The sequence below is a fragment of the Myotis yumanensis genome, unplaced genomic scaffold (genome assembly GCF_028538775.1).
Source record: "Myotis yumanensis isolate MYYU_CA2020_CCGP unplaced genomic scaffold, mMyoYum1.0.hap1 SCAF_2, whole genome shotgun sequence".
Lineage (NCBI taxonomy): Eukaryota > Metazoa > Chordata > Mammalia > Chiroptera > Vespertilionidae > Myotis > Myotis yumanensis.
This window is the reverse complement of record NW_027223753.1, coordinates 216,723,028-216,793,050: the sequence shown is the minus strand read 5'-3', so window position 1 is coordinate 216,793,050 and position 70,023 is coordinate 216,723,028. Positions and strand designations below refer to the sequence as shown.

Genomic DNA, 70,023 nt, shown 5'->3' with positions numbered 1-70,023 from the left:
CCGGCCGGGCTCCTGAGCCTGAGCCCGAGAGAACAGTCCTGCAGGAATGAGCTCAGGCTGCCTCCTGCTATTAGATTAGATCCAGTGCCGGCCCCCGGGCCGCCCTCCCCTGTGACAGGTGAACCGGCAAAGCAGGTGCGGCAGCTTTCCCGGCCAATGAGGGACGGCGCAGGCAGCCCCGGCGTGAGGCGGCCGGAGCTACTTGGAACCCGGACAGAAACACGCTTTGTGCTTCTCCGGTTTCCAAGAAGCCGGGAGACGGTGCGTGTGCCGTGGGCATCGTCCTGAATGTGGGCGCCGCCCTCAGGTCGCCAGGAGCTGCCCCCGCCGATCCTGTGTTGTGAACAGGTGCCCCTCGTCCAGGCCGGTGGGAGGCCCGGCCCAGAGCGGCTGTGGCCGAGGAATAAGTAGAAGCGCTGCCTGAGTGGGCGGCCGGGCCTGACACGGGGCCAAGGGGAAGGGCAGAGGGTGGACGGTCCTCAGATCTGGCAGCCGCGTTCTCTGGACACATGGGGTCGGAGGGGTGGGGTTAATTTGCCCACAACTTGGAGGCAGGCTGGGCCGAGGCGAAGTCACGGAACAGAACGGCCCGGGGACCGAATACGTCGTGAAAACCACAGGGTTGTCCCCTATGGGGCCAAACACATGGGTTTCTTTTGAGCCAGGAAACTACGTATTTGAACTGGATCTAGAAGGAAAAAAACTGTAAGAAAAAAAGCCTGGCCAGGGTGGCTCAGTGGTTGAGCACTGACCTATGAACCAGGAGGTCACGGTTGGATTCCCCGTCAGGGCACAGGCCCAGGTTGCAGGCTCGATCCCCAGTGTGGGGTGTGCAGGAGGCAGCCAATCCGTGTTTCTCTCTCATCATTGATGTTTCTCTCTCTCTCTCTCTCTGTCTCTCTCTCTCTCTCCCTTCCTCTCTGAAATCAATACAAATATATTTATTTTAAAATCCTATTGGAAGTTGAATCTTGGTCTCTAAGAAAAGAATGTAGTGCAAACGTTGACAGTTTCCTGCCGGTAAAGAGAGAACAAGGACCGGCGTGACCTGCTGTAGCCGGGACTCGGCACAGCGATGAGTGGCTACGGGGTTTGCAGCGGCTGCTGATGTTGCTGCTCGGTCTTCTTAGGCCGAAGCAACTAGAATCCTGCCGATGGGACAAGAATGTGCACTAATAGCTACTATTTCTAAATAAAATCATTATAGGATAAGGGGCTAAAGTCGTTGAACTGCATTCTATTAGGTGTTCACGAAACCAGCCTTTCATACCAGGTCTGCGAGGGAAGCAGACGCCCCTCAACACCACGCAATCCGACTGTCTCGTCTTAAAGCACAGAGCGACCCGCACGGCCGCTCCGTGACCCGCACGTCGTGTCTAGGAAGAACCGATTGTGACCTAGAACCCGAGAAAGAGCCGCACGCTCAGGGGACCCCGTCTCCGGAGAGCGCCCCTTTCCTCCGTCGTCAGAGCAGAGCCTGATGTAAGTGCGGCCACCGACCCCACAGCATTCGCTTCAGCCCCACTGACGCCGTCACACAGGCCAATGCCTTCCTCCCGGTAAACACCCCCCCGCCCCCCCCCCCCGCCATTCTCTGCCCTCGATCTTGTCGTTCTTATTCCTGCAGCAACGAATCCTGGGCCAGCACCTGCTCCTCTGAGGCTCCTGTTCATTCTTATCACGACTTGAAATAGTTTTGCTTCTGCCAATCAGGTGGCTGCCAGTGTCTGCTGTTTTCGGGGTTGTGTTTGAGCTGTTTTCTGGGCTGTTGACAGTTCCCCTGCATTTACCTTTTAATTATTTTCCTGCTGTTGATTAACTGTGCTTGGCTGCCCACCTGGGTCCTGAGAAAGCCAGCGCGCATTTCAATAGACCCCTTTGTGTGTTGTTCCCAAAATAATGCCGCGCGTGGCTCCTGCCCTTGAGCGCCCACCTGCGTGTCCTCCACGGCGCGTCCTCCAGCTGCTCGGGCTCCGTCCTCCAGCCCTGTGGTCGTTAGCAGGCGGTGCCCCGTCCGCCGGGCGCTGCGACCTCGGTGAGACTGCGCGGCTCGGAAACGCGCGCCTCCCAGTCCAGTCGTCTCAGGGCTCAGTCACCTTGAGCAAAATGCAGCCGTCGGGCGGTGGGAAGTGGGGGGTCAGGGCCAGGCGTGCGGGTCAGCGCCCCCTCCTGGGCCGCTCACGCGCTGTGCCCTCCATGGCCGCGCCGATGGGGAAGCTCTGGGAAGTTCTCCTCCTTTCCGCCTAAGGATACTAATTCTGTGTCCCCATCGGCACGTCTTTCTCACCAGCCTCCTGCTCTCTTCTCCGCCTGTGGCTTTCTCTCTCTTTATTTATTTGTGTTTGTTGTTGAGGGTATTGCAGATGTCCCCATTCCCCCCTCCGGCCCCTCCGCCCAGTTCCAGCCCCACCCAGGCCTTCACCGCCTGATGGTCTGTGTCATGGGTTCAGCACATGTGCACGCAAGGTCTTTGGTTGATCTCTTCCCATGACCCTGCCCCTTCCCCTGAGATTCCTCACTCTGTTCACGCTTCCCTGTCTCTGGATCCACTCCGTTCATCAGTTCATTTTGTTCCTTAGATTCCACCTGTGAGTGAGCTCATGGGATACTTGTCTGTCTCTGACTGGCTTCTTCCACTCAGCATCATGCTCCCCAGCTCCCTCCACGCTGTCTCACGGGGTGAGAGATCCTCCTTTTTCACTGCTGCATAGTATTCCACGGTGTAGCTGCACCACAGCTTTCTGTCCACTCGTCTCCTGATGGGCACCTGGGCTGCTTCCAGATCTCAGCTGTTGTAGATTGTGCTGCTGTGAACAGGGGGTGCACGCCTTCTTTCCGACTGGTGTTTGGGGGTCCTTAGGGTAGATTCAGGGGGGGTCATGGTACTTCATGCTCTGCCACCACTGAACACACATCTGTCTGGAAGAGGAACTGAACTAGCTCAGTGCAGTGACGCCGACAGCTGGTGCACCAGGGCCCTCGGCTGCTGGGGTGCAGGGGACCCCGTGTTTCACAGGAGCCGGCGAATGACCCGCCCACTGAGGTCTTCTCAGCCACGCAGCCATTTTCCTCCTCCGGCCAAAAGCCAACAGGCAAACGAAGTTGCGCCCCTCGGCCCACCGCTCGGTTGTGTGGGGGGTGGGGAGGATGACGGGGGGGTGGTTGCTGGGGAAGCGGGTGTGGAACTCTCTGAACCCCATGAGGAGCCGTCTGTGAATGAGAACAGAGGGCCCAGCGGGGAACGCACACACGAGGTGTCATCTCCCGAGGAGAGGAGCCCAGTTCTGACCGGGTGGGCGCATTCCTCCGTGACCTCGTGACCTCCGGGAACCAGGGGGTCCCATAGCTCTTCCTGCAGCTTCCACGGAACCCACCGCAGTTCATGTGTGAGTCCGTGTACGCGAAGGAGAGAAGAGAAAAAGCTGTGGAATGGTAGCTTCAATGTGGCAGCCTGTGCTCAGCATAGTAAGCATGTGTGTGTGTATATATGTATGTATATAGTATGTATAATATGTATATAGTATGTTTCTATTGACTTCAGAGAGGAAGGGAGAGGGAGAGAGAAGCATCAATGATGAGAGAAAACCATGGATCGGCTGCCTCCTGCACGCCCCCCACTGGGGATGGAGCCCCCAACCCAGGCCTGTGCCCTTGACCGGGAATCGATCCCTGACCTCCTGGTTCATAGGTCAATGCTCAACCCCTGAGCCACACCGGCCGGGTCATATAATATATTTTTAAAATACGACTTAATATTAACTATGTGAATCATAAAAACGATTCAGTCATTATCAAGTATGTTAACAATTAAGACTATTTAGTGATACAGTTAATGATTCCAGGATTTGATCCTTATTAGAGCAGAACTATTATCATATCAGTTTTATTAAGGAAACCGAGTCTGATGAGTAACAGGCCCGAGCCCCCCACTCCCAGCCAGGAAGGCAGGTGCGGGCTCCCATCTCCAGACCCGGAGGCCAGGCCTGACTCGGGGTGATGTGCTCCCCCTCGAGCCGCCGCTGGGACCACGTAGAGGGGGTCGCGGTGAAAGCTGAGCCCGCCCACCTCTGGAGGGAAGCGCACCCGTGGCTCTGGGGGCAGCTGGACAGGAGAACAAGGTGTCCGCCGCTGACAGCAGAGCCCCTGTCCGTGCGGCCGTCAAAGGTGGAAACTGACGCTTGAGAGGCCACGCACAGGCCACACACGTGTGGACACACACAGACACGCGTGGACACGCACAGACACGCGTCCTGCTGAGCAAACAGGAACGCGGAGCACAGGGATGACCTTCTCTTGTGAAGGCAGAGTCGACGAGGCAGGGAAACATAATTAACCAGGCAAACAGCTCCGCTGTGTTACTGATTAATTTACCAATTACCTTCCACGACAATTTACATTCAGATTCCGTCTGCCGCAGGCGACCAGCGTCTGCACATTTAACAGGGTTGGACGTTCAGGGCCTCACCAACCCCCGCTCCGCCCACGCGGGAAGGAGGCTGTCGGGAGGAGCCGAGCGTGGAATTCTCGGCTCTCGGCCCCCGATGCCGGCTCCTCGGCTGCGAAGCTCCCTGTGAACCGGTCCCTCCCGTGGGAAGGGGGTGTGTCTCTCCCTGCCTGGCTTTCTCCCGCCCCCGACCCACCCCCGTGGACGTCATGTAACAGCACGTGGGGTGCTGGGTGGGCCTGGAATGTCGGGGGGCGGGGAGGCTTTGTATGTGATCATCTGACCACCCTGCTGTGCACCTGAAACTGGCACAAATAGTGTCGAATGTAAAATAAAAAGAAGACACCTGCTTTCCTCTCCACTGGGGGGAAATGCCAGGATGGGGAACATCTGTGCTCGGTAAACACTGAGAAATGTGGGGAGTGGGGACGGCCTAAGGGAAGGAGGTCACACAGATACAGTGGGGCCTTGACTTACGAGTTTAATTCATTCCGTGACGGAGCTCGTAACTCAAGTTACTCGTATGTCAAAAAGTGAACGAGTGAGACACGTGACGCTGGGCTGATGTTGTGGTGTTCACTGTGACATTCGCTGTGCCAACTAGCAGTGGGGTATCTGAAGCTGGCTCGTAACCCGAATTTTAGCTCGAAACTCAAAGCAAAAAATCGGCCGAGAGACGGCTCGTATCTCGAAAAACTCGTTAGTCGGGACACTCGTAAGTCAAGGCCCCACCGTATTTCAAATCAAAACCAACCAGCCCTGCTGTCTTCAAGTGAAACTCCACCTCATTTCCAAAAACAGAAAGAAAAAGGTGAAGGGACAGTGAGCGCCCAGCGGAGCCCTGAGCCGTGAGGGGGGCACAGGCCCGGCCTCGGAGCTGGGGCCCGTCCGGGAGGCGCTGCTGTGAGCTGGACGCGGACCGGCACCCGCTTCCGCCCCAGCATCTGTCGCACACACGGTGTCGGACACCAGTGCCCTCGGGGCCCAGGGAACAGCGGACGGAGGAGACCTGCAGGCTCCCAGGTGCCAGGAGCCTCCGAGTCCAGCTGGTGCGGCTCCTGGGGGTGCACCCTGGGTCCTCAGAGCTTTCCCATCCATCCATCCATCCATTCATTCATTCGTTCGTGTTAATCCTCACCCAAGGATAATTTTCTCATTGATTTCTAGAGAGAGTGGAAGGGAGAGGGAGAGACAGAAAGAGGGAGAGACACATTGATTGGTTGCCTCCAGCACGTACCCGGCCCAGGGCCTGGGAACCTGCAGCCGAGTACGCGCCCTTGACCGGAATCGAGCCCGGGACCCTTCAGTTCTCGGGCCGACGCTCTATCCCCTGAGCCACACCGGCCAGGGCCAGAGCTTTCCCCTTTTAACCAGCAGTCAGGAACCTGGGTTTTTTTCAGTGGAATTCTCCGGTTTCAACGCTGCCAACACGGTGGTTCCGAACAGAAGCGTGCGGGAAACCTTGGCTCGGGGTTCGCCGGCGACCAGCCCTCGCCAAGGCCCAGTGGCCTCGCGGTCCATCGCCAACAAGGAAGTTCCTGCTGGCCCGGTCGCTGGGCCCTCTGGGCTTGTTTCCATGGCGACGACGCGGAAGCTGCGCGCCTGGAATGTCCCGGGAGCCAGTGGCCCCAGAGGACCCAGATGTCCCGATAAAGGAGCTGAGCAGCCCGAGGCCCGATGCTATCAGTGCCGCCGCCCGGCCGCCGGCTCTGCACCGGCCACGGCACCGGGAGGGGGGAGTGACCTTAGCCTCAGGTTCCCCGGGAAGGTGAAGCAGCATTGCACGCGGCGCAATTTAACAAAATCCTGCTCACTTTTTCCAAGAAACAAGTCAGTAATAATTTAAATTACCAGCCCGGCCGGGTGGCTCAGTGGTTGAGTCGACCGATGAGCCAGGAGGTCACAGTCAGATTCCTGGTCGGGGCACAGGCCTGGGTTGCGGGCTCCATCCCCAGTGGTGGGCGTGCAGGAGGCAGCCGATGATTGACTTGATTCTCTCTCGTCATTGATGCTTCTCTCTCTCTCCCTCTCCCTTCTTTTCTGAAATCAATGAAAATATATATATTTTTTTTAAATGAGGCAGGCCTGTGTTTGTGCTGCTCCGTGTTACTTTGTCAGAACATCTGATGGTTGTGGTTAGCGTTTAATCTTGTACAGCAGCAGGGAAATGAGAGCGAACACAGTGCTGGGCAGAAGGGGCCGCCGGCCTGTGTGCGTCAGAGCCACAGGCCCTCGCGAGCTCGCAGCCACGGAAGGCGTGTATTAGTTGGGGAAATGGTACGGAGCCTGGACTCTCACGGACTCGGCCCCCGCCGGCTTCCGGGGCTGGTTACATGGGGAGGAGCACGCGTCTCGGGGGCTGAGGCGCTGGGCTGGGCAGGGAGCGCTGACCTCTGTGGGGTCCTGGTGCCGCCATGGGGCGCTCTCTGTTCCATGAGGGTGCGCCCCACGCGCTGTTCTGTGTCGCAAGCTGAGGGCAAGAGCTTATCTGTCGCGGCTGGAACTCTGTTTCTGGGGCCGGCAGGCCTGAGGCTGTGTTCGTGGGACAGTTTGGTGCCGGTCACAATCTGATGTCCTGGGGCCTGATGAGGGAGGAAGGGAGTGGGCGGTCGAAGGAGGAAGCGTCCACTACAGAAACGGAGTTTCAACACGGTTGCACCCGTGGTCATAAAAGTTCATGATCTGGCCCGGCCAGCGTGGCTCAGGGGTTGAGCACCAACCTTTGAACCAGGAGGTCAGGGTTTGATTCCCGGTCAGGGCACAGGCCCGGGTTGCAGGCTCGATCCCCAGTGTGGGGCGTGCAGAAGGCAGCCGGTCCATGATTCTCCCTCATCACTGATGTTTCTCTCTCCCCCCCTCTCCTTTCCTCTCTGACATCAATAAAAATATTTAATAAAAAGTGAAAGTTCATGATCTGAAAGCGTCTGCCCTCAGGGTCTGCCTGGCTGGTCTCAGAAGCAAACACACAAGACAGAGCAGCAAGAGAAATAAACGAATTCCATGCCTGCGTCTGTGGGGACCCCCCCACACAGAGGACAGTCAGAGACCCCACGTGCGCAAGAGGTTCAGGGGCACCAGGGGGGACGAGGGATGTACGACACCCTGAGCCGGGACGAGGGAGGTGCCAGGGCTCCGGGGGGTCCCTGCAGGAGGATGAGATGAACAGACTTTAGTCTATAATTTGTCCTCCCCACACACACAGGTCAAAAGCGGGGATCACTGATCAGGCCTCAGATTCAAGTTCCCCAGGTCACCCGGGAGGGGCTACCTCAGAGGCAGGCACCTCTCGGGGCGACTTGCTCTGAACCCCACAAACTACACGGGTGTCCTATCTTCATGTGGCTGCAGAACAGCCCGCTGTCGGTGCCTAAGTCATCTCTCCTCCGGGGAAGAGACGCCGTAGGGGATCTGATGGTGGTTGCACGCGGGGAGCAGGGGTGTTCCTTGTCTGTGCCTCCTATATAAGCTGCATTCACGCTTCCCCTCCCGACGAAGGTACACACGGGCGCGAACCGCCTTCAAAGGAACGAGTGATTCTAAACGTTGGCGACTTCACATCCAGCTCCATGTGTTCGTTTAACATCCACAGAACATGTGCCCGGGAGCCCCCTTCTCACCTACCCACTAATGCAACAACAACAACAACAATAACAGTAACAGCCGTGTACAGGCAGGAAGGAGACCTGGTGCTGCAGGAACACCTTTACCAGCACACGGAACATTTGTTCAGCAACAGCTGCCACTAGAGCAGCGGTTCTCAACCTTCTGGCCCTTTCACACAGTTCCTCACGTGGTGGTGACCCCCAACCATAAAATCATTCTCGTGGCTACTTCATAACTGTCACGTTGCTGCTGCTATGAATCGTCATGTAAATATCTGATATGCAGGATGTATTTTCATTGTGACACATTGAACATAATTAAAGCATAGTCATTAATCACAAAAACAATATGTAATTATATATGTGTTTTCCGATGGTCTTAGGCGACCCCTGTGAAAGGGTCGTTCGACCCCAAAATGGGTCGCGACCCACAGGTTGAGAACCGCTGCTCTAGAGGATGTTGTGCTTTATATGCAGAGAACTGGGCTGCTCACAGGGAGGGCGGGGGGAGGGGGGAAGGGCCCACGCCACGGGCGTCCTGTTCTCTCACAGGACGGAAGGGGGCGGCCGTGAGGACTAACGGATCTTGGGGAGCAGAGTGTTTAGGAGGTGCAGTCACCTGAACCTCCTTAACGTGCTGCATTTAAGCAGATTGGACTCGAGCGAAGAAGGCGAGAGTGCTAATCCGTTTTAATTAATTGTTGCTGAAAACTAGGTCAGCTGCTTCCTGTGGGGACAGGTGTCCTGTTGGGTCTGCGGCCGAGAGGGCGGGGGGCCTCTGAGGGGAGGCAGCAGCTCAGGGCCCTTGTGGGGAGCAGGACGGCTGGGCTTGGCTGCTGTGGGGAACCCAAGAGAGAGGGGGAGGGATCTGGGGGTTCCTAAAGTTGGGGTACGGGCTGTGGGGCCCATTGTGGTGCTTGTGGGCTTTGCAATTCCTAGTCCATGTCCCGACACACACACACACACACACACACAGACACACACACAGACACACATGCACAGACACACACACAGACACACAGCACACAGACACACAGCACACAGACACACACAGACACACACACAGACACACAGCACACAGACACACATGCACACATGCACACACAGACACATACATGCACACACAGGCACACAGACACACATGCACACAGGCACACACAGGCACACACATGTACACACAGACACACAGACACACATGCACACACAGACACACATGCACACACAGACACACACAGACACACAGACACACAGACACACACAGACACACAGCACACACAGACACACAGACACACACAGACACACAGACACACACAGACACACAGCACACACAGACACACACAGACACACAGCACACACAGACACACACAGACACACAGACACACACAGACACACAGCACACACAGACACACACAGACACACAGACACACACAGACACACAGCACACACAGACACACATGCACACACTCACACAGACACCTGAAGCTGCAGGCAGCGGGACCTGGGCAGCCAGCCTGCCAGGGGCAGGGGTCTCCTCAGGTGAGCGGGACATCCTGCATCCGTTTCCCCTCACGCCTGTCAGGTCAGAAGAGGGGCCAGAGGCCGAGAAGACAAGCTGATCTGGGACCGACAGGCGAAGGCACTGAGTGAGATGCTGGCCGTCTTTGGGGTTCGAGAGCCAGGTGTGCTCAGGCCACCAGAGCCCGGATCCCGGAGGGGAGGAGCCGCGCCCCCTCGAAGCCTCCTCCGCTCACCGTGGCTCAGGCCACGAGGCAGGAGTTTAGGGAACCAGCTGCTCCGCGGGTGGGGAAGGACGTGGAGCCACTGGGCCTCCAGGCTGGAGAGAGGAGCTCTGACCCCGGGCGGACAGCTGGGGGGACCCCAGCCAGGCTCCAGTCGGTGCCCTGCCAGCCCACATTCAGGAAAAGATGGAACAAAAGTGTACTCGACCCTCCAGGACTGCGGCCGCCCTGGGCTGAGCTAAGCCACTGAGGGCGCTCTCCGGCCCTCGGGTGCCGCCGAGCGAAGCTGAGGGGAGCCACCTGGAGAAGGGTCATCGGGGCACAGCCTCTAGGAGCCTCGCGTGCAGTTACAGAGACCAGTGGTCCCCGAAACGGGACAGAGGAAAGCAGAGGCCGTGGGGATGCGTCTCCGCTGTCCAGAGAGAGAGGTGACAACCACACAGTGACAATCCAAACCCTGAACGCACGCCGCTCTCTCACATGAATGTTGATGGAAGCATTTTAAACCGAAGGTCAGCGAGCTGCCTCTCGCTGTTTAAGGGAATAACAGATCACAGACCCAGCCTTTTATTCTAGGGACGCTCGCTTTGTTCAACACTGAAAAGCGATACTTCAGTTCTCTCCACGGAGAAGCAATAGGAAGTAGCAGCTGAGGGTATTCTCAATAGATGTGGTGAGAGCATTTTCACAAAACGCCGCCCTCATTTGTGAAAAAGTAAAACAGCTTCGCAAACTGGAAAAAGAAGAATTTTTTAAAAAATTATCTTTATTGTTGAAAGTGAAGAGGGTTTTCTTGACCCGACCAAAGGCGTCTGCAGAACCGCAGCGGCCTGTGTTCAGGCGACAAATATAACCCCTCAGGCTGAGGAGGGACGAGGAAGACACCGGCCGCCCGCTGTGCGATTCTGAACCCCAGGCCCTGCCCCTGCGGCAATCGAAGGAGAGAAAGAGGACGAATTTTGAACAGAAATAAAGACCATAAACACGCCGTTTAAATGTAATACATGCCTAGGTTGTCCAAAGTACGCTATAGGGAAACTATTACAATTAATAAGTGAACGCAAGTTCGCTGTATACAATGAATGCAAAGTCAATGTATTTATTGACGCTCACAATAAAGTCTAAAGAAATAAAATACAAAAGTAGACTCATTGCACTTAAGCGAGTCTCTCGCTTACGTTTTATTAAAGGAGGCCTGAATAAATGGAGGTACCGACCACGCGTTGATCGGAAGATGCAATACTGTTAACAAGCCAATTGCTCCCAAAGGATCTATCGGTTCAACACCATCTCCACAAAAATCCCATCAGGATTTTTTTTAGAAGTTGCCCCGGTGCTTGTAAAACACACATGGAGACGCAAAGGGCGGGACGTGGCCAAGACGAGGTGGAGACCGACTGGGCCCCCCTCAGGGACAATGCCAGGTGTGGGAGAGCGAGCGGAAGCCGGGTAATCGCGCGAGGGGATGGCCACGTAAGCCAGCTCCCCGGAAGGAGAAAACTGCGGAGAAGCTTTTATTGAGTAAAATGTGTCTCTTTCTAGTTTTCCTAATTATAGTTTTTCTTCCATTTTCACTTAAAAAGCTCTTTCTGCCTCTTGAATGGAAAACTGGTCATAAAAGCAGGATGATAATAACATGCCCGTCGAATGCTTACCCTGGGCCCCGTGACAAACGCTCTGTGGGCTCAGCTCATCAAGCCGCCCGCCCGTAACCCTCCGGTAGGATTCTGGTTGTTCTTGTTCTCACGTGAGGACGTGGTTGGCTTCGGAGACTGGATGACAGATTTAGGGCCTAAAATCCGTCTGACTGACTCAAGGACCTCTGAGCCCCTCTAGCCCGGTCTCCAAACCTTGGATCTAGTGACATTTGAGCTGGATCATTTGGGGGGACAGGGGGAGGCTTTCCTGTGCATTGGACGATGCCCAGCAGGATCTCTGGCCTCTGCTCACTGGATACCATCCCCTCCGACCCCCACAAGATGTAAACATTTAAGAAAGGGTGTCTCCAGGCCCGGCCCTGTGCCCTGGGGGCCAAGTCACTCAGAGCCACGCTGGGCTCAGTACTGCTTTCTCCCTAGTCACACCTTCACAGGGGAGAGCAGAGCCTTAGAGGATGCAGGTTGGACATTTCTGCACAGACATGGGATCTCCACCGTCTGCTGTGGGGGCCCAGGGAGGGTCAGCCGGCCGGGCCTGCGTCTGGCGTGGGACTTGTTGGGGAAACCTCGTTCACTTTCCGTGCGAGCTTCTTTAAAAACACCCACACTCATGATTTTATTGATCTCAGAGAGGAAGAAAGAGGGAGAGGGAGAGGGAGAGGGAGAGGGAGAGGGAGAGGGAGAGGGAGAGGGAGAGGGAGAGGGAGAGGGATAGGGAGAGGGAGAGGGAAACATCAATGATGAGAGAGAAATTTTGATCGCTGCCTCCTGCATGCCCCCTACTGAGGATCGAGCCCACAACCCAGGCCGGTGCCCTGACCGTGACCTTTGGTGCATAGATCAGCTCTCAGCCACTGAGCCACCCGGGCCGGGGCTCATGCCTGTTGCTGCAGCCCACATCCCTGGGGTTAGAATCCAGGGAAATAGGATTTGGTCTGAGACGGCCGCCCGGTCTGTGTGACCTGCCCTTGCTGCCTTGTCCCCAAGCATTTCTGCTACTGACCTGCCCCACGTGAGCTGCTGAAGTAGGAGCTCGGAACCGGAACCAGAATTCCAGGATCCTGTAGGAAGGAAGGCGGGTCCTTCCACGCCTGGGAGGGCACCAAGCCTTTCTTTCCTAAAAGCAACTTCTCACCACCAGGGGGCAGCGGTGAGCCTTCTGTGTTGGCCATGGAAGGCCCTGGACCAGAACCACCTGGTTTTGCTTCCCACTTTGGCCCAGGATGTTGTAGGCGGAGAAGATCTATTGTTTGCTCAGAGCTGGGGGAGCCGTGCCGAGGGCGAGGGCCAGGGCGAGGGCCAGGGCGAGGGCCAGGGCGAGGGCGAGGGCGAGGGCGAGGGCGGCTGAAAGGAGAATGTTGGGGGGAGAGGAGATCAAACCTGGGTCTGAGCCGCTGGAGGGGGGACACCCTGGTTTCCACGTTAACTGTCTCAGAAGTTTCCTTATAAATAAACCAGAGGCCCGGTGCACACATTCGTGCACTGGTGGGGATCAGGCCGGAACCGGCAGCCTGACACCCCCCGAGGGACGTGGTGGTGTGCGAAGCAGCAGGCGGCGGGAAGGAGCCCGAGCTGGGCCGGGTGCCATGCCGCTCCCCCTCGTCCCAGCCCTGTCCGCCTGCTGCCGCTCAATAGGCTCACTGCCACCCCGCTGCGGTTTCCGTGCGCCCCCTAGGGTGATACCAACGCGCCCAGGGCCAAGAAGCGGCCGCGGGCACACACCCAGTCAGTCCGGATGCCGGTCCCGATCCTGGTCCCAGTCTGGATGGGGGAGGGGGGCACAGGGGGAGTGTCTGTGGGAGAGGCTCCCACCACCGCAGCTGCGCTCGCCCGCCATGAGCCCGGCGTCTGGTGCCTGTCGGTCAGCTGAGCAGCACTCACACTGTGGGAGCACACTGACCACCAGGGGGCAGCTCCTGCATTGAGTGTCTGCCCCGTGGTGGTCAGTGTGCATCATAGCCACCGGTTGAACAGTCGAATGCTCAATCGGTCACTTAGGCTTTTATATAGAGATTAATCGTGACTATAACGAGCATGTACCGAGCCTCCAGCTGGCCATTTGAGGGACATGTGATGTGTGTGGACTATACTGCTTTGGTATTAAGATGCCTAAGATCCCCAATTTCAGAAAATAGAGACATATTCGCCGAGGCTACCTTCTAAACACATAGTATTTTTAAATCCTTGCATTTGATGGACATTTAATAACAAACCTAAAAAAGATATTTGTACATTATATTTATGACCTAAGACAACACAGGAGTAGAATGCTGCTTAAGTATTATCTGCAGATCTAAATCTTATGAGGGCAATGCCTATAGAAAATAAAAACTTCCAATTTTTATATAAAAAGCATATTTAAGCATATTCACGAGGTGCATATATGCCCTGTCAGTCGTATATGTCACTCAGTGGCCATGTTTCTAGCATTTTTATTGGTTTCCGGGCAAATTAATATGCATAGGAAACAGTAAACACACATTTCTGCAGAATGCTCCACCAGGACTAACAGTAGCTGATCTCTAATAGGAGATAGCACACTGGGAGACATTTTATTTAGGAAAAGCAAACAAATTTAATTCATTAAATTGCTAGGGGGCTGAATTAAGATTCTACAGTTAGTTTCATGATCCGGTGGTAGTTGGGTATAATTATTCCAATTGCAGCGATGGGGGTGCATAGTTTCAAAGTAAATGGGAAAGAAGCCCTCTGGCGTCATTCTTATGTCCTTTCACACCCACACTGGCACGCCCGCGCCCGCGCCCGCGCCCCGTGTGTCTTCCTTCTTAATTAGTTAGTGGTTAACTACAGCTTAACCTTCACTAATCAGAGGGCTGTGGCCAGGTCGCCTGCTTCATTGGTTTAGTTTTGGGGTGCAGGGCTGGGAAAAGGAGCTGTGAGAATGAGGAATTGTTCATCAGCACTGTGTGGTGATAAGGGACGAGGATGGGGTATTCAAATATATATATTTATAATTTTTAAGTATTCAAATGGTTGCAAATAAGTGTAAACATAATTAACTGCTTTAGAGTCACCTCCTTAAAACCAAGAATCTTGCTCGCCTAAATAAATATGAAATAAGGTTCATATCACCTGAGTAATGTGTATTTTTGACACAGTAATAAGCAAATCTTTCTGAAGCCTGTTGAACTACACTTGTTGGGGCACTAATTGTTTTCTTGTCATGAGTTTAGAAGTCAAATCTGGAAATGGATGGCAGGCATCTAACAGAAAGAGCTTATGTAAGAGAGGAAGCAAGAAATTGAAAACCTATTTGAAAATAATAATGAAAAACTTCCCCCACCTGGTGAAGGAAATGGACCTGCAAGCCCAGGAAGCACAGAGACTCCCAAACAGGATGAACCCAAAGAGGACCACACCCAGACACATCATCATTAAATAAAACGCCAAGGGCTAAAGACAAAGAGAGAATCTTAAAGGCAGCAAGAGAAAAGCAGTAGTTACCTACAAGGGAGCACCCATACGACTGTCAGCTGATTTATCATCAGAAACTGTGCAGGTCAGAAGGGAGTGGCAAGAAATACTCAAAGTGATGAAAAGCAAGAACCTACAACCAAGATTACTCTTCCCAGCAAAGCTATCATGTAGAATCGAAGGTCAGATAAAGAGCTTCTCAGACAAGAAAAGCTAAAGGAGTTTATCACCACCATTTATAACCTGAAATGTTAAAGCGTGTTCTTTAAGAAGAAAAATATTTTTAAAAAGATAAAATATATGAACAATAAAATGGCAATAAATACATATTTATCAACAATCGAATCTAAGTAACAACATAAATGAACAGAACAGAAACAGACTCATAGAAGCAGAGAACAGTTTGATGGTTGCTAGCCGGGTGGGGAGTCGGGGCGCTGGGGGAGAAGGTGAGGGGATTGAGAAGTACAAATGGTTGTTTCAGAACAGTCACGGGTGTGAAGAGCAGCACAGGGAATATAGTCCACACTATTGTAATAACCAGGAGCCCAGGAACGGTGCTGGGGTGTGGGATTTACTGGGACCATCACTTATGTCATGTCTAATCGCCGGGGAGTGCACCCGAAACTGATATGATATTATCGTCCACTGTGAGGAAGGGGTTTCGATGGGAGGGGGCAGGGACCTACAGAGAACAGAGAGCCAGGTGGACCGACATGAGCAGCTACTAAAACGCTGAATGGCTCCTCTGCCTTGGGCTTCCATTTTTAATGCTTAGAAGAACTCCTCTCAGTAGGTGTCACTAACCCCACTTTTCATGAAAATAAAGCTCAGAGGTTAGGGAACAGGCGGAAACTCCCGGAGTCAGATCCCTTCGGGAGCCAGCATTCCGACGGCATTTCTCACTTCAGAGCCTCCATAACGCCTCCGCCTCCACACAGGACTCTCGGGAGCACGTAGAAAGGAGAAGGGCATTCTGATCGTCTTTGGGCAGCAGACAGCATCTAAGAGACAGAAAGAGCCCGGCCAGTGTGGCTCGGTGGTTGGATGTCAACCTTTGAACCAGGAGGTCACAGTTTGAGTCCAGGTCAGGGCACAGGCCCGGGTTGCAGGTTCTGTACTCAGTGCGAGGCGTGCAGGAGGCAGCGGGTCCTTGACTCTCTCTCGTCGGTGATGTTTCTCTCTCTCCCTCTCCCTCCCTCCCTGAAATCAATAAAATATATTTTTTTAAAAAAGGAGAGACAGAAAGACCCTGAGTAAGGAAAGGGGAGGAGGGACAGCCACTGAGAGAGCCCCGTGAGCTGAGAGGGACGAGGCGTGTGATGGGGGCAGGGCATGTTCACGATGCTCTCATTCGTTTGCAGTTTCACCCAAACTCCCCGCGAATCACAGGACTTTCTCACGGCGACACTTGGGAAGCGAGACAGGACACTCCACACGAGTATCAGGAAGGACCCTAAGCCAGGGCAGTGGATCCTGACCATACAGACCCCAACGGCCTCTATTTAAGGCCATTGCTCTGTGTCTCTGCGCCCGCGGACCGGGGGGCTCGGCTGCCCCTGTGAAGCCAAGATCGGTCCAATCCTCCTCGAAACCCCCACGGACTCCGTGCAAAGACTTGTTGGATGAGACATCAAACCACAGAACAGTTTCCTCTGTGTGTGTGTGTGCGTGTGTGTGCATGTGTGCGCGCGCGCGTGTGTGTGTGCATGTGTGTGTGTGTTGAAAGGTTGTGCATCTTTGGCTGATAAAAGTACTTGAGGGAAAGTTAGCATTTAAAAAAAAAATTCATTGTTGAAAGTATTACAGTCGCCCCCTTCCCCCCCACTGACCTTTCCCACCCACCCCGCCCCCACCCCAGGCCTTCTTCTCCGATTGTCTGTGTCTGTGGGTTATGCTTATATGCATACAAGGTCTTTGGTTGATTTCTTCCCACCCCCTCCCCCGCCTGCCCTCTGAGATTCACACTGAAAATGTATGAGGTGCTAATATTTTGAAAGGAGCACATCCCTGGGGCGCGGACAGACGGATCCCACATGCACGGCTGAGCTGGCCGTGGCTGTGGCCGTGGCTCGTGGGCAAGTGCACCACCAGCAACCCCCCCACTGACTACACCCAGAGCAAGAATAACCGACCAGCTTAGGCTGGACTCGCAGGCAGCTGGAGCCTCTATTTAAAACCATCGCTCTAAGACGTGCTTTATTATATGCATAATGCATGAAGGCATTTGCATGAAGGCATTTGCATTTAAATACACGCACATTCGCTGATGAAGACAGAAAAATGAGAGCCCTTGCCCCCCTCCCCTCGCTTCCCCTTAAGTTCCTCATTTGGAGAATTACACCCCGTTCCGGCTGGCAGCGTGTTCTCTGTGCGTGTTCCTAAGCGCATGGGAACATTTAGGAGATTGTCAGCGTTGGGGTCATGTTCCTCCTCCTCCTCCTTCGTCTGTAATGTGTGTGGCCTCCACTCTGCTGAGCCTCTTCTTGGTTTTCTGTTAACAATGTGTGTCCAGGACCAGTGCCGGTCAGACCGCATGGGCCTCACACATTGTCACCCGGGACTGCGATTGGCCGCTGTATCGGCATCAGGTTGTTGTTTTCTCGTAGAGCGAGAGCGTGAGAAAATACGCTTCTTATTTCATGGTGCATTTTGTCACTGGCCTCTTTAAAAAATATATTTTTTATTTGATTTCAGAGGAAGGGAGAGGGAGAGAGAGAGAGAAACATCCATGATGAGAGCGAGTCATGGACCGGCTGCCTCCTGCACACCCCCCCCCCGGGGATCGAGCCTGCAACCCGGGCCTGTGCCTGACCGGGAATCGAATCGTGACCTCCTGGTTCATAGGTCGAAGCTCAACCACTGAGCCACCCGGCCGGGCTGGCCTTGTTTTCACTTTCCTGCCTCAGTTTTCCCACTCCTCCTGCCCTGGAGCCGTAAAGCCCTCGCTGCATAGATTCGCTGTCTGCAAGTAGACAGGGACTCGGCCGTCAGCCCCGCTGCTGCGAGATTTAGCTCAGAGCGGCCTGAACACTGACCAGGCTCCTCAGTACGGTGTTTCACGGCTGATGCTGCCTCCGGGCAAGAATAAATCTGGGGGAAGGGGGGGCACACTGTCCTTGCTTTCCTCTGAAAAGCCATGGCTGGGGTGACGAGCAACCGGAAACAGCATTAGAAACTGTCAGAACCGCCCACTTGGCCTCTTAGCCTAAGAAGGTCTCCTCGGGGTGCCCTGGCCCTGCTCCCGTCACCTGGGCCGGGGCTCACTGTAGCGTTTCACCTCCAGTCTCTAGGTCTCAGGATTGGTCCCATCGATCAGCGATCAGCGCGCTGGCCCTCCCTCTGTGTTTTCCGTTCATTTCCTGCTTTAACAAGCGGAGGCGATCTCCGGATCCGCCCGGGGGAGCGGTGCGTTAGTAACCCTTTCACTGACTGATGATCCAAGTCCGTCCGGCTGCACCGCGTGGAGAGGTCGCAAAAACATGCCCGGCTTTTCTTCGTCTCCTCTTGTAAGAGGCTCACAGGTTGGAGAGCGGATGGCAAACCTCAGCGTGTACCGGACCGTCACCCTGTGATGGCGCGCCTGCAGGTGGGGACGCTACCCCCAGCAGGGCAGGTGTGAGGAGGCGGTTCACAAGGGCTCCCTTGGGGGTGAGGTTTTATGGGGGGAGGGGGCGGGGGGGGCGGTGCAGGACTTGGAGCACCTGCAGTTTGCAACTCTTCCTCAGAAAATGGGGTGCTGGAGGGAATTCAGGCCCCGAGGGCCTGCCCTGGCCCCTCCCTCCCAGGCCACACTCCTGGGGACCTCGGGGGGCCCGGCCACCTGTTGCTGTGTCCAATCACGAAGGCAGGTTGCATCCTATCAGGCGTTTACTGACAAGGCCCGCCCACCAAGAAGACGGGCGCTTACAGCATCAACCCCTGCCTCCTAGCAGGTGCAGCGGACAGGCCTGTGGGGGACGGGGCTGGGGGAGGCTGGGGACGGGATGCAGCTAAGTGCAGGCCGGGGGTCCATGGACGTCAGCTATTGTCCTTAGTCATCAGGTGACAAGATGATGATGATGATGATGATGATATGATGGTGAGGAGATGAGGTGGATGAGATGATGGTGAGGAGATGATGGTGATGAGATGATGATGATGAGACGATGGTGAAGAGATGATGGTGAGGAGATGAGGTGGAGGAGATGATGGTGAGGAGATGAGGTGGAGGAGATGATGGTGAGGAGATGATGGCGAGGAGATGATGGTGAGGAGATGATGGTGAGGAGACGATGGTGAGGAGATGATGTGGATGAGACGATGGTGAGATGATGGTGAGGAGATGAGGTGGAGGAGATGATGGTGAGGAGATGATGGTGAGGAGATGAGGTGGAGGAGATGATGGCGAGGAGATGATGGTGAGGAGATGAGGTGGAGGAGATGATGGTGAGGAGATGATGGTGAGGAGATGATGTGGATGAGATGATGGTGAGGAGATGATGGTGAGGAGATGAGGTGGAGGAGATGATGGCGAGGAGATGATGGTGAGGAGATGATGGTGAGGAGATGATGTGGATGAGATGATGGTGAGGAGATGATGGTGAGGAGATGATGGTGATGAGACGATGGTGAGGAGACGATGGTGAGGAGACGATGGTGAGGAGACGATGGTGAGGAGACGATGGTGAGGAGATGATGGTGAGGAGATGAGGTGGAGGAGATGATGGCGAGGAGATGATGGTGAGGAGATGATGGTGAGGAGACGATGGTGAGGAGATGAGGTGGATGAGATGATGGTTTGATTCCTGGCAGGTGGGCCTGACCCTGCCTATGGGTTCTGCTCACTGGACTCACAGCTGAATCACCTCCTCCATCGCTTTGCACAGGCCTTGAAAGGAAACGTAAGAAAAACCCAACCCCCTGTTCACATATGAGACACTTAACCCCCTGTTCACGCAGCATCTGTGTCTGAGAGTTAAGGTGGTGTGAGCGGTACCCCGTCTAACAGGTTATAAGTCCCCCCCATCAGTAGACGAGCCTCAGAAACACCACGTCACAAGCACAGCTTCCCGGGAACTCGGGGCCATGGAATAACGGGGGTCCCAGCGAAGGCGGTTCCTGCCTGGGGGGGGCAGGGGTGGGGTGGGGGGGGCGCCCGTGTCATTAACAGGCGGCGTGGGGGGGGGGGGGGTTAAAGCTCCCGGCGGGCGGGGCCGGGGGGTTCCCCTGGGGAAGGGAACCGGGAAGGGAGCCAGGAAAGCGCCCGGCGGGTCGGACAGGCCCACAGTCAGGATCCGGCTGCAGGTCCCCGCGGGATCCACCCACGTGGAGGGAGGGTCTGGGGAAGGTTGTTGCGTTGCTGCCCCGCAGGGTGGTCAGGCCTCCGGTGGTGGCTCCTGTGCTGGGTTCACAGCTGTTTTCCCTGTTGTCGTCCCCTAAGCGCTCAGCATCGGGGGTCACGCTGTGCCCATTGGGTCAGGGCTCCATGCTCTGCGGGGGGGGGGGGGGGGGGACGTGCCAGGAGGCTGGGGGAGGCGCAGAGGCGATGCCACCCGCCCTCAGGGCCGCGGGGGGGGGGGGGTGTTGTTATCCTGGGGCCGAGCCCGCCCTCAGGATCCCGTGGAGAAGATCGTGGTGTCTCAGCGGGTGCGGGCTCCTCCTCTCACGCCTCCTGGCTGGTCAGACACGGAGCCCAGAGGGGTGGCGGGTCCTCATCTCGGTCACACGGCTGCTCAGTGGCGGAGTCGGAACGGACCACCGCCAGGCCCAGCTCCCGTGTGACCAGGTGTGACCACACCCTGTGCCCATCGCGGGTCTGGCTGTGCTGCGGTGGCCGGTCAGCCACGCCACTGCCCGCAGACACGGGGCTTCCCAGGCCGGCACCCACGGGCCTTGCTGTTTAGACAGGAAAGCTGGTCTGTTCAGTTAAAAAGTTCATTGATTTTTTATGTTTAAACACATGAGTATAATCGAGTTTTCTGGAGTTGCGTTTTTATTTATTTTTTTGACATTTAGTATTTTTACTAGAGGCTGATGGGGCCGTCCTCCGTTCTGGGCCGCCCCCTGGTGGTCAGCGCACATCATAGCGAGCGGTCAAACTCCCGAGGGGACAATTTGCATATTCGCCTTTTATTATATAGGATTTAAATTAGGTCAGGCGTACAGCATGGCAGTTAGACAAGCATATGCTTTACAAATTGTTCCCCTGGTATTTCCAGTTCCCACCTGGCACCACACACAGTCGTCACAGTGTTACTGACCCCCCGAAGCTAACACAGCGCAGGCTGTGCCATGTGCTTTAGTCCCCTCCCCTCCTCTCTCGCCCACGGTAGACCTACTGTGGGAACAATCGGCTGGGAGCCCATGTGTAAGCTTCATGAGTGTTTCCTTTCAGTCCCCGACACTGACATGGACCGTCCCTCCCCCTCCCGCCCACCTCAGCCACAGCCACCTGCAGCTCACCCCCTCCAGACGCCATTGTCCTCGACTCTAAGTGCGAAGTTGCTTTTTACTTATAAAAACTCTTAGGACGTGTGTCACTGTCACCCCTGAGATGAGTGGTTTTATTTTATTTTCGTGGAGAGCGTCACGGAGGGGAAATCACCCCCCGGAGAATTCAGTGTTCAGTCTGTTTCAAAGCCCAAACGTTATCTGCGGAACCAAGAGCTAAACTTCTTGTGCGAGGAAACATACACACACTTAATACTTCATATACTTTTTATGGAATTGCTTTATTTGATAGTAATTTCCCCAAATGCTCCTATAAATATCAGTCGCGGCCTCTCTAAGATAGGTAATAGTTAACGTGTTAAAAATAGGACAAGCCCGGCCAAGGTGGCTCAGTGGTTGAGCGTCGACCTATGAACCAGGAGGTCACGGTTCAATTCCCGGTCAGGGCACAGGCCCAGGTTGCGGCTCCATCCCCAGCGTCGGGTGGGCAGGAGGCAGCCAATCCATGGTTCTCTCTCCCTTTCCCTTCCTCTCTGAAATCAGTAAAAAATATATTTAAAAATAGAGCAAAACGAATCAAAATCTTGGGAATTCATATTATACCTTCTTTATATTTTTAATTTAGAACAGAAACTAATTGGCAGGAAGCCAGTGCTTGGACAGTGGTGTGCATGTGGGCGTGAAGGCTAATAAAACGCGTGAGCATGAAATAAAACAAAATGAAAATCACTATTTCCCCATGGAAATGACTTTATTTCCTGCGAACCGGCATTTTCCAGAACGAGACAGCCACGCCTGGGGAGGGGGCAGTGGATGACCAGGCAGGAGCCGGAGTGGACGGTCCCTAACCGTGACCGCCCGCAAGGGTGTCTTGTCCTCCTTCCTACACGTGTCTCCGGTCCTGAGGCTCCACCCTGGCCCTGCCAGGCCCCAGGAGCACCAGCCGCGTGCCAGCGTGCGCCCGGCTTCCTCGGAAGAGAAGGCGCTGGGGGCCCCACTGCGAACCCAGGGACACCCTGCTCACAGCCATGACCAGCCGCGGGGGAGGGTGACCTAGCTCCGTCCCGTTCGCTGAGAGATGCGCCGTCAGCAGCTAGGAACCGAGTTCCGCAGTTGACAGGACTTGAGGGAAAGACCATGATCTGGGAAGAGGTGCTGGAGTCAGCGGCCAAGCCCAGGACTCCTCTTCCCGGGTAGGTGGGTGGGAAGAGTGACAGTCAGGCCACCCCAGAAAGCGGGCCCGTGTCCGTGGGTGCTCCCCCGGGACGGGCTCAGAGGCAAGGATGTGGCCCCAGGTCAGCCTCGGACCCCGGGTGTGGACAGAGCAGAGGGAAAGCACGGGGGTCAGGGGGGTCAGGGTCCTGGCGCCGGAGGGAGGAGCAGCGGTGAATGCGGCCAGGCTCCTAAGACGGAAGTAGCTCAATGGAAGAGTCAAGAGGCCCCTGCACAGTAACCTCCTCCAGCAGCCGCCGCCGCGGATGCAACACGCACAGCAGCTCAGGCCCTGCAGCCGCTTCGCAGGTACCGCAGCGGAGGGAACGTGCCAGGCAGGTGGCCCAGGGGAGGGAAGGTGCAGGGCAGGTGGCTCAGCCGCCGGACGTTTCTGGAAACACAGCTCAGTGGTGGGCAGCTCGAGGGCCTGAGCCTGGGGCAGGGACCGTCTCTCAGGATGCAGTTTCGGGACTGGCAGCCGCTGGCCATGCAGCGGGAGGGGGCGAAGCCGGCTATGGAGCCAGGGTTTCGGCAGCTTCTGCCCCAGGGACCGCCCCGTCTGCAGGGGGGCAGGGGCCGGGCGCTCCCGGGGAAGCAGGGCAGGCGCGCAAGGCGTGGAGGGCCGACGCCCAGGGTCCTGCCGGCTGCAGGGGCGCGCGGGCTGCATGTGGGGCCGTGGGGCGCGCGCCCCAGGGTCCAGGTGCATGGGTGGCAGCTGGGGCGGCGGCCGGGGAGGGGTCCTGGTCCCGGTCCCGCGTTGGGGGTCCCCCGGGCACCGCAGGCCGCACCCCCTGCGGGAGCGAGACAGCGGCCGGGCGCGCAGCAGGTCCGGGCGTCCCAGCTCATGGTGCGGGCGCTGGGCTCGCAGCTCCACGCGTGTCCGTGGCCTCCCTGGCCGTCATCCAGGAGCCAGAGGGTCCCTTGGTGGCAGCTGGGTAGGCAGAGCCCAAAGGCAGGGCTGGCGTCACCCGAGCAAACGGCAACCGAGGGCGCCCCCGGGTCACAGCAGCGGGGTGGGCAGGGGGGGCCCAGGAGACACAGGGAGCCCGGGTGCATGTCCGCTCTGCAGGGTGGCAGGGTGGCGGGGTGGCGGCGTGGCCGGGGCTCCTTATATGTCCCCCGTGACCTGACCGAGGCGCCTCTCCACTCTTCCTCCTTCTCCCGGGACAAGCGCGGCAACATCTCATTACTGTGGTGGCTACGGCGCCCTGGCCCCACACGCATGTAAACGGAGGTTTATTTTGACTCTTCAAAGTGTGATAATGGCCACTTGGCCGCCCACCTCACTCATCCCCGCAGGCGGTTGGGGCAGGGCTGGAATGCCAGGGGCACAGGCGCCTGCAGCCGGGTAACACCAGCGCGTCCTGCTCCCGGTTATTACAGGTTAACGAGGAGTCGCTGGGACAAGGAACCTGGGCTGCTCCCCTTTCCTGGGGGCTCGGGCCTGTGTCCTGAGTGAGGCCGGGGCCCTGGCGGCCAATCGCTGCTCAGGGGAGTGGGTGGGACACCAGCCACCAGGAGACAGACCGGCTTCCCCACCAGGAGTTACCCCTCAGAGGCAGGCCTGTCCTGGTGACCACGCCCTCTGGCTGTCGGGGAATTCTACCTGTAAGGCTCCCCAACCCCCCCGAGACTAGTGACCCCAAGGCCAAAGGTGACCTGGACCTACGGGTCCGTGTGGCCAAGTGACCAGGACCCCTGGCGACCCCTGGGCAGAGCTCCTGCGAGGTGATGCCAGAAAGGCCGGTTCTCACCTCGCCTCCTGCTCCACTGAGATGACACATCCGCCCATGGTCACAGCGTAAACCCCGATGCTGTCAGAGAGAACGTTTTCCTAACTTTTTAAAAAAAATATGTTTTTGTTGATTTCAGAGATGAAGGGAGAGGGAGAGAGAGAAGCATCAATGATGGGAGAGAAGCATGGATCATCGGCTGCCTCCTGCACACCCCCCACTGGGGATGGAGCCCACACCCCGGGCCTGTGCCCTGACCGGGAATGGAACCCTGACCTCAACCACTGAGCCACGCCGGCCGGGCCGTTTCTCATGTTTCTATATTTCTTCCGAAATAAGTTGGACTCTTCTTGCTCTGGTTTTTTGTTTTTGTTGTTTTTTGCACATGGACTTCATTTTACTCCAGCGCTGAAAAATGTAGCTATTTTGGGTCTGTGCCCACATTTTATTTGCAAACCCAGACGGTCCTTATGGGCACTGTCCCTACTACATAACACCTTCCACTCCGCACGGTGAAGGCTGAGGGGAACTTTGCAAGATTTTAATTTAAACTAAAGGATGGGCTCCCTGTCAGCGGATTTGAAGGGCACAGAGCAGATGGATCCGGCCTCTGTGAAGCCCACTGCGTCCCTCTCCCTCCTCAAAGCAGGAAATGAGGGAGCGTTTCATGCCGGCCGGTGTGGCCCAGTGGTTAAGCGCCCGCCTAGGAGCCAGGAGGTCACGGTTCTGGTCGGGCACAGGCCTGGGTGCGGGCTCCGTCCCCGTCGGGGGCGTGCAGGAGGCACCGATCCATGCTTCTCTCTCACATGGATGTTTCTCTCTCTCCCTCTCCCTTCCTTTCTCTCCAAAATCAATAAAAACATATTTTAAAATAAGAAAGAAGACTTCTAGCCCCCAGGCAGTTTCCCGAAATCCCGGTTCCTTCCGAGGAACAAGAAACAAACTCCCTTTATCGAGGGAGGCAGCCGGTTCTCTTCTCGGCAGCTCGTTAAAGGGGAGCTGGGAAGGGCCCCCGGTTCCTCCGAGGGTCAGACTTCCCGGAGGGTGAGCACAGACGGTCACAGAGTGAAATCCCTCCCAGCAAATGGCCCCTAAAGAAAGGCATGGCCGTCTAGCCCAGTGATGGCGAACCTTCTGAGCTCGGCGTGTCAGCGTTTTGGAAAACCCTAACTTCACTCTGGTGCCGTGTCACATATAGAAATTTTTTGATATTTGCAACCATAGTAAAACAAAGACTTATGTTTCTGATATTTATTTTACATATTTAAATGCCATTTAACAAAGAAAAATCAACCAAAAAAATGAGTTCGCGTGTCACCTCTGACACGCGTGTCATAGGTTCGCCATCACTGGTCCAGCCCAGAGGTCAGGCTGACAGGCTTCGCTGCTTTCTCGGCCCCGATACACATGTAATTATGCTCTCACTCCACTTGCCACAAAGCTGCCGAATGAAGCGACAGTGATCCCGTGATTTATAAAAGCAAATTGCATGCAAATCCAGCCTCGCACAGCGATGAGCGGGTAGGAGTGAGTCAGAGCGATTCTTAAACGGACCAGCGTAACCTCAAGGGCAGTCACGCTGCTGGCTTCGCAGGTCAGAAACGGTTTCCAGAACAAAACCCAACATTTGGGAAACAGCCCGGCCGGCGTGGCTCGGAGGTTGAGCGTCGACCTAGGAACCAGGAGGTCACAGTTCGATTCCCGGTCAGGGCATAGGCCCGGGGTGCGGGCTCAACCCCCAGTGGGGGCGTGCAGGAGGCAGCCGATCCATGATTCTCTCTCATCATTGATATTTTTCTCTCTCTTCCTTCCTCTCTCTGAATCAATTAAAACAAAACCCAAAACATGACTTAGGAAACAGAAGTAAATCAAGACAGAGCACGTTTTAGAAATAATAACCCATCGGGTGGGAAGCCAGGACCGAGAGCTGGCTTTGTGGGTGCCTGTCAGGAGAGCCTGGTGTGACTGTTCCGAGGTGGGGTCAATGGGAGCTCAGCCTCTGAGCTGGACCTGCCGTGGCTGCCGGTGGGGGCGGGTCACCCCTTTTTGATCACCATGGAGACGTGTTGGTCGGTGGTAACCTCTCGGGATCTCGGGACGTGCTGACGTGAACCCAGAGCGAACGGGGTCGGGCCTGCAGGACCCTGCGAGGATGGGAGGAGAGAGTGAGTGTGCAGAGACCTGGGGATGCAAGGCACGTCGTGGGCGCCAGTCAGCTGTCACTCTTCTTCTAATCGTCTGAAGGCCTCAGGTGGGGACTTCCAGTCACCCCTCAGACCAAGAAAAACGGTTACTATGCGTTTCCTCTGATGTTGCAAATACGGACGCACAGGAACCTCCGTCTTCCCCAAAAGTTAATGCAAAGACGAGCAGCTCTGCCTCTGAGAAACCTGGTCCTGTCGGAGGGAGACCCTAAAACCACTCTCATTTAGCCCTCGTTCCCGGGGCCCGTGTCGTGGCTAAGAGTCGGGGCTCATAGGCAGATGTCCCGGGTTCGAATCCTGTCTCTGAGGCTCCCTGGGAGCGTCCGTTAACAGCCACACGTCCTTGAACTCCATTTCCGCTTGTCCACAGTGGGGTTAACAATAGTGTCGTCTGCAGAGGCGGCCGCGAGGGTCCAGTGAGCTCGTCAAGGACAGCTGGGCAGTCAGAGCAGCAACATCTCAGGGCCTCAGCCGGTTGGCTCAATGGGTAGAGCGTCGGCCTGTGGACTGAAGGGTCCTGGGTTCGATACCCAGTCAGGGCACATGCCTGGGTTGTGGGCTCGATCCCCAGTGTGTGTGGGGGGGGGGGGGGTGAGGAGGGGGCGTGCAGGAGGCAGCCGATCAGTGATTCTCTCTCATCATTGATATCTCTCTCTCTCCCTCTCCCTTCCTCTCTGAAATCAATAAAAACATATTTAAAAGCAACGTCACCGGAATGTCCAGGTGGCCTGCCTCATTGTTTCTAATGCTCCGCCGAGGGTACAGCTGCAGGAGCCGTTCTCTGTGCCTCAGCCCTGACCGTCCCTCTTACGTGGCAAAGAGCTCCCCCACAGCCTAATATCTTTATAGTTAAAAGTTGAGTCTGATTTCCGAAGTCTTGGGGAACGCAGGGGGTGTTTCCACGTTGTCACGCCGATGACACACCTGCCGGGACCAGTGGACGTGTCCTGCGTGCTGCGGGCGGGTGCAGCTAACGCATGAACGTGGCCACCGAGCCACGGTTGTGGCCGGCATTCTGGGTCCAAGACTCCTCACCTGAGATATTCGCTCAGACTCTGGTCTCTATGCACTAAACACACAGGATTAAGCAGTTTGTTTGTTGTTGTTTTTGGTAATCCTCACCCAAGGCTATTTTCTCGTTGATTTTTAGAGAGAGTGGGAGGGACGGAGAGACAGAGAGAGAGAGGCATGGATGTGAGAGAACCGGTCCTGCCCCTGGGACCCCTCCTGGCTCGACGCAGAAGTGCAAGTCACACAGCTGAAGCCGTTTCCATGGAGATAAACACGTGATGCACCAGGACCCCAGCCTGCCCTGGCCGGGTGGCTCGGTGGGTGGAGCACTGTCCCCGGCACCACAGTCCGCAGCCACGTCGGTTCCACGTGCTCTGATGCCCCCTCTGTGGTGTTTCTCCTGCAGACGCACAGCCCCCTCATCCTGAGAAAGTGTCCGGCAGGTGGGAACGGAGGGCGTCGCACACCATCCGGGCAGGACCCCTCAGAATTCCCAGACCCGTGCCCCTCAGGACCCTCGAGGCAGGGGGCTCCCCGCAGGCTGCTGGTGGGGGGCTAGGAGCCAGGTGGGCGCCCCGGGTTAGAGCAGCTCCCCAGGACCCCCTCCCGGAGCAGAGCCGAGCGGACAGAGTAGAACAGTGACCATAAGGAGCGGGGGCTGAGCTGCCAGGCACTCCCATCAGGGTGGGCTTCCCGAGCCCAGGGGTGTCCTCACAGGTGCGCCTCCTTCTGGGCAGGGTGCCCACCCTCCCCTCGCGGCTCCCGGCAGCTCCGGGGACACCCCCCGCCCTCCCCTCCCTCCCGCCGGCTGACCCCTCCAGAGGCATTCCATGGAGAGCTGTCCTGCTGCCAGTGAAACACCCCGGTGTTTGCCTCCGTCTCACTGCCGTGTCCAGGCACTGTGTCCCCCACACCTCCCCCCCACGCCTGTCACTCCCGCGAGGGGCCGGGGTTCCCAGCAGCCGACACGGAACCCCTTCTCCCGGGGGGGCGACAGAGGGGAGGTCAGACACGTTTTTATCCGAAAGTGGTGGGACCACACGCCAGAGACAGGCCAGCGGCTCACGGAGCAAGACCGGCCCCTCGTTCCTGAGGTTTTCAGCCTGGTGACCAGCACGATGGGAAAACTAGACACGTGCGGTGGGTTCTATAAACTAATTTCAAGTTGAAATAACGCATTTATCCGAGAATTGTGCCCAGGTTACATCCGCATGGAAATCTCCCCATAAAACATGCAGACATGGAGAATCCCTCTTCATGGGAACGCGCCCCCCCCCCACCCCCCACCCCCCCACCCCACACCCCCCCCACACCCCACACACCCCCTCCACCCCACACCCCCCCACACACACCCCCCCCCCACCCCAGGTAAAGTGGTTCCGAGGCCTGAAGTCTTTTCAAGTGTCTCCATGGCAACCGTTGAAGTCAGCAGCATTTGGAGCCTGTTTTTTTCCATTGGAATCTTTCCGCTTTATCCCTGTTTATTATTCATTAAGAAGCTCTAATCCACTCCTCACCGTATATTTTAAAGACCTTGATACATTTCTAGTACCATCCAGTATGCCATTGGATATCGTTACCATGACGTTAGAAATGCTTTGCCAATTAGATATGGGAAATATGTCCTATTGTTGACCTGATTTGCACGTTAGATGCCTGCGGAGGTCCCCAACGTCGTGTACTTTTATTGATTGTTTAGCTTTCTAGGTTTTGGATCTTGATGATCAATTTTAGTATCATTTGTTAAATATATATCCCCAAATTTGATGCTTTTCTAAGAACCCAGAAGAAAATGAGCACCTAGAAAGGGTAGTTTAGATCGATTCTTTTTTTAAAATATATTTTTATTGATTTCGGAGAGGAAGGGAGAGGGAGAGAGAGATAGAAATATCAATGATGAGAGAGAATCATGGATCGGCTGCCTTCTGCACGCCCCCCACTGGGGATGGAGCCCTCAACCCGGGCGTGTGCCCTTGACCAGGAATCGCACTGTGACCTCCTGGTTCACAGGTCAATGCTCAACCCCTGAGCCATGCCAGCCGGGCATAGCCCCTTCTTTATACTTTCCTACCAACCTAGATCCGCTCTCTCCAGCCCTTGCTGTGTATGATTATCATTCCTTAATTCACACTCACAGACACACACTCACACACTCACACTCACTCACACACACTCACACACATGCTCACTCACACACATACTCACACACACCCATATGCTCTCACACACATACACACACTCATACTCACACACTCACACACACTCACACACATTCACACACACACACACACACTCATTTACATTGCAAACAAAACATTCTGTGCTTGTCTTATTGTCCTGACTGTATTATAGAACCTTATTAGCTGCTATTTACCGAGCCCTTGCTATACACCAAACACGGTTCGCACGTTCCGCGTGTGTTACTAACTGATTTCATCGCCAGGACACCCCTGTCTGAGTCGGTGCGATCATTGTTCTCGACGCATGTGCGGAAACTTCAGTCAATTCTTAGTAATGTTTGCCGACGGGCACCAGAGCTCTCACAAATACAACGTGGCTTTTCTTTATCCAATAAAACTTGACCTTCCCTTCGTCAGCCTGTAACCTCCTTCATCCACTTCCCTCGCCGTCCCTCCGTTTTCACGAGGGCGCGCCGACTGTGGGGGACTGTAAACAGCCCGGAGAGGGAGGAGGTGCGGAGGGACGGGCCCATCCAGCCCCCGATGGGTGTCTGCCTGAGCCCGGCTTGGAGAGGACAGCCGGTACCCGGAACCAGTCCGTGGTTTCCCCGCAGGATGGAGCGTGTCTGACTTACCGGTCCCGTCGGGCCTCACCCGTGAGACCACTGAGTCAGGATCCACCGGGAGGTAAACAATCCCAGGACCGGCCGTGGGGGTGGAGCTGGGCCACCTGGAAAGGCTGCTGTAGCCACTCCCCGCGGCAGCCTCACCCTGCCCTACGGTTCTCCTGCGATGTGCACGGTTGACGTGATTTCTATGAAACTGGCTCCGCTCACGCCCACTCGTCACACACGGCTCCCCCGTGTCGGCGACGGTTTGTACTAATCGCATGTCCCGTCTGCCTGATGGAGACGGAGGGGGTGGCGGCGTCCCTGCTCCTCTGTCACAGTCACACCCTTGACTCTGTCCCTTTGACCTCCACAGGTCTCTCTGTTTCCTCAGTTCATTGAGGTACCGTTGACATGCAGGAACTAACATACATATTTGGTTAATCCTCACCCACGGATGTCTTTCCATTGATTTTTAGAGAGAGCGGGAGAGGGAAAGACAGCGAGAAACATCGATGTGGGAGAAACACATCGATTGGCTGCCTCCTGCACGAGCCTCGACCAGGGCCCAGGCCGGGGAGGAGCCTGCAACCGAGGCCCATGCTCTTGACTGGACTCGAACCCGGGATTCTTCGGTCTGAAGGCTGGTGCTCTATCCACTGAGCACAGCAGCCAGGGCACCAAACATATTTAAAGAGTGAAATTGGATAAGTTCTGACATCGGTGTGTGCCAAAGATCACGCTAACATGTTTATCACCGGCCCCCGGCAGTTTCTCCCTCCATCCTTCTCCCCCCACCCCACCCCCCTCCCCTCCTCTCCTCTCTCCCTTCCCCTCCCCCTCCCCTCCTCTCCCCTCTCCACTCTGAGCAGCCTCTGGTCCTTCTTCCACTTCTGATCTTGTCCTTACGTTTTCTTTGACTAAATGACGCCACACAGCGTCCACTGGCTTTCCTTCCTCCCACTCGCTATACGTACGTGTAGACTCGCCCGGCGGGCAGCACTCGTCAGTAGTTCACTGTATTGCCGGTAACGTTCCACTACACGGACACCAGGATTTGCTTGTTCATGTGTTGATGGGCTCTGGGTTGTGTGCAGTTTTTTTGGAAGCGGCACACACACAGACACCACGGGCACCCGTGTGCCAGGGTGCGATGGACACGCGTCTTCATTTCTCGTGGGTCAAGGCCGAAGAGTGAGGTGAGTGCGTCGATCCTGGGAGAGGCCAGCGTGTGTTTCCAGGAAACGTCAGGTTATTTCCCCGAGCGACTGCACCGTGCGTGTTCTCGCCGGCGGCGCCAGTGCTCACCTCCGCACAGCTCGTGCCGACGTGTGGTCGGACTTTCAGAAACGCCGGTCGTGGTCGTCTGTCCCGGGCAGCGCTTGGCGGGGGCTCTCTTTGGCTGGTCGGTGTGGCGGGCGGCGCTCATGCTCATCTCCCACCCGAACGTCATCTTCAGCGAGAACCTGCTCCGCGCGTTGCTCCTGTTCGACTTGGTTGCTTGTTTCCTTGCTGTTGACTTTAGTTCTTGACCAGCATCTAAACACAACCTCGTCATCAGACGCAGGATCCGCGAGCGTTTCTCCCGGCCCGCGGCTGGCCTTCTGCTCCTGCCAGAGTGCCTTTCGGAGGAGCCGATGTTTCACATTTTGGTGAAGTGCGACTTGTTGGTGTTTCACTTTACAGACGTGCTCACGGGCTTGTATCCACGACGGCTTTGCCCAACCTCACGTCTTAGCGGCTTTGCCCCTCTGTGTCCTCCATCTGCTTTGGAATCGAGTTTCTCTCCTCACCAGTATTTTAGGCTCTGCTCTTAGGGGTCCCCTGGGATGAATCCCCTGCTTTCCATGCCAATGTCCACCCTCAATGGCGAAATGAAACAGAAATCTCAGCATAGACACAATAATCGTAATGATCTCAAAGTAACTGTGACAAATGCACACACTTGTACGGGAGTCGCTAGTGGAGATTCATCACAGTGATTGGAAGATAAAGAAACAATTTGAAGCCCCAGTGAACACATCTCAAAGGCGTAAAGGCCATGAAAACGAGAGAAAAAGGGAGCGAATGGGAACCCGGCTTAGTGAAGGGACAGCCGCACGTCTGGAGAGAAGAGCGACGGATGGCGAGCTAGTCCAGCGATGGCGAACCTTCTGAGCTCGGCGTGTCAGCATTTTGAAAAACCCTAACTTAACTCTGGTGCCGTGTCACATATAGAAATTTTTTGATCTTTGCAACCATAGTAAAACAAAGACTTGTATTTTTGATATTTATTTTATATATTTAAATGCCATTTAACAAAGAAAAATCAACCAAAAAAATGAGTTCGCGTGTCACCTCTGACACGTGTGTCACAGGTTCGCCATCACTGAGCTAGACTCTTCCTTCAAACAGCACGGCCACAGGCTGGTCTCTGCGAGACTGGCCGCCTCTCCCAGCGCGGCCAGGGAGGAAAATCGAGGTCCTTTGTTAGAAATTGACAGCGAGGAGGGGCTCCTCCAAACACCTCAAGGTCTAAAGGTCTGGAACTCGGAGGCAAAAGTCGTGGCACTAAAATGCATTTGTGGGTGGCCATGGCCCCAGACAGTCGTGTGATGAAGGCCTGGGGGTGCGGGTGGAGGGTCAGTGAGGGAGACAAGGGGAATCTGTGATACTTTCAACAATAAGGATAAATTTTAAAAAAAGAAAAGCTGACCCTATGGGTTTGGCTCAGTGGACAGAGCGTCAGCCTGCGGACAGAAGGGTCCCGGGTTCGATTCTGGTCAAGGGCATGTACCTCAGTCCTCCTGGCCCGGGCCCTGGTCAGGGCGCATGCAGGAGGCAGCCAATCACAGTGCTTCTCTCACATCGATGCTTCCCTCTCTCTCTCCCTCTCTCTACCTCTCTCTCTAAAAATCAACGGGAAAATATCCTCGGGTGAAAATTAAGAAAAATAACAGCTGTTGTGTCGGTCGCTCTCTTGTTGAGAAGCAAGGCCGGCCACGAGGGGGCAGCAGCCGCTAGGACCGGGCGGGGAGGCGGGAGGGGCCCCAGGGGTGAGCTGTGCACCAGCAGCCTCTGTCCCCACAGCCCAGGGCTCTGAGCGCAGCTGCTGGGCAGGAGGAATGCAGGGGGAGGAGCAGGGACCTGGGTGTGGCAGGTTTGGGCAGAGAGGGGTAGGGGGTCAGGGGTCAGGGGCTGGGACAGGCGCTGGATGACAGCTGGCGCTCCGTCCAGAGCTGGCCGGCCCTCCTGGCGAAGCAGAGACACTTCCCAGGCCCCGTGAGTCAATAGACCAGAGGCAGAGGCTTCGGGGGGAGCGGCAGCCGGGCCGGGGCTGGGTCCTTAATGAGTGAAGGTGACCCCAGGGAGGCTCCAGGCAGAGCACCCACAGGTCGGGCTCCTCCCCTCTGTGCTGTGGCTTCTAGAAGCTTCTAATAATGAGCATTGCCATCCAGTGCAGACCCCATTCTGACCCACGTGGGGCTGGCCCTGGCAGGTGGCTCCATGGGTGGGTGGCGGCCTGGGCACTGAAAGGTTCCTGGTTCGATCCCCGGTCAGGGCTCAGGCCCGGGTTGTGGGCTCGATCCCTGGGAGGGGGCGTGCAGGGGGCAGCCCGTCAATGGTTCTCTCTCACGTGCATGTTTCTCTCTTCTCCCTTCCTCTCTCTCTAAAAACCAATAAACTTTTCTAAAAAACACAAAAAAAACCACAAAGAACCCACAGTGCTAAACACGGCTGGCTGTTTAGATGTCAGGGAACAGGCTGCTCTCAGCCACAGACAAGCACCCCCGACCCTAAAACAAGGGGCGCACAGTCTCCCCCTCATCCCAGGAACCTCGCCTCAGAGAAACCAGGTCCGACCTTCGCGGAAAGGTGGTCGCGTCCCCTGCAGACGAGGAGCGTGTCTGGCGGCTGTGAGCGGAGGGAAGCCTTCGGATCCGATAGAGGTTTCCTATGTGCTGGGCGCGGCCTGCGACTGCACACACGGGGCGGTTAAAGCGTGTGGTGCTGGCGCAGGGAGCACGTTGAACGACCTCCTCAGGGGACTGCGTGCCGGCAGCGGCTCCGGGTGCGAGTCGGCCGCTTGCTCCAGTTGCAGGTTTCCCTGCTCAGCTGCGGAGCGAGGCTCCAGGGAGGTCTCTCGGGATGAGGAATCAGCACGATTCCGTGAGAATGTAGCCGATAAAAACGAGGGAGCACCGGAGAACCGTGCAAAGCGGCCGGTCCGTCTTCGCCACGAATATCTAGGCCAGTGACGGCGAACCTTCTGAGCTCGGCGTGTCAGCGTTTTGAAAAACCCTAACTTAACTCTGGTGCCGTGTCACAGATAGAAATGTTTTGATATTTGCAACCAGAGTAAAACAAAGACTTATATTTTTGATATTTATTTTATATATTTAAATGCCATTTAACAAAGAAAAATCAACCAAAAAAATGAGTTCGCGTGTCACCTCTGACACGCGTGTCATAGGTTCGCCATCACTGGTCTAGGCCCTCAGACCGCACTCGGCCTCCTGAGGGTGTGGGGCCGCTGACCTGGGAGTGGACGCCTTTCAGGACAAAGCCCAGCCCGGCTGACGGGGTCGTCCAGGGCAGAGCTGGGGTCCAGGGGGCGGCTGTTGTCTCCGACAGCCTGGCCGGCCACCTGCAGCCGGGGCCGAGCTCTGCCTGGCGTCCACCCCCACGCCCCCCCCGCCACGACCCTCTCCAGACCCACGCTCCGGCGGCTGCATCGGTCACTGCAGGAAGCAAACCAGCTTCCGGGGATCAGGCCGAGGCCCCGAGATGGAGAGCAGGGAGCAGGCTCTGTGTCGTCAGGTTGTGACGTGGGGCGGCCCCGGTGGACAGACGGGGCTGGGAGACTTGCAGGTGGTCACACAGTCAGGGTTCAAGCAGCTCCACCGAGCACGGCCAAGGCTCGGAGCCAGGAAGCCTGAGGGCAGAGTCCAGGACCTTGGGTCGCCTGGAGCGTGAGGGCCCCTATGCGGGCCGGCCACAGCCGCTCAGCCAGTCCAGCCTCACACACGTCACTCGTGCTCTGGGGTCTTCCTAGTGGCGTGTGCCCATCTTCAACACGGTCTCGGATTCTCGTTCGTACATGCAAACGGGGGTAAGGGCACATGCCTTCTCCCCTCCAAATAGTTAGACTATTGTCGTCTCGTGAGAAAACACACCCCGATATTGTAAACCCACCGAAGCGCTGACTGAAGATAACAGCCTGACGGTGAATCTGTAACTTTACACGAATCCAATGTGTTTGATACAAAGAACATTTCCCAGCTCAAAACCGCCTCCGAAATAGTGAGGCGAGGAAGCCGAGGGGCGAGAGGCGCTGTCCATGCTGCTCTCCGCTCCTCGTGCTCAAAGAGCCCTGGCGGCCTTGGGGCTACCGAGTCCACGGCTGTGAACTCACAATTCGCTGCCGTGTCCAGGAGGGGGTCAGTCCCACCGTGAACCAGCAGAGCGTGAGCCGCAGCAGAGAACACGGGGGAGGACAGCGCGCGCACGCGGACGTCGGTGTGGTCCTGCCGTGTCACCGGCACGGCGGCTCCTGCAGCGCCGACCCCGAGGGTCACAGGACTGGGTGGGCGACGGGTCTCAACTCCAGGGACATGTGGGTTCCTGACATTAGTTGCACTATATTTACATTACAGTGTGTTTATTATATTATATTATACTATACTACGTTATGTTATATTATATTATTATTTTATTTTATTAGTGACTCAGTGCTAAGTGTGTGCGTAGATAATGAGCAGCAGCCAGTGTGATGGTGACTTGGCACGCGCTCATGTTAGTCTCTGGTTGAACTTTGACCTCCGACCCTCAGTGACTAAAGTAATTAACACAGTTTCCCATCCCAGCTCAGCAGCAGAAAACCCCTCTCTTCCCCCCGAAAACCCAGTTAATCGGAACCTGTGGGAGGCACGCTCACCACTTCCAGCCCGTGTACCTCGTCTGTTTCAGAGAGAAAACCTCCCGAGGCCCCAGGAGCCGATCCACCCGCCGGAGTGTGTTCTCCCTCCGCGCCGCCCGCCCTCACTTCCCGGGCGGCTGCCAGCCCCCCGTCACACAGCAGGTCGGCTCACACGCACCAGCAGAAGGTCCCGGAAGCGGTGGCCCCCGCGTGGCCAAGACGAGAGGTCTGCAGGGCCTGGAGTCGGGGCTCTGAGTGTGGCCCTGGCTGGACTCATGGCCCAGAGTCTGGGGAACCTCGGGCACATCCGTCTTGGGGGGCCAGCGCATGGTCACCCCAGGTGGACAGCCCTGGACGGCAGAGCGCGGGGGCCGGCTCTCTCCTGCCGAGCGAGGCTCAGACGTGCACGTGGACTCGGCTGAGACGCGCCCCGACGGGCCCCTGGGCCTCTCGCAGGAGCCGGCGTGGGTGCCAGTCGCCTGGGCAGCTCCGGGGAGGCGGGCCTTGGGCACAACGCTGGCCTCTGGGCTCGGCTCCCGTGGGCGGTCGGGCACTCGGCCGCTGCCGGGTCCACCCCGGGCCTCACCCACGGGGTCCAAGAGCCAGGTCCTGCCGTGCCAGCTGCTGGGCAGAACCAGCCCGCCGTCCAGGCTCACGGGACGCGGGTCGTGTCCGATGGCAGCGAGAGGGGGCGCCATGTAGACGCGCCTCAGCGCAGGGCGGTGGCTCAGGGCCATGGTGGCGAAGCCCTGGGCTGGAGTGGGCCGTGCGGACCGGGACCGGGACCGGAACCGACCATGCTGATCTGCGGGGAAGCTCTGCCCTCGGAGGTTATATACACGGACCCTGGGCGGTGCCTCTGCTGGACTCGCCCCACCTCCTCGCCGCTCGTGAGGGCAGCTCATGGCCCTGGGTGCGGTTTGCAGGGCGGTGGTGTGAGTAAGAAAGGGCTGGTCCATTAGCACCTTGACAGGGCTCGCGTCCCCGCGGACTCACCGGACAGGTTTGTCCACCGTCAGTGCCGGCGGCACCAGCCACCCTGCTCTCCCCGTCGCTGCGGCTCTCCCCCGTCTGCGGCTCTGCGGACCGGGAGTGGGCCATGCGACACGGTGTGGGACAGCCGAGCGAACATTAACACAGCGTTGGAGCTCGGAGAGACGCCCCCTTAGCAAAACAGGGTCACACCATCCAGAGACTTTTAGCCAGAAATCACCCCCGTGGAGCCCACCCTCTGCCCAGGGGCTCGGACTGTGAGAGAAGAGCGGCCGTGAAACTCCTTCCTGCCGTCCCCCAAGAACACACGCGGCCCTGCGGGGAGCACCGGCCCTCCCTCCACCGCTGTCCCCACCTCGTGCGGAGGCCGGGTTCCTTCTAAAGCGTGTCCTGACCTCCCCGTCGGAGGGTGAATGGCCGCTGACCGCTCCTCATTCTGAGGTGACCTCCCCGTCGGAGGGTGAATGGCCGCTGACCGCTCCTCATTCTGAGGTGACCTCCCCGTCGGAGGGTGAATGGCCGCTGACCGCTCCTCATTCTGAGGTGACCTCCCCGTCGGAGGGTGAATGGCCGCTGACCGCTCCTCATTCTGAGGTGTTGGCACCAGGCAGTCCGTTACTTGCATCACCTCCATCACTGCCCCCCAAGGCTGAGGGCGACCTGAGCCACGCCCCTCCAGACCTGCTTGTTTTCGTTTGTTCAGTGTCTGGTTGTTGGTCGCAGGGCGATGGTGGCTCCCACGTTGATCACGTGACGGGTGACACAAAGCAGAGCTCCCTCCTCACGGCGCAGGACGGGCCGGCACCTTGTCCACAGCACCACCAACAGCGGCTGCGCTCAGCCTCAGCCCTGCGTGGGGAGCAGGCGCCCTGAGGGGAACACCATAGTCTCCCTGCTTAGCACGAAGGAAACCAAAAGTATGCGAGAGCCGTGGACAGTCCTTACAGAATGATCCGTGGTATGTGGTCGCAGGGGGATGTTACATAATTCAGAGGTTATATCTGAGTAACTTGGGGCTAAGAAGCTGTGTATAGTGCGTCTCCTGTGTGATGAAACACCTCATTACGCCCTCAACAGGAAAGTTACCACACGAACCCTGACCCTGACCCTAACCACAACCCTAGCCCTGACCCTAACCTAACCCTGACCCTGACCCTAACCCTAACCCTGACCCTAACCCTAACCCTAACCCTAACCCTGACCCTGACCCTGACCCTAACCCTAACCCTGACCCAACCCTGACCCTGACCCAACCCTGACCCTAACCACAACCCTAACCCTGACCCTAACCCTGACCCTGACCCTGACCCTGACCTTAACCCGCTTCATCCTCCTTCACGTTTGGACTGATCTCTGCACAGAGGCTTCCACTGCTGCTTCCCACTCTCGTGCCTCAAAGTATGAAGTGGCTTCTCACTGACCTCAGAACAGGCCCGTTCCCACCTGCACAGCCTGCCAGGCCCGGCTGCTCCCTGCTCTCCTGAGTCCATCTCGTCCTTTCCCCGCCCAGTGCACTGGCAGGCCTGGACCCCGCTCTCAGAGCTGGGACGGCCTTTCCTTCCGCAGACCCTGCAGGTGGCCGTCTGTCTGTCCGCCTCCTCCCTCAGCTCCCCTCCCCGCCTACCCCCCATCCCCGTCCACAGCTCCCGCCTCCTGTGTGTGTCCTGGCCTCAGAGCTATCACCCTGACACCCTGAAAAGAGACCCCACTCCCAGGGCCCCAGTCTTTCCTCCGTGGAACTGATCTGAGCCTGTGGGGTTTCACTTCCTCGTTGGGCCGTTGCCGCCACACTGTGCGCTCCACAGAGGCGTGTGTCCTCCTCACCCCCGTGTCCCCGCACGGCGCACAGGCCCGGCTGGCGCTCCTCACCCCCGTGTCCCCGCACGGCGCACAGGCCCGGCTGGCGCTCCTCACCCCCGTGTCCCCGCACGGCGCACAGGCCCGGCTGGCGCTCCGTCACAGCCCGTGTCCCCGCACGGCGCACAGGCCCGGCTGGCGCTCCGTCACAGCCCGTGTCCCCGCACGGCGCACAGGCCCGGCTGGCGCTCCGTCACAGCCCGTGTCCCCGCACGGCGCACAGGCCCGGCTGGCGCTCCGTCACAGCCCGTGTCCCCGCACGGCGCACAGGCCCGGCTGGCGCTCCGTCACAGCCCGTGTCCCCGCACGGCGCACAGGCCCGGCTGGCGCTCCGTCACAGCCCGTGTCCCCGCACGGCGCACAGGCCCGGCTGGCGCTCCGTCACAGCCCCGTGACGTGCTGGTAAAGGCTCGTGCCTCGAGCGCCGAGTACAGATGCCTCACGTTATGGTTGCATCCGCTCCGCAGCACTGACACCCGGGCCCCCCACCCCCACCCACCGCCCGGGACGCCGCACTCAGGGAAAACACGTCAATCTCCACGCCTCCCTCTCGGCGCCTCGTGAAATAAGAATAAAGTAGGTTCAGCCACGTGTGAGCATGGCGCAGGCCGAGTCAGTGATCTTAATAAAGGCTGCCTGGCCGTGGGCGTCGTCCGAAGAGCTTTTACTGGGCATGAGGGCAGCGCTTCTGGCCGCCGCTCGGGGAGCTGCTGAGAAACCCGGGGTGGCGGAGGCGGACACTCCCCGGGCGGCTCCCACACACGCTCTCCAGCCACAGCCGTCCATGAACCTCGCAGCGAGCAGAGCATTAGCGCGTACCCACCGCTCCAAGTCCCCAAATGCCACCCAGCGGGCCAGGCCTGGGTTCGGGACGAGGCCGCCCCTGAGTCCCTGGCTCTTTGGGGCGAGGCGTTAATGGCACATTCTGTCTCGCTGAGTGGGGGGTTAATAGGTGTCTCAGCCACGATGGTGACGATGAGTAACTGCGGGTTCTGGCTGGGCTGGGTTTATGGAGGGAGTTACCGGGCTTAGGGTCGGGAACGGCGTGGGCTGGACCACTGGTCACCTGGCAGCCGTTCTCGTGAAACTCCTGAGAGCTGAGTGTTGGTGTTGCAGGCGCTGGAGCAATGGGCAGGAAGCCGGCCGCCTCCTGCCGCTCCTGGGAAATGGGTGGGAATGGAATGGGGTTGCTTAGGGCGGCGGGCACTTCGCTACCAAAAGGTTGACCAGTCCCTGTCTCTCGGGGTCTTGAGGTGATTACAGCTGCAGTGACGCCTCTGAGCCACCAGGGGGTGGACTATCAGCATTTGCTGCAGATTTACCTGCAAGGACATAGAACCAGTGCATGATCATAAACAAGCAATTAAATATAAGGGTTTTAAACCAAGTTCTACAAACACAAACTGTGACCTTAAATATTCCCTTAAATGTCTGTGCCTTTGCTTCTTAATTTTTAAAATGAAAACAGTAAGATTGTGGGTCTCATGAGACTGTTTTGCTGATTAAAGGGGAGGTTATCCACACTAATAAAAGAGAAACATGCAAATTGGTGTCACTCCGCTACACCCACCAGCCAATCAGATGAGTGTGCAAATTAACCCAACAAAGATGGCGGTTAATTTGCATATGCAGGCACGGAGCGAAGACTGAAGGCTCCGGCCGGAGTGAAGACTGAAGACTGAAGAGGCTTGGCTGCAGCGGAGAAGCCAAGCATCCACGGAGCTGGAGGCTTGGGTTGCCCCCAGTGATAGAGGAAGCCAAGCTTCCCATCCGCCCTGGCCACCGCTCAAAGGAGAGAACAACACACAGGTGCAGCCAGGAGCCTGAGAGATCAACACAGAGGGGCGCCTGCTCCAAGCCTCCACGGTGTGGCTGGGGGCAGGCTCACAGTGGACACACACACACACACACACACACACACGGTGCGCCTGCTCCGAGCCTCCGCGGTGCGGCTGGGGACAGGCTCACAGTGGACACACACACACACACACACGCACACACGGTGCGCCTGCTCTGAGCCTCTGCTGCCAGACTGTGGCTTAGGCCCGCTCCCCATGGGGAGCAGGCCTAAGCCATCAGTAGGACATCCACTGAGGGCTCCCAGACTCTGAGAGGGGGCAGGCTGGGCTGAGGGGCCCCCACCCCCCCAGTGCACGAATTTCATGCACCGGGCCTCAGTCTATCTACACTAATAAAAGAGAAACATGGTAATTGGCGTACGACCGCTACCCTTTTCATTGGCTAATCAGTGAGTATATGCAAATTAACTGTCAGCCAAGATGGCGGCCGGCAGCCAGGCCGGAATCAGCGGAGCCGAGAGGCCTCCCGGCCCCGGGATCAGCGGAGCTGAGAGGCCTCCCGCCCCGGGATCAGCGGAGCCTGATGGAAGCCCTGTGTGTTTATGCACCCTGGGGGTGCAGAGGTCCTGTCCTAGGCAGAGGCCTATGGCGAAAATTTCGACTCTGAGAAGCAGCCTATGGGCTGGAAGGCGGCTCCTCTGACCTCAGTGCTGGAGAAGACCATTAAGCAGAAAACTAAAGAAACCGATTTTACATCATTTCCCAGGTGGAGAACAGTTGGCATGTAAGCCCCTGACCAGTGCCCAGCCTCTCCTCTGTCAGTCTATCTCACTCTTAGGTACCATGTTCTTTGTTCTGTCTTAACTGCAACTCCTTTTTAAACTAGATTGCTTTTAAAAGAAGACTAAATAAAGTTTCCCTTAAGTTATTTAGGTGGTGCTGGGGCTGCTGGGGCTGCTGGGGGCCTGATAGAAGACACAAACACGCAACGGGGGGCCTGTACCCAGCAGCCCCAAGGCCCGCCACCTTGGTGCTGGGGCTGCTGGGGGTATCAGAGACACAAACCCGCAGGCCCGGCACCCAGCAGACCCAAGGCCTTTGTGGCAGAACTAAGGAGCAGCAAGCCAAGCGGTAGGAAGCAGCAAGCAGGTGGGCAGTAACAAGGGAGGGGTCCCGGACTCTGAGAGGGCACATGCTGGGCTGAGGGGCCCCCACCCATCCCCAGTGCACGGATTTCGTGCACCAGGCCTCTAGTCTATATATATAAAAGCCCGGCGACCGGAACAGCTGAACGACCAGAATTGCTGAACGACCCGTGGCTATGACTTGCACTGCGGCAGCCGACCAGCCTGATCCAGGCCCCGATAGGCCCCCTCCCATGAGCTGGTCCTGCCCCCAATCAGCCCCCAACACCCCAATCAGGGGTGGGGCCAGCCTGCCAACCACCCGTGGCCCCTCCCCCCACCAGCCCAGCCTGATGGGCCCCGATTAGGGCGGGCCGGCCAGACCCCACCTGTGCATGAATTCGTGCTCCCAGCCTCCAGAATTACCTAAAAGATTGCCAGCCACACACTGAGCGACGAATACACAGAAGCAGCAACTATCTCTGATCGGGTGCAGGATCACGTGCAGCCTCCCTGGGGCTGACCTAGAGCTGCAGGGCAACATGAGCAGCGTCTTTTCTCGTCGTACCTGCTGCCGTGGTACCTGCTGCCGTGGCACCTGCTGCCGTGGTACCTGCTGCCGTGGAATCTGCTGCACGTCCCATTCTCCTAAGGGTGGCTGGTGTTTCCATCCCTGTTCAAGGTCCAGTCGGCCTGTCTCCATCTCCCAGGAGCTTGGCCCCTGGCGGTGATAAGGCTGAAGAGTTTCTGTTGCTTTGATGTGTGATTAGTGGCTATTCTGGTCTTGGACTCACTTGCTCAGCTGTATTGAGGTGTAAAAAATTAAAAACTAGAGTCTCCCTGAAGTAACAGGATTCGGCCCAGTTCTCCCACAAGGTGTTCCTTCTCTCCTCGCCTTAGTTTTGTCTCAACAACCAAACTTACGCCAAAGGACCTGAGCTAACTTACACCTGTTACCCTTCCCCTCCAGGAAGCCATCACATAGGTACAGGGCAGAGCCTTGGGGGATGGCGGGCGGAGAGCGGGGGAGCCTGGTGTCCAGCCCGCGGCCTCTGTTCCTTCCCTGTGACTTGGGACCTGTCCCTGCCTCTCCGGGTGTCTCAGTCCCTTGGCGTTCAGAGGACATTAAACTCATCTGTCAGCTCTGCCTCCTGCGTGAAACCCGCACCCTCATTAGGGTCGTCTAATCTCTATGAAGGTCACTGATGACACGTCACAGGACAGACCAGAGACCCAGTGGGTGGGCTCTGTTGCCACGGATGCTGACGTGTCCACCACGTGCAGGGACGGGCCTGTAGGATGTGAGAGTCGCTCTGGGAATAAAGAACCTACACACGTGTCCCTTGGCCAAGAGCCCCTGCGTCCGTCCGGGAAGACGGTGTAGAGGGGAGCCGCCGATGGGACCTTCTGTAAACTGAGTCAGGGCCACACGGCCCCTCTCGGACACGGAGCTGCACCCAGAAAGCACCCCTCAGGGTCGGGTCCTCAGAACCGCGGCACCCCGACCACAGCCACGACCTGCGTGTGGGACACGGACGTGGCCGTGGCCGCTGCGCCTGTGTCCAGCAACAAACAGACTCTCTTAGAAAACGGTGATGAAAGGGTTCACTCACAGGTGATACCATGTGTCCCGGGAACTACCTCTAAGTAATTCTGCTTCTTGGTTATTTGCGATTCAATGATGTCAGACGTGAATTCAAACGGCCGCAGCAGAAAACGGCAAGGGAAGGAGAGGGTCGTGCAGCGTCTGTGCAGCCCTGGAGGGTGAATAATAGAGAAAAGGGTGAAGCGCAGGCCCTGGGCCCGCTGAGCGCTGCAGCCGCATCCTCGCCCTGCGCCCCCCACCCCCCTGCGCCCCCCACGTCCTGGGGGTGGAGCCGGGGGGGTTGTGGTCACACCGCCTTCTGCTCCGTCCCTGGAGGCACCTCCTCTGACCTGCCTGTGAGGGGCGTTCGGCGGTGACTCCCCGTCCTGGGGGATCCAGCTCTGGGGCTCTCCAGTCCTCCGTGGGCGCGGCAGCGTGACCACAGGCCCGCGGTGGCGCTCCGTCACTGTTCATGATGACGACCAGCAGGTGGAGGGCAGGGGTGACGCGAGCTCATCTGAACTGGGCTCCCCCCCCCAAGAGGGGCCTGGGGTTGTCACAGGCATCAGGGACCCAGGGACCCTAGTTTCCTCGTTTATTTATTGACTTTTGTTGGGCGTTCACCGCACGCTGGCCCCTGTTGGACGAGGCTCCCCTGTTTGCAGTGAGGACAGACAAAGGTAAACAAACACAAGTGCTGCTCAGACGGTAACACTTCAAATTAAATATTACAAACAGCAACTTTTAAATAATTTTTTAAAATCTCACCTAAAGATAGTTTTATTAATTTTAGAGAAAGAAGAAGGGAGAGGAGAGAGAGAGAAACATCGATCGGTTGCCTCCATGTGCACCCCAACAGGGGATCCCACCTCAACAGGGGATCACACCCCAACAGGGGATCACACCCCCAACCCGGGCCTGTGCCCTGACCGGGAATCGAACCCTCACCTCCTGGCTCATAAGTTGATGCTCAATTTTAAGTAGAGAAGTAGGGGGGGAGGGGGGTGGAAACAGAACTGGAGCTCTGCCGTCTGTGCTGCTAACATGCGAGGACTTTTATTTCTTATCACGCCGGCCGGGCAAGCGCTGACTCTGACTTCGAGGAGGAGGATGGTGAGGTTACGGATGAGGAGGGACCTTAACAAGTTGATGGGGAGTAGAAGCCAGAGCCGCAGGCTGGGCTGTGACAGGATGATCAGCAGCCGCTGGAGGCCAAGCCGTTGGGGCGGCAGAACCCGGACCCATAGCTCAGGGGAGGGAACCCACAGACCCCGTCACCCAGGGGCCTGGCGCCAGGGGACCCACAGCCCAGGGAGCTGCTGCCGGGCCCACAGCCCAGAGCCCAGGGCGGGTCCTGCAGGAACCGCAGAGCAAGAGGGTTCTGGGGCCACAGTGGGGTGAGAGGGGCCCTGTGGGCAGGGCCTGGAGGTGCAGAGGGCAGGGCTGTAGCCCAGGTTGCTGGGGTGGGAGCCACAGGAGGAGCCTGGGGGCTAAAGGGGTCCCCAAGGGAGCGGGAGGAGAGGGTCCCAGAGCAGCCACTGAGGGGCCTGGTGACAGAGACGACAGGAGAGGAGGTCAGTGAGGGACAGCGCGAGGGATGCTGCTCAGATGTCCCTCCTGGGCCAGACAGAGACGCCCCCTGCTGTGCCCTCCCCGTGCTGTGCCCTCCCCCTGCTGTGCCCTCCTCCCCGTGCTGTGCCCTCCCCCTGCTGTGCCCTCCCCCTGCTGTGCCCTCCCCCTGCTGTGCCCTCCTCCCTGCTGTGCCCTCCCCCTGCTGTGCCCTCCCCCTGCTGTGCCCTCCCCCTGCTTCCCCCCCTCCCCCTGCTGTGCTGTGCGAGTCTCGTCACGAAAGTCGCTCATAACCCTGGGCTGTAATTGTAGCTGAACACACTCAGGGCCTAACTGCTGTCTCGTTATTTGCTTGTAGCCGCCTCTCCGCTTCTCTCTCTGTACAGCAGTGGTTCTCAACCTTGGCTGCGCATGAGAATCACCTGGGAATCTTTTTAAAATCCTGATTTCTGGGCCTCATCCTCCGGAAATTCTGTTTCTTTGTTACTCATGTTGTGGCCTCACCCCATAACAAAGAAACAGAATTTCCGGAGGGTGAGGCCCAGAAATCAGGATTTTAAAAAGATTCCCCTCCTCCCGGGTCATGTATGTTCTGTGGAGCGGTCACGGGTAAGCCCGGGAGGCTGTGGCCGCATTTAGTTCCTCAGCCGCCGTCTGAGATGGGCCTTTCCGCCAGGCCAGGGCCCGGCGTGTCCGGCTCCAGGGCCGCGGCCACACTATGCGCTGCTGGCGGAGAAGCGTGTCCTTCCCGCCCTCAGAGCCACTGAGCACCGAGTGCCGGTGAGAGAGGCCTTCCCGTGGGTCATCGCATACGACGTGATGTGCCGGCGGCGGAGTCCCCTCCCTTAGGAACCCCCATCTCCCCCCCCAATGCAGCCGCAGAAGGAATGGCTTCTCGGGCCTTTAGTTGTGTTTTCATATTCAGAGTCGCACGGAGACGTTGCCAGCTCTTCTGTTTGTCCTCCATTTAGGGAGTCATCCGAGGCCAGGCCTGCCCCCCACCCCCAGGATTCCGGGAAAAGGCTTAGGCTGCCCCGGGATCACTGCTGACACAGCTGCACCCTGGGGATGCACCCTGGGCGAGGTGACGGCCTGTGCAGGCACCTGCACTCTCTCCGGGCGTCCCCTTTGCCAGCCCTGCTGGCCGATTCCTCTCACCCCCTGAGTGGCTCTCAGCTCAACCTGCCTGCAGATCCAGTGGAACCGGATCCTCGTCGCCATAGAAACCCAGCCGCACAGAGACGCGTCCTGGAGTCAGAGGCGTCTTCCCCCCGTGTCACACCCGACTTCTGCTTGAAGGGTTTTTAGAAACTGGAAACCAGGGCTCTCTTCATGTCATTTGATCTTTTCTATTTGCTTCAGAGATGACTGCGTTTTCTGAGTCTTAGAGCATCTGCTTACCCGGCACCATTGGAATTGTCTGTCTGCGTTGCTTCGCTTACAGAATTCTACCAGATGCATTGCTCACGCCTGCAAACCCTTCTCCTGCCCAAAGCCAGCCTCACAGCCTCACACCTGGCAGGTGTTCACCCCCACCCCCCAGCTCTGCCTGCCTGCCAGGAGGGTTTCAGAGTCTCATCAGCTCTCCATCTGGGTGACACACAGGCACATGCACACATACACCTACAGGCACATGACGCACACGCACACACATACACACAGGCACTCACATGCACACACATACACACAGGCACACACACATGCACACGCACATGCACACATACACCTACAGGCACATGACACACACACACACACATACACACAGGCACTCACATGCACACACACACACAGGCACTTATAGGCACACACTCAGGCACACACACATGCACACATACACCTACAGGCACATGACACACACACACAGGCACTTACAGGCACACACACATGCACACACACATGAACACACACACAGGCACTCACATACACACACACACACAGGCACTTATAGGCACACACTCAGGCACACACACATGCACACATACACCTACAGGCACATGACGCACACACACACATACACACACACACAGGCACTTACAGGCACACACACATGAACACACACAGGCACTCACATGCACACACATACACACAGGCACTCACATGCACAAACACATGCACACATACACAGGTATGCACATGCACACACATTTATACACACAGGCACTCACAGACACGCACCTGCATATACATGCTCAGGCACACACACATGCACAGATACACATACATGCACATGCACAGGTATGTGCACACAGGCACACACAGACATGCACACACACACCTTGGAGCAATTGGAAGGGACCTTTTGATATGGTTCATGCAGACTAAGACTTCAGCTCTTTGAACACAGAAAAGTCACGTGTGTGGAAATAGCTGGAACATGGCCGTGCCTCAGGGTCACCCTCTCGGGCTTGGTCTTCTTTGACCCCTGCCTGGCCCACAGCGGGCGCTGCAGGTTCCTTGTGGAATGAAGGAATGCGTCACGTCATCAACCTTCATCCTCACACCATCTAAAGAAATGTATGCATGGGGACATCTTCTTTAGATTTTGAAGTTCCCATTCGTAAAATAGCAAGTGAGCATAAATCTCTTTCATGATTAAATAATATCTCGCCCAACGTGACCACCACTGGCTCCGTGCGGGAAGGGACCCTGGTGCCTGTCCCCCACTCACCCGGCGCGAAGCCGTCCTGGACCCTGACCCGTCCCTCCCCTACCCCAGCAGCTCCCTCACGGCCACTGTGACGACCCCGTTTTCGGCTTTAGACACACGGTCGCCCCCAGGACGGCGTAGCTCCCTCCACCTGGAAGGACGGGGTGCTCTGGAGGTTGTACTGCCACTTGCTCACCATCTCGCTGCGTCACCTTCCAGTCACCGCGCTGCTCTCTGTGTCACACGGTCTGACACGCCCTGGCCACGGTCCAGTGGCTCGAGGCTGCGGGACGCCGTGGGCGTGGTTGGGGTGACCCTCGTTTATGTTCAGTTCGTCAGGGAGTCCGTGAGTTTCGTCCACCACAGATGTATTATTTCTCCGTCGAAAGGTATGAAAAGCTGGCTGGTTCACCGTGTCGGCAGCGTCGTCATGTCGGACCCGGACACGCGGTTGAACTGTGTTGATCCTGTTCTGTCTCGTGTCAGCATTGTTGCTAGTTGGGCCGCAAGACCCCGAGGAGTGTGCGGGGAGATCCTCGCCTCCCAGAAATCACGTTTTTCCACGGGAGGCTCCTCCCTTCCTGGCTTAACACATGACCCACCGTCTGTGCGTTCGAATGTGTGTTCCCAGCTCACACTTCCAGTTAAATTCCAGACCCGGGCACCCGGCTGCTTACCATTCACCTGGAGTTCTCACTCGGGTGTGGAACTTCTGTCTGTGAACTTGAACTTTTGGCACAGCCGACCTGGCTCAGTGGTTAAGCTTTGACCTATGAACCAGGAGGTCACGGTTCGGTTCCCGGTCAGGGCACAGGCTCAGGTTGCGGGCTCGATCCCCAGTGTGGGGCGTGCAGGAGGCAGCCGGTCCATGATTGATGTTTCTATCTCTCTCTCCCTCTCCCTTCCTCTCTGAAATCAGTAAGAAATTGTTTTAAAGAAATGGAACTATTGCTCACACACACACACACACACACTCTGACAATTAAAAAGGTCCCCAAGTCACATGGGCTCAGCGGGTCTGATGGGGACCCTCCTGGTGGGACCCGAAGGTTCCACATGGCCTGGCTCCTTCCCCAGTCTCCCCGGCTTTTCTCTCTCTTCCCGCCCGAGCATCTGAAAGGAAGGGCGGCCCCTCCCGCTCCTGGTGGGACTTCCCATCCTCTTCCCATCACACCCCAAAAAGCCCAGAGCCTCCGATTCGCAGCTGCAGGTGCCCCGCCCATGTCTGTGATGCCACTGGCACCCCTTCCCCCCCCTCGCCCCTGCCCCACAATTAAACTCTCCCCAGTGTTTCCTGCCACAAGGACACGCTGTTTTCTCCACCCTGAATGGGTGGCCTTCGTGGGGCAATTAAGATAATTAAGCTTTTCCTCGCTTTCCAGCCACATCCCTTGGGGAGTTCCCTCCCTGTGGTGGCCTCTGTGCTTCCTGCACAGAAGTCTGTGCCTTTGTAACGTTTGTTTTAAATCGTTCTGCGGACCAGCGCAGGGACGCGTAACCAAGCTCGCCCGTCAGGTAAGTTTATCGGCAATAAACCCGGGCCCATCCTCCTCCATGAGGGAGCCTCCTGGCCGGCCGGGCACTTGGTGGGCTGAGCATCGTCCGTGCACACAGGAAGGTTGCCAGTTCCATTCCCGGTCGGGCCACGCGCCCAGGATTCGGGCTTGACCCCCAGTGGGGGGGGGGGGGGGGGGGGTGTGTGTGTGTGCAGGAGGCAGCTGATAAATGTTTCACTCTCACATCGATGTTTCCCTCCCTCCCTCTCTCCCTCTCTGTTCCTCTCTCTCTAAAGAAAAATCAATTTAAAAATCTTATTTTTTTTAAAAAAAGAAATCTCTCGTGATTAAAGACCTCAGCTTGACGGGGTCACAGGTGTGGCCACATGGTTGACTTGCTGGTCTGGACCCACTGAGCGGCCTCTCTCCGGCCTCGCCTCCAAGGGGAGGGCGTGAGTTCGTTCTTTCTGACGAAACACTGAGTTCTCAGCTGAGATCAGTCAGTCAGACGGTTGTTGCTCCACAGATCATTCTGGGCAAGTTGGGAGGCGGGTGGTGGTGTGACCCTAAGTAGCGTCGACCTGGTCCCGTCCCCACACTTGATGCTTGATGCTCGGACCCGCGGACATTTCACGGGACCGGAACCCCAGCAGCGGCCCACCCGCCTCAGAGCATCTCCAGCCAGACTTCCTTCTGCTCATCCGCTCCCTCCGCTGCGTCCGCCGGCCACGCAGGTCTGAACGCAGGGTCCCTGGGGAGACCTGTGACCTCCCTCGTCCTCACCCCACCTTCCCTCTCGCATCAGCACATCGCGGTGTGTTTTTTACATATATTTTTATTGATGTCAGAGAGGAAGGGAGAGGGAGAGGGAGATATAAACATTAATGATGAGAGAGAATCATGGATCGGCTGCCTCCTGCACGCCCACAGGGGACGGAGCCTGCAGCCCGGGCCCGTGCCCTTGACCAGAATGGAACCGTGACCTCCCGGTTCATAGGTCGACGCTCAGCCCCTGTTTTCTCCGAATGCACCAGGGCCCCCCCTCGTTTCCCTGCCCCTGTAACTCAGCTCTGTAGCCTCTGTTCTCCAGGAGGCCCCAGGGCGCCTCCCAAGACGGGAGTGTTGACAATCTCCATGCTATTTTCCACGCATTTATGTTTTTCTAAAAGTCTCTGTTGCCTTTCAAACTCGGGATTAATTCCCTAAGTACCTTATGCCGGTTCTGTTATGGTCCACGCCCCCCCCCCCCCCCCCCCCTGCCGCCCAGTTATTCCACACCTGGTCTCTCCGTGTCCTCAGTGTATCTTCAAACGATACCAGGTGGTGTCGGCTCTGCTCAACGCCGGAGCAGAGGCGTCAGCTGGCGAAGGGTCTTGTGTCAGAAAGCGAGCCCTGAGGTCGGGGAGAAGAGGCGACAGGTGAGACAGACGGACAGACGGACGGGGCCCTGACCACACGGGGCCCCGTCGGTCCCAGTGCAGGCTCCACTGTCTCCAAGGCCAAAAGCTCTGAAAATCAGCCACTTTTTCTAGAACGAATTGGGCAGTGAAAGGCGACATGATCCAGCCTCTTTAGCTGGAATCAAACTAATGACAATGGCATATTCTTCCTTCTCCTTCTTGGCGTGGTGCCCTCATGGCGCACCTCGGAAAGAAACCGTGTGTTTGATTCGGGTGTTGCTTCTAGATACGCCTGGGGGTTATGCAATACGCAGCTTATCTATTCTACCATCGTTCTGAAGTGGGAAAAACTGGATTCTACAACGTACCGGTTCCATTGGCTTTGACAGAGAATGTGGATCCGAAACGAGGAGCAGCCAGTGATGAACACGGCACAACGGGCGAGCTTCAGGGGACCCTGCCTGGACGGAGGCCTCGGGGGGTCACGGGGCAGGAAGAGGGGCCCGGGCTCAGGCCCTGCACCGTCACTCAGCAGCCTGAACTGTCCGCCGCGTGCCCGGCCGCCTCCCGTCGGCGCGCTCCTGCAGCCCCGCAGCTGGTTGGACACGATGGGCAAGGGGCCTGGTGCCCTGAGAGCAACCTTCCACGTAGGGAGTCGGCAGTCACAGGCCCCCAGAAGCCGGACAAGAGAGGCCGTGGAGAAAGGAGAGACGCTGGGTGACAGTCAGGTTTAAGCTGCATCCTGACCAAGGGGAGCAGCCGGGCGCCAGGCCGGACGGAGGTCGGCGCAGTGTGCGTCCGGGACGCCAGCATCTCCCTGCCAGACGCCGGGTCTCTGTCTCTATCAGCTGCACTGCTTTGTTTTCATTTGAAAAAGGCCCCATTGGCCCTGGCCGGTGTGGCTCCATGGATGGAGCATCGCCTGGGACTGAAGGGTCCTGGGTTCGATTCCGGTCAAGGGCATGTACCTCGGTTGCAGGCTCCTCCCCGGCCTGGGCCCTGGTCAGGGCAGGAGCAGGAGGTAACCAATCAGTGTGTTTCTCTCACATCGATGTTTCTCTCTGTCTTTCCCTCTCCCTTCTCCCTGAAAATCAATGGGAAAATGCACTCAGGTGAGGATTCACAAAAAATAAGAGAAAACGGCCACATTTCAATCGTGCCCCGGACACAGCTGACGCTAAATAAAGCTCGTTGGACGGAACACCTTGTCCCACTTGTCCAGTCTGTTAGATGGCGCGTGAGGGCTGGAGGGGCCCACGTGGGTCGCCCTGAGCTCCATGGAGGGCGGAGGGCCGTGAGGGCGCTGCCCCAGGAGGCACGCCTGCCGCTCTCTCTGGGAAATAAGTGGAAACGTGGGGAGACGCGGAGTGGCGCCCCCCCGCCCTGCCCCCGCAGCTCACCCACCCTGCGCCCTGTGCGTCCACGCGGCGCCTCAGTTTGAATTCCGAGTGTGTTGTCCATGGGAGCCGTCACTCTCTGATGAGAAGTCGTTGCGGACGATCGGCTTTTCGGCTGACAGTGCGCTGCCCCGGCTGGTTTACATTGTGTCTCACAACATCAGTCACCACGGCCGTCCCCACAGCCATCGTCCAAATAAAAATAACACGCAGCCACCGACAGCCAGCCACGCTGAAAAAAGGAAGGGGCCATGAACGCGCCCCAGTGCCGTCCAAGGGGAGTTTGTGGACTCGCACTAGGCCTTTCCCAGGAAATGACCCCAGAGTTCCCCTTGTCTGTAGCTGCCCGTCATGTCTGGCCTGAAACTCCAAACTGGTCTCCCAACCTGCGCTCCTCTCCGAGTGCGTCATGGCGACAGCCTCGTGTGTCCGCGTGAAACTGAGGGGCCGGTGGCGGGTCCGTTCCTGAAGCCGGGGGCGGGGAGTGGGCGGGGGGGGGGGGGAGGCGGGTAGGGGTTGGGGGTGACGGGCAGCAGCACTTTGCGTCCAAGTGCGACGAGGCATCAAGCTGATCCCTGGGAGCCGAGTCGTGCAGGCTGGTCTGTGCTCGCAGGGCGTCCCTGGGAGAGAAGCAGTGTGGGCGGAGGGCGCTGGGGGATGAGTCTGATGGTGGGAATCACGAGTCTGTAGGAAAGGGATGGCTTGTGGCTGCTGGGGGCTCATCACAGCTTCTTTTTTAAATATATTTTTATTGATTTCAGAGAGGAAGGGAGAGGGAGAGAGAGAAACATCAGTGATGAGAGGGAATCATGGATCGGCTGCCTCCTGCACGCCTCCTACTGGGGATTAAGCCCACAACCTGGGCATGTGCTCTTGATCTGATTGAACCCAGGACCCTTCAGTCTGCAGGCCGATGCTCTGTCCACTGAGCCACACCGGCCAGGGCCACAGCTTTCTTGAGGGTCGTCACACAGCAGCCTGGCCAGGTGGAGCCTGGAGAACACAGGTCAGTGGGGAAACAAAGATGTCGACGGAAGAGAAGCCACAGGGCAAGGCAGGTAGACCAGCAGGCCTGGACGGAGCAGATGCTTCAAATCAGCAGATAAAGGATGTGATTGTCGTGTCTGATTGTTATCAATGTCAGAGGGTCGGGCTGGCCTCTGCTGCCTGGAGGGCCCTGCAGATGTTTCCCACCGTCTCCCGACGCTGTTGTCCAATTTCAAGCCAATAGACCAGCGATTCTCAACCTGTGGGTCGCGACCCCTTTGGGGGTCGAACGACCCTTTCACAGGGGTCGCCTAAGACCATCGGAAAACACATCTATAATTACATATTGTTTTTGTGATTAATCACTATGCTTTAATGATGTTCAATGTGTAACAATGAAAATACATCCTGCATATCAGATATTTACATGACAGTGATGAAGTAGCAACGAGAATAATTTTATGGTTGGGGGTCACCACCACATGAGGAACTGTATTAAAGGGTCGCGGCAGTAGGAAGGTTGAGAACCACTGCAGTAGATGAATACCTTCATAAACATGCTCACGTGTGCTTTGCGGCTAAAAGCCCGTTTACCGCGTTGCCGTGGCCTTCAGATCGCCGTTGCCTGACAAGCAGCCGCGGTCGCTGTGGGGTTAATTGTGCCTCTCGGTTGTTTACCGGGAGCTGGGACGGAGCTGGTGTCTGTCCTCCGGCCGTGTTGTATTTTATTGCGACCCTCTTCTCGGTCCCCAACGCGGCTCGCTGTGTCATAAAGCACACTCTTACGTTCAGAAGCAGCCCAAATGTGGGCTATAAATGGTGCGTGAAAGAAACACAGCACTGACCATCCCGATCCGCCAGAACCAGATGAGTTCATGGCTAAATAATTCTGCTCGGCGCTCCTGCAGCAGTGGGCACGGTGCTCCATAAGGGGCTTCAATTCCATCAGCTGAGAAGATGAGCTTCCCAGCCAAGTGCTGTAGGAAAGTAATCTACTATCAGATTTATAGTGTGTAGCATTTTAATGGCCCCTCGGGGCTGCGCTTAGAAGCAGGAAAATAAATACCAAATTATTTCCTTCAAGCACATTGGAAATTGCACATTGAAAACCGCTGAGCAAATAGGAAGTTCCAAAGCAAGGTCACAGGGGGTCACCCTTTCATCTTCTGTGAGGTGGGCACTACAGCGAAGGAGCCTCAATTAAGTGCACAGAGGGATGTGGTGGTTGCAGAGCAGACAGACGCTGCTAGAGGCCCCCGAGTTAAAGGCAGAGATAACACTGCCCAAAGGATCGCAGTGTGGAAGAAATGTCTAAATAGATGATAGATATTAGATAGATGATGATGATAGATAGATAGATAGATAGATAGACAGACAGACATAGATAGGTAGGTAGATGGATGGATGGATAGATAGATAGATAGATAGATAGATAGACAGGCAACAGATAGAGAGATGATAGATGATAGATATTATATAGATGATGATGATAGATAGATAGATAGATAGATAGATAGATAGATAGATAGATGATAGACAGACATAGGTAGGTAGATGGATGGATGGATAGATAGATAGATAGATAGATGGATGGATGGATGGATGGATGGATGGATAGATAGATAGATAGATGGATGGATGGATGGATGGATGGATAGATAGATAGATAGATAGATAGATAGACAGGCAAACAGATAGAGAGATGATAGATGATAGATATTAGATAGATGAAAGACGATGGATAGTTAGACAATACATAGGTAGGTAGGTAGATGGATGGATGGATGGATGGATGGATGGAAGGAAGGATCAGAGATCCCTGAGGGACGGGGCAGGGAAAGCCCACGCAGGGTGGGAAGGCCGGCTGACAGGGCCTTTCCTGTTGAGTAGCTACAAAAAGAATTTCGAACTTGAACACTAACTCACATTCCCTCCCAAGGGACAGTCCCCACACCTGAGCTCTGTGCCCCTCCCACCCCGTTAGGATTCCATTAGACGGTTCATGGCCACGGAGTGAGGCCCAGTCACATGAATAAGCGCCTGAATTTTGCTCCCCAGGAACAGCACGCGCCCAAGAACCACCCCATGGATTAGTGTGAAGGTTGTTTTTAGTCTTTGACGTCTTGTCACCCGGGCCACCAGTGTGGCTCTGCCTCTATTTCTCCACCTGGGGCTGGGCAATCCCACTTGTAATCCTTACGCCGTCTTTCCCCTCTGGCTTCCCAGACATCACACATTCATAAGATGCCTGGTCGCTCTCCTCCCCGAGCCCCGAGTCCTATTCTCCCAGTGACAGTGCCGCTGCCTGGACCGCCCTCTGCCTACGCTCCGCACAGCCCCCCTCACGCTGCGTTAATGCGAGAAAACGTGTTTCTCTCCCTCAACATGAACTAACTCTTCAAAGACAAACGCCTTGTCTTTTCTAAGTCACCAGCATTTCTCACAGAACTAAGTGTGAAGTTGAAGAGCAAACCTATTGAAGGACGGCCCTAGCTCGTTTTTCTCAGTGGTCGGAGCATCAGCCTGAGGAATGGAAGGTCACGGGTTCGATTCCGGTCAAGGGCGTGTACCTGGGTTGCAGGCTCCATCCCCGGTGGTCAGGGCTCGAGTGGAAAGCGACCGATCGATGTGTCTCTCTCACATGCTGTTTCTCTCGGTCTCTCCCCCTCCCTTCTACGCTCTCTAAAAAGCACTGGAAAACATATCCTTGGATGAGAATTAACAGAAAAAAGCGAACAGCAACAAAAACCTACTTACGGAGCTAAATGCAGAACAAGGAGCTGAGGGCCCTCCGTGCCCCGCGGGCAGGAGAGCTGGGAGGTTGTGAAGGACCAGCCCGGGGGCCCTGCTCACGTGGGTCCTGAGCCGATGGCAGACCCAGCCCCCCATGGCCCTCGGTGTCCCCATCAACCAGCTCGGTCACCGGCCCAGTGTCCCTGGTGCCCACACGCAGGGAGGTGCTCGAGGGCAGGGGCAGCTGGGGGAGGACGATGGGGTGGGGGTGGGGGGACATATGTAATACCTGCAACAATACAGAATTTTAAAGAAAAGGAGCAGATGTAACAAGAGGTAAAATATCGTAGAGACAGAGAGAGAGGAAAGAGAAGAAAGACAAGGTAAATGGGAAAACAGCTGGAATGAGCAGAGGTGAGGTACAGGGAAGGTGACATAGAGGAAAAGGAGGCGGAAGGTACTGCCTCATCCCGCGTGACTCCTGAAATCTGATCTCCACATTGTCCTCTGGAAAGCTGAGCCCTGAAGCATTCGAACCTACCACGTGCTCCCTACCTCTGCCTCCTCCCTCCCCGCCCAGCCCCCCGCTTTCATTGTCTGGCCTCTCCCCCCAGAGTTTCCCTCAGTGCCCGGCCGGGTGGCTTCATGGTTGAGCGTTGACCTATGAACCAGGAGGTCACGGTTCGATTCCGGTCAAGGGCTCATGCCCGGGTTGCGGGCTCCATCCCCAGTGTAGGGCGAGCAGGAGGCAGCCAATCCATGACTCTCTCTCATCATTGATGTTTCTATCTCTCTCCTCTCCCTTCCTCTCTGAAATCAATAAAAATATATTTTTAAGAAAATTCCTCTAGAACAGCGGTCGCCAGCCAGTGGTCAGTGAGGTCCGAAAGGCTGGCGACGGCCGCTCTGGAAGGCAGATGTTCCCCGGGCGCCCCAGGGGGACCCTCTGTGTCACTGCGCCCCTTCCTTCGCCCGGGAGCATGTCGGTCTTCAACCTCCTCCTGTGCTGGTCACTCCTGGTCGGGCGGGGCCTTCCTTGTTTGAAGTGAGAAGCTCCGAGTTCCAGGAGGTTTGCTGGCTGCTTCCTGGACTTCCTCCCCGGCATGGCGTTTCATTTCCTGGACGGGTTCTTTAGTCCCTGTTTTGCTCTCCCTCGTCACCTTAGAGCGAGCCGCCCGCCTCCCGAGCTAGTGGCAATGCTCAGGCCTGGACCTTCCGGTCTCGCTGATAGAAATGCGACTGCCCTGGACGCCGCCGTCCATGAGCAGCTCCGCCCTCCGTGATGCAGGCTTCGTCATGATTACTCTCCAGATGCGAGTGACAGAAATCTTACTTCACTGCAATGACTTTCATGCGTTTAAACCAAAGACGATTTTGTTGGTCTGTGTCCTAGGTGCACAGGAAGGACGAGGGAGCTGGCGGGGGCTGGTGAGCACCTGGGAGGAGCATCCGATGACGCTGTCCTCTCACCCCCCTGCTGCTGTGTGTGCTGGGTCCCTGGGTGCCAGGACCTGGCCCCACCCCCCCTGCTTAGCTTCTGGGTGTCTCAACGACATGGGGAAGAGGCCACTTCTCCAGGTTCAGTTGGAAAAAGGCAGCCAGAAGGAATCAGGGAAGGCAAATCCGCGAGTGCTTAGAGCACACATTGGAGTAAAAGCTCATCTTGGCGGCTGTTCTCTCGCTCGGGGAGGCCTCGCTCAGTATGTTCCGGAAAAGCTCTAACGGAGTGCTGACCCCGCATTGAGCCTCTGAGACACAAAACCCAAACAAACAATAAGCACAGAGCACATTCGGTCTCGGATCTCAGTGATCCCTTACAAGGGTCTACTTCCTTCTCACTGTCAGGGGAGCACCAGGCCCCGGGGACACCAGGCAGGGGATAAGGTTTACAACATGGAAGGTGATTTAATCAGAGCCTGGCCGGGGGGCTCAGGTGGCGGCTTCACCCATGCACTGAGGGTTGCAGGTTCGATCCCCAGTCTGGGCACATGTCGGAGGCAACAGATCATGTTTCTCTCTCCCTTCTCCTCTCTCTAACATATCAATTACAAACTTTAATCTAATTATATCTCCAACTCAGTGCAGAAGTCACCAAAAAAAAGGGGGTGTGGGGTAATTCACTTGTCTTTTATTACCTGAGAAACTCAATAAGTTCAAGGAAAATTACCCAGGACATAATAATTCTATAAGTTTATAATTCATAAATGTGTATCCTATATAATAAAGAGGTAATATGCAAATTAACCCTCATGCCATCACAAAGATGGCTGCCTGTGACCAGGCCGGCAGGAGGTTTAGTGAGGGACGACCAAACGACCGAACAGCAGGCTGCAAGGGGTGACCAGGCCAGTGGGGAAAGCCATAAGGGGTGACCAGGCTGGCAAGGGGGGACAGTAAGGGGTGACCAGGCCGGCAGGGGGGCAGGTAGGGGTGACCAGGCCAGTGGGGAGGGCCATAAGGGGTGACCAGGCCAGTGGGGAGGGCCATAGGGGTGACCAGGCTGGCAAGGGGGGCAGTTGGGGGCAACCAGGCCAGCAGGGGGGGCAGTTAGGGGCAACCAGGCAGGCAGGCGAGCAGTTGGGAGCCAGCGGTCCAGGATTATGAGAGGGATGTCTGACTGCCAGTTTAGGGCTGCGATCGGGCCTAAACTGGCAGTTGGACATCCCCCAAGGGGTCCTGGATTGAAGACGGTGCAGGCTGGGCTGAGGGGACCTCTCCCCCCGCACAAATTTTGTGCACTGGGCCTCTAGTATCTTTATAACAAGCCAACATACTCCCCCTATAACTCCATTCCTCACAGTTTTAATCTTTAAGACTCTCTCTCTCATAGACACACATACGCACACATATTCACACTGAACGCCCACTTGCCCGTGTGTGTAGAGATAACATGAGGCCTTCCACCCCCTGGCATTTTACATTTTCTCTTTTCAGGCCATGGGAGTGGCTCTACTCACATATTCTACACAACCTGTTGTGAGTGTCTCGTCACCCAGTTGACATCTGGACAAGCGCTAACTCAACGTGGCTCGGAAGATGCACAGTCAAAACCGAATGTAACTGTGGGGTGCGGTTCCCTCATGGAGCCCCAGGGAGAGGCTGACGCCTGCGGGCGGACCCTCAGGATGAAATCTACGGCGTTGACGGTGGGGAACAGCGGCCTCCTTACCTGTGAGGCAGAGGGGTGGCCAGGGGACCCCCACCCCCCGGCCCCGCGCCTTCTCCGGGTGAAACGCCGTGCTCCAAAGGCCTGAGCCCAGGCTGATCACAAACCAAACTTTGAAAACCAATAAAAACAACAACAAGAGAGGCAGCATCCGATGCAGAGCGAGCAGGTTTATTGGGGCAAAGGGGCGGGGACCTCCACCAGGTCATCAGGAAGATTTATGCAAATCAGAATCGGTTGTTCCAGAGCCGCAGGCACTGGACTCGCTTGTGATCAGGTGTTGATTTCACGGGCTTAAAGGGGCCAATCTGGCAGGAAAACGAAGTCGGGGAGCGGGCGGAGCGGGCGCTAGGAGGGTCAGCCCCCGGGCAGCGGGCAGCAGCTCTGGGGGAGACGAGGCTCAGGGGCTGGAAGCCCAGCGGGTGCTCAACAGGATGACCCACTGGTTGGCCGGCAGCCTGGAGCCCGGCCGCTCCCGGACGGCAGCCTCCAGACCCACAGCTCAGAGGAGGGACCCACAGACCCCGTAACCCAGGGGCCTGACGCCAGGGGACCCGCAGCCCAGAGCCTCAGGACGGGTCCCGCAGGGCACGGGGGTCCTCAGGCCACCACAGGGTGAGGGGGTCCTGCAGGGACCGCAGGACAAGGGGGTCCTACAGGGACCACAGGGCGAGGGGGTCCTCGGGCCACGGCAAGGCGAGGGGGTCCTGCAGGGACCGCAGGGTGCGGGGGTCCTCGGGCCACGGCAAGGCGAGGGGGTCCTGCAGGGACCGCAGGGTGCGGGGGTCCTCGGGCCACGGCAAGGCGAGGGGGTCCTGCAGGGACCGCAGGGTGCGGGGGTCCTCGGGCCACGGCAAGGCGAGGGGGTCCTGCAGGGACCACAGGGTGAGGAAGTCTTCAGGCCACGGCAAGGCGAGGGGGTCCTCAGGCCACCGCAGGGTGAGGGGGTCCTGCAGGGACCACAGGACAAGGGGGTCCTCAGGCCACGGCAAGGCGAGGGGGTCCTGCAGGGACCGCAGGGTGCGGGGGTCCTCGGGCCACAGCAGGGTGAGGGGGTCCTGCAGGGACCACAGGACAAGGGGGTCCTGCAGGGACCGCAGGGTGAGGGGGTCCTGCAGGGACCACAGGGCGAGGGGGTCCTCGGGCCACAGCGGGGCGTCGGGCAGCTGGGGGGCTCCCGGCAGGTCTCCTGGCGGCCCCTGTGGAGAGAGGGGCCCTGCGGGCAGGAGCTGGGGGCGCAGGGAGCAGGACTGTAGACCAGGTTGCTGGGGTGGGAGCCACAGGAGGGGCCTGGGGTGCGCAGGGAGCCCCCGAGGGAGCGGGAGGAGAAGTTTCCGGAGCAGCCGCTGAGGGACATGGTGGCGGAGCGGAGAGGAGAGGAGGTCAGCGAGGACAGCAGAGGGTCTGAGTGTGGACGTCGTGGTGGGGAGACCACGTTATATACCCGTGCGGCCTGGGTGTGACGGGCAGGGGGCCCTCCCCCGGCTCTGCCGTGTCATGGAAGAATGACCGTGGACTGCTGGGTAGCGTGAACTGAGCACGTCTTCACGTACTAATTGCACTTTAATCCCCGGGAGGCACTTAGGGCAACGCTGCTCACTTCCTTCCCAGGATTATCTGGCGCGGCCTCCACAGCTGACTCCCAAGCCGCTCCCTGCCTCTCTGTGCGGCCGTGAGCCCCGTCGGCCCGTGGGCTCCCACAGACCCTTCCTTCGCCCCCGCCCGGGTGCCCGGAGGTCAGTGTCAGGGCTGATCGGACAACCGGGTCGATGCCCCTCCCCGGGAACTAACCTTTGGGCAACTTCACAAGGAAGTTCTTCGTTTAGAGCAGTGGTTCTCAACCTTCCTAACGCCGCGACCCTTTAATACAGCTCCTCAGGTTGTGGGGACCCCCAACCATAAAATTATTCTCGTGGCTACTTCATAATTGTCATGTTGCTACTGTTATGAATCGTCATGTAAATATCTGATATGCAGGATGTATTTTCATTGTTGCAAATTGAACATAATGAAAGCATAGGGATTAATCACAAAAACAATATGTAATTATATGTGTGTTTTCCGATGGTCTTAGGCGACCCCTGTGAAAGGGTCATTCGACCCCCAAAGGGGTCGCGACCCACAGGTTGAGAACCGCTGGCTTAGATCATTCCATTGGCTCAGACCAGTAACTTCCCCTCCGGACTTGCCCCAGATCCGGACCCGCCCAGGGAATTCCTGCTGAAAAAGGCCCCCTAGATCCTCACAGCCTCTCCCCGTTCCGTGGGGCTCAGCCCATCTGGCTTCCAGGTGCCCTAATCCACTCACGGCTCTTTACACTCGGCCCTGCGCCGGCCTCCTTGGGCGACCCTAACGGTCAGTGGTCACTATTCCACACAGTCCGTCTGCTTCTGCACCTGCGTGTCCGAGTGGTTTCTCCAGGTTCAAAGCCTCCACCATCAGTGCGACCCTCCCCGTTTCCGTGTGACCTGGACGGACCCTGTGGTTCCTGCCAGTCACGGATGGAGCCTGAGGGCACGAGGCTCCTTGGCCATGTGCTCAGCCTCCTGCTCGGCGACAGGCGTGGCTCTCGTGTATGGAGGGGCACCTCCTTGTGTTCATGCGACGCCTCCTTGAAGGCGACGGGAGCCCGGAAGGTCCCCTCACCCCCTGCGTGAGGCTTTGAGTGGAAGTGTTGGCGAGAACCGTCTCCCCAAGCTTCCCGATGAGTCTCTGGTGTAGGCGCCATTCTCGGCTCGTCTCTGCGCCGACTCACGGTTCTCGTCTTGTTTAGTTTCTTGGGGGAAGGACATGTATGTTCTCAGCTGCAGTTATTACATTAAACCCAAAGTCATGCTGCCGGAGTGGCTGCGCTCCCAGCAGCCGTGACCGTGGAGCGTTGGGGCTCCGTGGGCCTTCGTGGCCGGTCAGCCACGCGGAGAAATGAAGTCGCAGAGCGGCTCACGCGTCCCTCCTGAGGCTCAGGGAGGTTGGAGCAAAACTAACCCTGGACCCACGGCCTCCACATGCAGATCTCGGATCCCGACACTCCACCCCCTGAGACGGCAGCGAACCCGCTGTCATGGGCCTGGATGAACCTGCAGGTCGTTCACCCCGAGAGGCAGCCTGGTCCCCCTCCCGGCAGCGTCGGCTCAGAGCAGCCTGGACCTCCATGCAAAGTCGGCATGGAGGCGACTCTGCAGGCGAAGTCGGTGTTACTGTGTCGCCCCAGAAAGAGGAACAAATACTTGGATGAGAAAGAGAGAGAGAGAGAGAGAGAGGAGAAGAAGAAGGAGGAAGAGGAAGAGGAGGAGGAGGAGGAAGGGGGACAATCTTGCCTGTGCTCATCTGCCTGCCTGTGGGTCTGGTGTTTCATTTGTTTAACTCAGGGAAGTGGGATCCGGGCTGTCGTTGAAGAGGCCCCTTAGGACCTGGGATAAACCTGCTTTATCCCAAAGCCCCCAAGTCCTTTGTTCTGTGATTCTCCCCCGGGCAGAACCCCGTGAGGTGGGAGGGCACATGGCTGTCCTGGAGCTGGACCTGACCCGTCGCTCTGACTCACGGCAGAGAGCACGCTGCGCTCTGCGAACGGACAGCTATTACATTCACATTAACGCTCACAGGGGCCCATGCGGCCAGCTCCTCACGCCATCTGGACGGCGATACTTCCCTCTTCTCATGAGGAGTTGGTTCTGCTTTGTGAAAAATGAGTTTTTAACGTCCAGGCGGTCTTGCTTTTCCCAGCCACACCCACGTGGGTCAGCACACATCAGGATCGCTGGGGCGTGAGTCGGTGCCAGGAGCACCCGCCCGCCCTGACCAGGCCAGCTTTTCATGGGAGTCGCCGGGCGCCTTGCAGGATGCTCGTAAACGTGTCCCCAGAAAAGGGGAAGCAAAAGCAGTCGCTGCTACAGCTCAGAGCGGGTCCAGAGCTGCTGGAATGTTCCGTGAGCCCCGTGTGCACAGGCTCCTCTCAGGGAGCCCTCCGGCCAAGGGAGCGACTCCCAGCCACGGGCGGTGCCTGGCCAGCTCAGCTCCATCCTCCGTGCTTTTCGCGTTGGTTGGTGCTCTGGTCGGTTTGCATGTCCCTGCGCCTTCAGAAGCGAGGCCCCACTGGTGTGAGCCTTTGCCACCCTGCGAGCAGCATCCACATTGTACCCACTATTGTAGTCACAATGTTGTGTTCTTTTTCTTAAAGGGGACCCTGAAGTTATAAACTTCAAGACTCACAAAACCTGGATCCAGAGAGTGAGGACAGAGTCACCCCAGTTGGGGAGGGAAGCCCGTGACCTTGGAGGTGCTCGAAGGGCATTGGGCATTCTGAGGGTATTTCACAATATAAATGTGTCCTAGAAAAGCCATTAACGCCGTTCATCTTGGAACGTTCGATTTCATTGAATTGAGCACAGTGTCCACAGGTTGCCCAGGGGCAGAAGGAAACCCTGCAGGTCCTCTCCCCGTCACCCACACTGCCCCCGCCCCCCCCCCACTGTCCCTGTCCCTCACCCGGTCCCACAGTGTCCACCCTGTGCTCCCTCACAGGCCATCTCGGTCTCTGATGCTCGATGCGATTTCCCTTCTGCGAACACTAACGTGAAAAGCAGTGGGTCCCGGAGGTGCCTCCTGGGCCCCGTTCTCCGTCCCTCTGCTCACCTGTGCGGGGCCTGCAGGCTGCACCGTGAGCGCCGCGAACAGTGAGTCACAGGCGGGCACTGCAGGAGGCATGGTTTCGGGAAGGGATACTCTTCATCTTATTTTATTATATTTTTATCTTTATTGTTGAAAGTATTACATTCATCCCTTTTCCCCCATTGACCTCCTCTGGCCTGCCCCCCACCGCCCGCCGCCTTCAGCACCCTATTGTCGGTGCCCGTGGGCCACGCATAGATGCACACAAGGTCTTTGTTTGATCACCTCCCACCGCCCCAACTCGGCGCCTTCCCTCTGAGAATCTTCAGTCTGTTCTATGCTTCCCTGTCTCTGGATCTATTTTGCTCATCAGTTCATTTTGTTCATTAGATTCCACCTGTAGGTGAGATCATGTGATACTTGTCTTTCTCTGACTGGCTTCTTCCACTCCGCATCATGCTCTCCAGGTCCCTCCACGCTGTCTCACAGGGTGAGAGACCCTCCCTTTTCACTGCTGCATAGTATTCCCCGGTGTAGCCGCACCACAGCTTTCTATCCGCTCGTCTCCTGAGGGGCACCGGCTGTTTCCAGGGCTGATCTTCAGAAGGTTCCTCCCCCATAGCAGGTCCCCGCCTGTTGGCCATCGACATTCAGGGCAGTGACTGCGTCCCCGTCTCCACCCAGAAACAACGTCCTCCCGGCCCCACGGGAGGGGCCAGGCGCTCACGGACACGACCCAGGAGGGACTTCCCGTGACGAGTGCCCATTACACACGGCCGTGGCGTCCGTGCGGATGCAAGTCCCTGACTGAGAGCCATAAACCCCAACGAGTCCCGTAAATGCCAGATGACGAGGGTTGGTTCACAGCCGTCACCAGGGAACGGCCGGTGACGCGCCTTCACACAAACTTCAAATGTGGGGACGATGCTGCTGGAGGGGCCACGCCTGTGGCCGGGAGGATATAAACGCACGGTCCGGGGTGACGTTCACACTCTCCTCGCTGACCTGCTCTCCTCTCGTCGCCATGTCCCTCAGCGGCTGCTCCAGGAACCTCTCCTCCGGCTCCCACAGGGCCCCCCTGCGCCCCCCCGGCTCCGCCTGTGGCTCCCACCCCAGCAACCTGGTCTCCAGCCCGGCCTCCTGCACCCCCAGCCCCTGCCCACGGAGCCCCTCTCTCCACGGGGGCCACCAGGAGACCTGCCGGGAGCCCCCCAGCTGTGGCCCCAGGACCTCCTCGCTCTGCAGTCCCTGCGGGACAACCCGCCCTGGGTCCCTGGGCTGTGGGTCCCCTGTGGTCAGGCCTCTGGGTTATGGGGTCTGTGGGCTCCCTTCCCAGAGCTTTAGATCCGGATTCTGCCGCCCCACCTGCTCGCCTTCGAGGGTCACCCAGGCTTGTTGCTACAGACCAGCCTGGAGCTCCAACCGCTGCTGAGCGTCGCACTGCGTCCCCCCTCCCCCCGCTCCCCCCTCCCCCCGCTCCCCCCCCTCCCCCCGGGCCGGCCCACCAGCAGCGCCTGTCTCAGACCTGCTCTGTCTTCACCAGCGACGATGCATCACTCCCTTGTTCTCCATCAACTTCTCACCTCGTCTCTAGCCCCAAATACGACGGAAAGACTTTATCTCAAAAATTCCATAATTAATGGATGAGCCCTCCACTGGGGATGGAATGAATGACACTGGAATCTCTTCCAAAGTTGTATGAAACGCCGAGTCATTATATTCTAATACAGTAATTAATGAGCAGCTACGTGTGCTGTTGCTAGTGTTCACTCGCGGGGGTTTTGACTGGTCTGTGAGAGCGATATTATGGAACGATGAACGTGCACAGGAAATAGGTTGTGAAATTCCAGGGAGCTGGAGATTTGAACAAATTTTGTGGGACCTCAGACTGTAAGTCGTTGGACTCTCGTTTGAATAGACAGACTTTTATGGATTAAAATCTCAAAGTCAGGACTGAGATTGATTTCCTCAGAAGACGTGGACCCTCGGGCACGAAGCAGCAGCTGGTGGTAGTTACAGGCAGCGCAGAGAAGAAAACTTCTGCTTTGATGGGGATGGTTAGGCTTACACATGAAGGAAAACCTGAACAGAAGACAGAGCCTCAGTCCACCTTCACGTAGACAGATGAGATAGAAATGCAAATGAAGACAGATTTATGACCAGATAGAGAGAAGATTACAGGTGGAGTTACATAAATGCAGATGAATATCTAGCTGTGATGTAGACGAAGAGAGAGATGAGACAGACATAGAGACAGCCTGAGAGCCAAGAGCACTTCAAGGAGTTAAGAAATTACAGAATCCAATACACAGGCCATGCAGTCGAAACACACCAGCAAGAGATTCAGTAAATGGAAATATGAGACACAGATGTTAAAGTAACTGTAACTGATAGACTCGGAAAACAGAAGGATGGATTTTAGATGCAGCTGGAGAGACAATTTTCTAGTGATGGTTCACTAGAAAATATTCAAAATAAAAAATCGAGGATATTTTTTAAAATGTTGAATGGAGCTTCAGAGACTATGGAAAGGTCTGACATAATTTCAGTTGAAGCCCAAAAGCAAGATTCTGTTTATATGTGCATGTGTATGTGTTTGTGTTTATGTGTGTGTATTTGTGTGTGTGTGGAGGGGTGATATTCAATGAAAAATTAACAACTAGTGACAAGTTGAGATGTTGACAAGTCCAAGAGAATCAGCGTGTAATAGAAACAGACCCAGAGAGATTTTTCCAAATAGAAGCACCACAGCAATTCACAAATTTATGAGCCGTTCAAACCTCGCGCCTGATAAACACGAGGGGAGGCCCACGCCAGCACCAAGTCAAACCGGGAGCGAGAAAGAGAAAGAGAACAATTTAAAGCAACTGGAGGGGGAGAAAATACAAGTTACTTTTTAAACAGTCACATCAGATTGACAACTGAATTTTAAACAGAAAAAAAAGGGAAGGTAGAAAATAAACAGCCTCAATTTCTGAAGAAAGAAAGCTTTAGACTACTTGACTAGTGAGTATTTTTTTCAGAACTGAAGGGGAAATACAGACAGTTTTAGACGATCAAAAGCTGAATTTGTCACTAGCCTTCCTGTACTAAAATATACAATAAGTGTCAAAAGCAAAATGATCCCAGAATATAGTGAAAAGATGTAGGAAGGAAGGAATCATAAATAAAAGAAAGATATTAGATAAAGTTAAGAAAATACTGCCCATGAAAACACGGGGACAAATATACTATTCTATCCACATACATCAGCATACATGAAATTAAAATACAGAAATTCCCAAAACACAGTAATGCACGAATTGGGGTAAAGATAAGTGGCCTTACAATTCCCAGCATTCTTGTGTTCCAGAGCAAATAGGAAAAGCATTCATGTCGCCCGGCCGGCGTGGCTCAGGGGTTGAGCGTCGACCTTTGAACCAGGAGGTCACTGTTCGATTCCTGGTCAGGGCACAGGCCCGGGTTGTGGGCTCCATCCCTAGTGGGGGGCGTGCAGGAGGCAGCCGATCCATGATTCTTTCTCATCACTGATGTTCCTCTCTCTCTCTCCCTTCCTCTCTGAAATCAATAAATACTGGGTTTCTTACTTGAGGGTAGTGTGGTCAGGCACTCAATGGGAAGAATGTGGCCCCATATTTCACAACCATACTATTCAGTCAATGCCAGAGTCTGCAACTCTAGCTAGCCTAGGACAGTGGTCGGCAAACTCATTAATCAACAGCCAAATATCAACAGTACAATGATTGAAATTCCTTTTGAGAGCCAAATTTTTAAACTTAAACTATATAGATAGGTACATTATTATTAACTTAATTAGGATACTCCTAAGGCTTAGGAAGAGCCACACTCAAGGGGCCAGAGAGCTGCATGTGGCTCGAGAGCCGCAGTTTGCCGACCATGGATGCTGGATGAACTCGGCCACGTCTTCTGTTTTGCCTGCTTTGCGGCGTCTCTGGGGCGGGCGGCGGGGCGGGCGGCGAGGAGATGACCGGCGTCTATAGGCCCCCAGGCCCCAGGGCCCTGCACTCTGTCTCCTACACCAGGGATGTGTGAGGACCCGGATGTCAATGTAAGAAACAGTCAAACCTGTAAGAATGTCTGTGAGTTTCTTTGAGCCCAACTGCCGACAATTGCCGGGAAGCAGAACCTCAACGGATGGGATGACGCTCCGGAGAACACGTTTCTCGCCGTGTTTTATACGTGACATCGAAGGAGGAGACACGGGCCAGTTCATGGAATCCGCTGGTGATGGATTAGGGAGGTGGGAGCCAGGGGAGCGGGGAACCCTGGGATTGAGTGAAAAGTGAAGTGACGGACACATGCTCCTTTCCCGTAGGCGGGGGCCGGGTAGTAACCGTCAGCAACTCACTCACTAACGAGGGGCCGTGGCCTCGCAGAGCCGTGCCTGGGCTTTGGGGGTCCGGGGAAAGGGAAGTCACCCTGACATTCCAGCGAGATGTCATTTATCATCGATGCAGAAAGACAACAGGCTCAGCCAAGGGAAAGGTGGGCCTTTGCCAGGAAAGAACCCGCCTAGGACACGACTGCCCACAGCTGCCTTTTAATTCAAAGGTTTTCGTCTCAGGCCGCCCTGTGGTCACTTTCGGTCTCTGAGTTTGCAAGGCGGCCACGCAGGCCTCCCCTGAGCCTGTCGGTCAGCACGTGGCCCCGTTCCGTCCACACTTTATGACAAAGGCCAGGAGCACTAGGACACATTGCGTGTTCTCTGTAACGGCTGTGTCTCCAGGTACCAGCCGACGCCGTGGTAGCGCCTTCCTGTTACGGTGCCTGGACGGGAGGGGAGGCAGCACCGCCGTTCAGTGCGGAGCTGAAGGGTCCTCCGGATGCTGTTAACGGCGTCTCGTTGGCAGCGTCGGGCGCGAAGAGCCAGGTGCGCCCGCAGGTGCTGAGCGAGGGCTCCCGTCTGTGAGCTCCCGATGCCTATTCGAGTGCCGATGATGTGGACAGACTGGAAACAGGGTGGTGGCCAGGCGCTCAGCCAGTTTTATAGTCGGAGCGCTCCCTGCTGTGATGGCCTCGAGCGAGGGGCGCGTTTTCCCCACATTTCATGCCCACACTAGGCATCTGCGGCAACAGCCTCGGTGCCGGTGCCGGCCTCGCCGACAGAGCCAGCTTGTTCCGCGCCCTCCAGGCTCTGTCTTCAGAGCTGAGTGGTCCATGCTCAGCGTGAGAGCAAGGACGGCCCAGCCTTCTCATCGGTTTATTAAGAGAAAGGCTCCACCTGGAGAGTGGGGGCGTCCAGGACAAACTCCCCCCTAAAGATGGGAAACTATCTAAGCCCAACCACATGAGTACACAGCCCCCCACATCGGAGCCTCCCACAGCCCCCCACATCGGAGCCTCCCACAGCCCCCCAGCAGCAGTGACAACGCACCCCCTGGTTGACATGTTCCTACTATAATAAAAGCCTAATGTGCAAATCTCCCCAACAGCAGGACCAGCGAAACGGCCGGTCGCTATGACGCACACTGACCACCAGGGGGCAGACACTCAACACAGGAGCTGCTCTGGTGATCACTGTGCTCCCACAGGGGGAGCTCTGCTCAGCCAGAAGCCGGGCTCAGGGCTGGCGAGTGCAGCGGCGGTGGTGGGAGCCCCTCCCGCCTCCATGGCAGCGCTAAGGAGAGCGAGCCCGGCTTCTGGCTGAGCAGAGCTCCCCCGAGGGGTCCCGGACTGTGAGAGGGCACAGGCCTGGCTGAGGGACCCCTCTCCCCCCGCCCCCCCCCCCCCCCGCACAAATTTCGTGCACCGAGCCTCTAGTTATATAATAATGAGTAAGATTCCTTTTCTTAAAGTAGAATACCTGAATTCACTTTTTATTAATGATTTTGGCTGAATGTTTTGCTGAAGCAAAAAACATACTTTTCTCAAATGGAGGAAAATGAGCTCCGACTGTTTTCCTCGTTTGTCCGTGGGTCAGAGGCACAGATCGGGCCTCTCCCGTCACCCCGTCTTCTCAGGCTCCGAGGTGATCGCCCCCCTGGCCCCGCACCCCACTCCACGTGGGTCCCAGCCACTGAATTCCCTGGCGGCCGGGGCAGAGGGACACGGGCACGTGTGTGCAGACGTGCTGGAGCGAGGGACAGGGCCGAGGCAGCCACTGCGTCCATGGGCTCAGCCGTTGCTTCTGGACAGTTTACAGGAAAACACACGTGGACGCCTCGCTGATAAGTTTACTGAGAAACCTTCACTGTGTCTCCACCGCACGAAGCTTAGTAGAAGGGTCCCCGGGGAAAATGCCAGGAGCCTATGGCGCAGCGATGGGCTGTGGTGCTGATTCCTGCGTGTGGCACACGGGGGAGACCAGCCGGGTAACGTGGCCCAATAAGGTGTTCTTTTAAGGCAGAACTCCAAGTCCTCTCACCACGCTGACGTGATAAAGCGCGTGTTTTGTGGCTGGTGATTAATTCAACGTGATTAAGGAGAATCTTTGTCTGGAATTTGGCCTTTGCCCCCCAGCGTGTCGGTGACAAGCGTGTCGGTG

General features: G+C 56.8%; 4 protein-coding genes and 1 pseudogene across 4 annotated transcripts in view; 2 read left to right on the top strand and 3 right to left on the bottom strand.

Annotated features, from left to right (window-relative positions):
- Positions 1-216, bottom strand: part of LOC139002364 (claudin-8-like) — a 2,571-nt gene extending 2,355 nt beyond the window's left edge. Inside the window, exon 1 of the mRNA XM_070403704.1 lies at positions 1-216. This exon is cut by the window's left edge and continues 2,355 nt beyond it. The gene's annotated coding sequence lies outside the window, so the exon portion shown is untranslated.
- Positions 217-22,807: 22,591 nt separating this feature from the next.
- Positions 22,808-23,746, bottom strand: KRTAP24-1 (keratin associated protein 24-1). Its single transcript, XM_070403805.1, has one exon. It carries the CDS (start codon positions 23,744-23,746, stop codon positions 22,808-22,810), a length of 939 nt encoding a protein of 312 aa, XP_070259906.1.
- A 12,533-nt stretch (positions 23,747-36,279) lies between these two features.
- On the bottom strand, positions 36,280-36,894 carry KRTAP27-1 (keratin associated protein 27-1). The gene has a single exon (XM_070403703.1). It carries the CDS (start codon positions 36,892-36,894, stop codon positions 36,280-36,282), a length of 615 nt encoding a protein of 204 aa, XP_070259804.1.
- A 27,648-nt stretch (positions 36,895-64,542) lies between these two features.
- LOC139002734 (keratin-associated protein 13-2-like) lies at positions 64,543-64,950 on the top strand. Its single transcript, XM_070403804.1, has one exon. The coding sequence runs from the start codon at positions 64,543-64,545 to the stop codon at positions 64,948-64,950; it is 408 nt and encodes a 135-aa protein (XP_070259905.1).
- Positions 64,951-67,563: 2,613 nt separating this feature from the next.
- LOC139002733 (keratin-associated protein 13-1-like) overlaps positions 67,564-70,023 on the top strand; it is a 4,867-nt pseudogene continuing 2,407 nt past the window's right edge.

Bases quoted from the DNA above. Each gene is read 5' to 3' on its own strand.
- KRTAP24-1 (XM_070403805.1), bottom strand. From the start codon at position 23,746: ATGCGTGTGGGGCCAGGGCGCCGTAGCCACCACAGTAATGAGATGTTG.
- KRTAP27-1 (XM_070403703.1), bottom strand. From the start codon at position 36,894: ATGGCCCTGAGCCACCGCCCTGCGCTGAGGCGCGTCTACATGGCGCCC.
- LOC139002734 (XM_070403804.1), top strand. From the start codon at position 64,543: ATGTCCCTCAGCGGCTGCTCCAGGAACCTCTCCTCCGGCTCCCACAGG.